The sequence below is a fragment of the Rhipicephalus microplus genome, unplaced genomic scaffold (genome assembly GCF_043290135.1).
Source record: "Rhipicephalus microplus isolate Deutch F79 unplaced genomic scaffold, USDA_Rmic scaffold_17, whole genome shotgun sequence".
NCBI lineage: Eukaryota > Metazoa > Arthropoda > Arachnida > Ixodida > Ixodidae > Rhipicephalus > Rhipicephalus microplus.
In genome coordinates this window covers 1,925,572-1,997,660 of record NW_027464590.1, presented here as the reverse complement: position 1 = coordinate 1,997,660, position 72,089 = coordinate 1,925,572, and the positions used below count along the sequence as shown (strand labels likewise).

At 46.7% G+C, this 72,089-nt stretch overlaps 1 protein-coding gene across 1 annotated transcript; it reads right to left on the bottom strand.

The window, feature by feature from the left end:
* Window positions 1–23,045: 23,045 nt before the first annotated feature.
* LOC142785016 (uncharacterized) lies at window positions 23,046–27,432 on the bottom strand. The gene has a single exon (XM_075883431.1). It carries the CDS (start codon window positions 27,255–27,257, stop codon window positions 26,088–26,090), a length of 1,170 nt encoding a protein of 389 aa, XP_075739546.1. The 5' UTR covers window positions 27,258–27,432; the 3' UTR covers window positions 23,046–26,087.
* Between the last annotated feature and the right edge of the window lie 44,657 nt (window positions 27,433–72,089).

Genomic DNA, 72,089 nt, shown 5'->3' with positions numbered 1-72,089 from the left:
AACAGTTCTTAGGGACTTTAGCGAGAAAAAAGATCTTGTCGCACTTCTACCCGTCCCCACTGAAAAGTTCATCACTACCGAGATCGGCGGGAACGATGTGGCATTGGAGCATCAGAGAGCCGTTCGGCAGCGCCACTGATCGTTGCCGCGTAAGGTGGGTACCTCCCACACGTGCACAGGCGGACGTCAAGAGATCTCTTCGCTTCGACGAATCACGACGGCAACAGCCGGGAGTGTGGGGGTGGGCATGTTGCAAACATGGGAGAGAAAAAAATAGGATGAGGAGGAGGCAGGTCGTCCCACCACTTTCGAACGTGCTGGCAGCCTTTTTTTGCTTCCTTTGATACGACCTAACCAAAGCACCTCGCTACTGCTTTTTGTGAATGTGGCTCCCTTCTTCCCGAATGGGTTCGCCATGGACGGTGATTTCCTGAGAGCTCCTTAATGGACGCTCGTCTTCTTGGGCGGCAGATGCGTATCACACACTACGGTTTACTTTTTTCTCTTTCATTTTATTTCTTGTTATAAGGCCAGGCTTTGAGCTTTGCCTCCGCCATCGGTGTCATGGTGTAGTCATTTCTTTTTCCCGACAGACAAACATTGAAGCTGAAGTCGTCACTCCACCAGATGCTATCGCACTTTCTCCATAAGACATCATCGAAACATCATAGTAACGTTTAGCTGTTGTGTAGCATCCCTCTGACTGTCTTTCTCTAAAGGACAAAGCGAAAACGCAGTTTGCGATCATTAAGATCAGTTTACCGTCATGACCGTTCAGGAAGTTTACTCTCAACTTTTCGCTTTTTCTGTACCATCAGTGTACAGAGCGTTTGTTTTTCGATATGTGGTACACAGTTGAGCCCACTATTGCTTGTCTTGCAAGTGAAGCTTGTATTGAATGTTTACTTGTGAAGTAGCGCATGGAGACTAGGCACAAAAGGAACGAGAAAGACACCGCTGCGTTGTTCTGTGGCTTGTCTCCAAGTGCTGCCTCACAAGTAAACATGAACTATCGACGACTCGCCCTACTTCAAATGTTACGGATTTGGTGTTCCCTTGCAAGCGTCGTTGGGCCTATAGGTGTGAATAAAAAAAATCAGAAAACCTTACAAAACATCAGGCAACGGTAATTGCACAACAAGAGAGTCGTTTATTGCGTAACACCCACTGCAAAGTGCTGAGCCGTAACTCTTTCTCTTCACCGTCCACATGCACTGGTAACAAAGTGTGCATAATGTTTTTTTTTTAAGAAGTGCAGTAGGGATTTTACTTATCAGCAGCTTTCACAATAATGTGTAGTGGGTTCTGTACTGCTTCATAAAGACTGTGATGCATGGCGTTGTTGATAATCACGTTGTGGTAAACGAAAACTTCCAAACACTTCCTTGGGCCTCTGAAGCTGCGTTCATTAGAAAGCTCCCCTCAGAATCTTCGAAGTATTCTAATCATCGATGCACCTTTTTGAAATAGCTCGTTTTCAGTATTAGGAATATCACAGAAATGCAAACGCGTGCCAGGGAAATTTATAGGATGTAAAATGAATGTACCTTGTAACCAAAGAACGCACCCTGGAAAAAGTTAACAGTGCCTTGCACTTGTGAGATATTCTTTAAAAATACTTCCAATTGGCTAATCATTCTCGCATGATATCCGAATAGCACTTTCTCTTTATTAAATCTTCGAAGATCATGAAGCAGCACAGAGTCATTCACTGTGATTCGTTGAAATGATTTAGAAATCTGTGTAAACCAAAGCAATGGCATGTGCGAAGAGTGACTTACTAGATGTACTTAACGTAAGTGCTTTATAAACACTGCAACATGCGTGAGAGAGACGTTATCGGCTTTGTTTAGATGTAAATAAAGATCCCCACCAAAGTCCTTCAGATAACTGGGGAGGTGTATTGCGTAACGAAAATTTCCCGTAAAGCCTACCAATGAAGACAATATCAACTTTACAGGAAGTCTATATGTAACACGTTGACCATTACCCATCAAAGTTATCTTTGCGACGTATTGAAATGCTTGGGCGGGTGCTACTTGAATGAATATCTCAACTGCTAAGAGTGAACGAATGTGAAATAAAAGTCAGCCATCTAAGAAGTAGAAAAAATCTGTTTTTCATAGGTGACTGACTTATGAATGTGTACAAAGATGCGCAGCTAGCAAATAAATGCCCACATTCTCCTTTCCTTATAGCGTGAAGAGCTCGCAATTTTTTTGAAGATGCTAACAACAAAGGCAAATGACTATAGATTATTGGTGCAAAGCAGAAGTGGGAAGCCTACAACAGAATAGGTTTAAGACATTCCACTTGGCTCGTAGGTGAGCCATCGTACTGAGGAAGCAGGGTTGCAAAAGACGCGTACGCTTGTCTTCGTGTCTTCGTTATGTGTTTTATAATGTGTTTTTGCGCGTTCGATCTTCAACAAAGTTGTCAACGAAATTTCGTACTTGTTCCTAAGTACCCACGTGAATAGAAACAACACTTGAGGAAAAATCTTTACGTATTTAAAGCCGAGACAAAAGGTAAACACACGAAACACCGGACAGAATGGTGTCTTCTGTGCTTACCCGGCGTGTCGTTGTGCATAACGTCAAAAAACGTCTTCTCACCCCGGCACGCCACGGCGAACTGGCACGACGAACGGAAGAAATGCCGTTCCTCCTTATCCAGGTTATTACCAGCCCCCAGAATAGCAACGCGCTGCAAGTTCCCATTTGTAGAACAACTACGTTTCCCCGTACATTACCAGCTGCAGGTCGGTCACGCCGTCATTAAAAAAATACCGAAAAAGAATCACAACATATTCACGAGCTGAATGATGACCAGTGAAGCGAAGTGGACGGACGGATGGACAGATGAACGCAGGGACGCACGAACAAACGAACAGACTCATGGACTCGCGGATGAACCAACAGACGCACCCATGGCGGACGGACGCATTAGCGCATGGATGGACAGACAGACGGACGCACGGACAGTGTCCGCATGAATGGACGCGCGGACGAATGGCCTGACGGACGAACGGAAGCACGGACGGTTTACTAAAGTAAGTTCATTCCTTTCGCGGGAACTTGCTTTTTTTTGGGGATGGCCGAGACACCTTAAATTAAATAACTGGCCCCTAACGCTTCCGGGGATTGCATTCACCGAAAACAACCATTCACCCCATACCTTCCCATAAATGAGCATGCACGTACCATTGAATCAGTTTTATTCTTCAAGAAGCGCAATGAGCCGCCCTGTAGTAATCACAGTTGTGTTATGCGTGTGCCTCTTTCTCCGGTGGGGACCGACAAAGCCAGCCCAAGTATGTCACTGCTGAGGTGACACTTAGACTGGGTAAATGCATAACGTTTATTCACAATGCGCACTCGGCGCGTTCCGGAATTTCTCTCTCCGAAACACTCCCAGCGCATCTGTTAAAAACACTGCTACACGGGGTCTTCAAAGTTCCTGCACGGTAATATCGAGAGAAAGCCACGTTCAGACGGTTCGAGCACCCTGCTCGGATGCCTCCCACCATCGAGATCTGCAACACCACAGTCGTCAAGTCATTTAGCGCAGCAGAGTTGCAGTTAGCGGTGAGCACTCGAAGTCATATATTGGAGCCCCGGGTTCGTTCCGTAGACGCTCGCTGCCATCGCTGTCGAAGTCCCCAGCAATGACTTGCGGCCACTGCACGTCGTACGATCCGCTCACCGAGATTTTCCGGCACACATCACTACGTGTTTACGAAGGCGCATTTCCAGGAAAACGTCGCTGAAAGTAGTTGGTATAGGTGCCAAACACCGGCATTCGGCCGCCGCTCACTTTTGTTTATACGAGTCGCAGGCGCCATACCACTGCGCCTGACAATCACCATACATTCTTCCGAACACTTTTATACACCACAGTTAAACCTCTTTGCAAGGGTAATCATAGGTCGACGAACTCACTGATTAGTGTGCTCATTTGCACTCACTCAGACTCATATCAGGCCATGAATCGTGAGTCCGAGCCATATAGAGTAACATAGTAAACGTATATCTTACTCTATGTCTGAGCACTTCTTGTGGGAAAGAGGCCTCAGATACAGACTGTAAGCAGCGTCGTCGATCGTACTGTTATCGTTTTTTCTTAATATTTCTTTTCTGTCAACTTTTTCTCCCCTCCCCCCTTTCCTTAGGAAGGGCACACAGCTGGTCTGAGAACTGGCTAACCTACCTGTCCTTCTTTTCCTCCTCTCCTCGTCCTTTATGTGAAGCGTCCATGAACAAAGTACAATGTTACAAAAATTCTATATGTGAGCGATTTACGCGGAAAAATGCAGCGACAAAGAAGGCCAGCAATCGAACCATGGAAAGCTCCTCTTGGTATAGCGGCGATAATTGTGCGCCAACACAATTTGGTTGAATTCGGTTCGGTTCAATACAATTCAGTTGTTCTGAATAAGGTAGAATGCTTTTTATTATTAGTAGCTTTGCTGTTTTAAGCAATCGTATACGCGTTAAGTATAAATACGCTGCCTCAATAATAATATATCAAAATGGTGTTCTACGGTTGTTGCTGATACAAAACAGCACTTTGTCGGCACTCCTGCATACTCGGCTTCATTGACGGTAGGTGCCTGATGGTATGATTTTTGGGCTAAAGACTATGCGTAACATTCGAAATCGTCACACACTGTTTCAAAACACACTCGGACCGCCTCGAGAGAAAGGTGGTTGGAATATCCCTTTTCCGGTAGTACTGGAAGATAGCTATTGTTTGAAAGATGACCCTTAGAGCCTTAGAGTTAAAGGAGAATCATTCTGTGAGGCAACTTGCTTCTTATTTTTTAGTGATCCAGAGCCACCTGTTTCTGCACGCTCTACCACAGAGGCCAATGGCAGTGAACCCAACCCCTTTTCATAGGCATGTCATCGGCATCCATTCACGGATGGCCTCATTACAACTTGAGGCTCCCCTACGAGAAACCTCAAATACGGACTCAAACAGAAGCTCTTGTTAAGCGCAGGCTGTGAATTGAAAAAAACGAACTTTCTCTGGGTGCAATTAATGTCCACATAGTTACCGGAAAACACTCAAGATGTGGTTTGGCGCTCCGGACGGAGAGTTTTGCCTTCGGCGGACCGGATGTTCAAGAGGAATTTTGTAAAACTAGAGCAGTGTGTTCTCTGCCTAAAGCACGAAGATAACGAGCACGCATTGCTGTCGTGCCACGTGGCCACAGCATTTTGGTTCCTCGTGGAAATAGCGTTCTACCGCCTGGGCCTATAGAAGCTCACCAAGAGGACTCAGTGCCCGAAAATTGTATTAGCACGTCTGAGCTGAACCCCGTAATTCGGGCACTGTGGGAGAAAAGAAGGCTAGCAGTGAACCAAGCTCTGTTTGCAGAAATGAGTGGTCAATCTTGACTCGAATGCACAACAGTGTAGCAGACCTGGATCACTTAGAAACAGTGTTTCTCGCTAGGGAAGAAGGAGTTTTTAAAAGGTGTTCTCCTGCTGTAGTGCAAACATTTAATAGTGGAGTTTGACTGTGGTGTAGTGCGAAAAAAGGCTGATCTATACCGTGAATGTTTCCATTGTTGAATACCATTGCTGTACACATATCAACCAGTGATTGTTACCTTCCTTTATAGAACTTATGAAAATGTTAACTAAAAAATCGGATGTAATCATGTGGAGCAAATGAAATTAATTTTACCCTATTGTGCTCACCCACAAATGAATACGTAGTAGGTTAAATTATCAACTTTTCATGAGGCAAAATATATATGCTTACCAAACAAGCAAGTTCACTCATGGTCTTAACACAAATGATGAAACAAAAATCATCCCATGATGACGTTAGGACCACTGAAATTCGTGGCTTTACACGACTACGTCATCAGATGGAATTGTCCTTTTGTCAAAGGTTAACCACTCACGGAGGTGGGAAAACACGAGGTGAGGTGATTGAAAGTTGCAATGCCCCCAATTTCGGAGGCAGTGCGAAACAACGTTAGGTAAAGAAATCTTCCGGAGAGTGACGAGGGAGCAAGAACACATCAATAAGGAATAAAAATAATCTCGCTGATGCTTCGATTTCCCTTCGGCGAACACATAAAGGACTTTGTTTTAACTAAGTAGAAATAAATTCTGCCTAGCTAACACATTGCAGAAATCACATTAATGAGAACCAGTCAAGAAATGACAGCTTTTGCCATATTTTTTTGCTTTAGGCTAAGATTTATGAAGTAGATCAGCGTAATTGTGTAAAGTTTGTTGTTGTATAGCATACCGCGGGCGTGCCAGACAACAGTTAAGGCAGAAAGTTCAGTACTCCTGTGACGTAAAGCTCTCCGCTGTGCGACAGGCACATAGTCACGGGATGGCACACCAGGCCAATACTCCCGACTTTTTTCCGCTCTGGCATACATAGCGTGAAAGCACCCACTTGATCAGGTCAACGGGGTACACCGCCCCTCCCCTAACAAAAGATATTCTGCGACCAGCCTTATTGTGTAGTGATCTTGATAATCGACTAGTGGTCGTCGGTGCAATTTTTCAGGATCGAGCAACATCGAGTTTTATTTTGCTTACTCATCGGACCCAATGAATAATTCTTTTTTTCACTATTATAGAAGTGGACAGTGAATGCTTTTACAGTAACGGGGGTTGTCTTGACACGACACCTCTACAGTGTCTGTCACAGAAGTAGTTTTAGGCATTTGCACAACTACACCATAAGGTATTTTACTACCACGTAGGATGTCTTCGTTCGATTGCAGCTCCACCAGCAGTGCTTATTTGTTACTTCCACAGCAAATTTCATCGTTTGACCAAAACTAACATGCCAGCTTGCCATTTTCCGGAAGACGAGCTGCTTCACTGCATTTCATTAGAATTTTTAAACAGTCAGGCTTTGTGTGAACTGTTAACTATCTTCCCCAAATAATGGCACATTTGGCTGTCTGTACATTCACAAAAAAATGTTTATTTTAAGTGTGAATGCCCTTTTAAGCGACCCTGAATCTTCCGTCCATGGTGCACCTCCTCCTCTCCCCTAGCAATGGCGCGAAGAGCGGAGAGGAGCGTCTGTAGCAACAGCGCAGCGACGTCATGCGCCACGTGATTGCATGCACTCCGCCCTCCGCTCCATTGCTGCACGCGCCTGCGCAGTCACGACTTGCTCGAGATCGGCAAGTTGATTTGATTGATTTGTGGGGTTTAACGTCGCAAAACCACCATATGATTATGAGAGACGCCGTAGTGGAGGACTCCGGAAATTTTGACCACCTGGGGTTCTTTACCCTGCACCCAAATTCTAGCACACGGGCCTACGACATTTCCGCCTACATCGGAAATGCAGCCGCCGCAGCCGGAATTCGAACCCGCGACATGCCGGTCAGCAGCCGAGTACCTTAGCCACTAGACCACCGCGGCGGGGCGAGATCGGCAAGTCGTCATACGTATGAATCTATCGCAGGTATCAACATCGACTGCGATACCTCCCACAACGAGTACAACGCAATCGAATGCGAGCATTGCACGCGTCGTTAAGGATGTCACGCCGGTTGTAGACAAGGCAGCGCGGTGAAGGACCCATGATGCCGAGCGCAAGGGGGCGAAGCGGGCCGCGGACATAAACATCTTTATAGTACGAACTTACTCTCACATAGACGCGTAAACTCACCAAGATTTCCCTAGAGGGTCTAATGAATCTTGGGAATCGCAATCTTAGGAATTGCAACACGGGGAAGTTTACGTTAACTCAGTGGCGAATGCAAATGGATTTTAACTTTACTCCCCTGCATAGCATCACCCCGTGCATTCGCACTTAACCATTTTCACCCTCGGGGAGATGCTCGGGAGTTTTTTTTTTCTGAATCCGTAGTATATAGGTAGGTGCCACCCGTGACATTCCGAAAGGCTTTCATGACGTATGCAACAGAAAGGTTGGTTTATCCATGTCCTGGGGTGATAAACAGGATAATACGAGGTTCCCTGGAACTTGGGTACGCTTAGAGGATGTACTGCGATTGTAGTTACCCGAAGACAGTGCGTAGTCGACTGCAGTAGCATTCATAAAAATGACAAGGACGCGCGTGGCGTCACAAACGCATGAACGTCATACGCGGAATTTTTCGGAGAAACATCACGTGCGAATGCAGCACCACCGCCAATCAGTCATCATTTCAACGTCACCGTAATTGACGTGCTATCTTTCTGCCAACCGATCATCGCGCCTCTCAAAGGCGTGTTTGCGATTGGTTATCATCATTCGGGAAAGTTCTTTTTCTAGTACTCGTATCTAAGGTATTACGTCCCAAAACCACGACATAATGAAGAGGGAGCCTGTGGTGGAAGGCTTCGGAAAATTTGACCACCTGGTGTTCTTTATCGCGCACAGATATTGTCATCTAGCAATAGGCCTCCATCGAAATGCGACAACCGCGGCCAAGGTCGAACCCACCACCTTCGTGTCAGCAGCTGAGTGCCGAAAGCACTTCACCAATGCGGCAGAGTTTTTATTGCGAAGCATTCCTTAGAGAATTTCGGTGACTTTCAGAAAATCTATCTATCTATCTATCTATCTATCTATCTATCTATCTATCTATCTATCTATCTATCTATCTATCTATCTATCTATCTATCTATCTATCTAGCCGCCTATCACTTTTAGCTCTCCTGGTCATTTCGATAATGGTATTGATACCAAACTTGATATGGCATAACATGACTGTATAAAGAACATATTTGACTAGTCATATTGCTACATGCATATATATTGATATTATAGGGGGCGACGTGCGTGTTTTCCTGACGAGGAAGATGAAGAGTTGTCTCCGCTCGCTCGCTGGTGAACCAGGCACGCCATTACCACTCGTTTTTAATATATCTAATCCCCAGCCTCGTCGTTACGGCGTCTCTTCGTTTCCCTAACATATTTGGTGGAGGTGGAATGTTCCCCGTCTTCACCACGAAGCTTCGCAGTGGCCGCATCATTCAGTCTCCGGCCATGGCTACCATTGACAACAGCCTGTCAGCGTCTCCATCTATAGCTCCAGCTACTACATACCTGACGATGCCCACCCCCCATGATCCAAGTACATTCTCCGCACAACCTGGGCTTGACGTCGACTATTGGCTCCGTATGTACGAGCGTGTTAGCCACACACACACCGATGGGACCCTATCATGATGCTCGCCAACGTAATATTTTACTTGGACGGCACCCCACGGGTCCGGTTCGACGCTCATGAGACCGAGCTCACCAGCTGGGATAGCTTCAAGGAGCGACTACGTGACATCTTTTGGGACCCGTTCGGTCGCCAAATAAAAGCGCGAAAAGAACTCGCCACTCGTGTGTAGTCGCCAACAGAAACGTATGTCTCGTACATACAGGATGTGCTCGCGTTGTGCCGAAAAGTTGACGAGCAAATGACACAGAAAGACAAGGTGTCCACATACTTAAGGGCATTGTGGACGACGCCTTCAATTTGCTCGTCTACAATAACGTCACGACCGTAGATATGACTATAAAGGAACGCCGTCGCTTCGAAATGGCCAAAAGCCGCCGTGTTCTTCCTCAATTTACGCGGCTACCAAACACGGCTGTTACATCCACTTGCACCGATCTCGGTGCCGCACCACCCATGCAGGACAGCGTGACACGAATAGCTCGACGGGAGCTTGAGGCGTCAAGTCTGGCACCATTTCCTCCACATCCACTCGACCATGGCGCCGCACAAACGCCTCCGCCGGTCTCCGTTATTCAAGCCGTCGTGAGGCAGGAAATTGCAAAGCTTGGTTTTCCTGTGGCTTGCTCTGTCTCCCGACCCGTCTCCAGACCAATGACAACAAATGCACCACGCCATGACTTACACTTTATTCCGCGATCACGCAATCCGGCGGAATGGAGAACTGCAGACGACAAGCCGATCTGCTTCCGCTGCCATCAAGTTGGCCATATCTCCCGCTATTGCCGCAGCACTTGGATGCCCTCAAACTGGAGCCAATTTTTCTCTAATCGACCATACGAGGACTCCCGTCGGTATTCACCCAGTCGTATGTACCCTTCTTCTGACATCCCCAACAGCCGCTCCACTGCTGGTTCGCCGCCACCTCAACACCGCCGTTCCCCATCGCCCCAACCACGCCGCTATCTGTCGCCGGTCAACTGTGGATCCTCTCGGACGGAAAACTAGATTATGCAGCTCCGGGAGGTAGTGCTGCATCGCTTGCGAATGATCCAAATCCTCCATTGATGCTCCCCATTGATACGAACTTGATTGAGGTGTATGTGGACGGTATTTCTTTGACGGCGTTAGTGGATACCGGAGCTCAAGTGTCCATAATGAATGCTCATCTGTGTCGCCTGCTCAAAAAAGTCCTCACGCCTGCAGCAACTAAAGCCCTCCGTGTCGCTGATGGTAGAACTGTGGCCATCACTGGAATGTGTACCGCTCGTGTTAGTATTGCCGGCCGCCATGTTCCCGTTTTATTTACGATGCTTAAAAATTGCCCCCACGACCTAATCTTCGGCATGGACATCCTATCGATGCATTCTGCCCTCATCGATTGTGCCGCCGGTACTCTCTGCCTAGAACTTTCTTTTCTCCCGGATTCTCAGCCTGAACTCCCGAACAGCTTGTACACCACTGACTTCTTCCGGATACCGCCTAAAGCTCTCACAATCATCGAATTTTCAACAGCCTCTCCCGTGCTCGACGGTGATTATAATGTGTCGCCGATTACTGATGTTCTCCTGGCGCGTGACATTACTGTCCCACACTCTGTCGTAAGCATGGCCTCTAACTGAACATATTTACCTGTTATCAATTTCGGTTTCATAAAATAAGTGCTACCCCAAAGAATTTTGGTCACCACACTAAGGCCCTGAATTGACGACCACGTCACCTGTTTTACGGCAGACGTATGTCCCGAGCACCCACATCACTCGCAGGATGCCACGTGCCTCAATGCGACCTTACGCTCCATGATCGCCTCGGACCTTAAACCTGAGAAGTCAACCGCACTATGCCGCCTTCTGCGCCTTCTGGCTCCATACCGCGACATATTTGACATCGACCACCGTCCACTCGGCCAGACTTCACTCCTCAAGCACCGCATTAACACAGGCGATTCTCATCCCATTCATCGGCGACCATACCGGGTGTCTGCCACCAAGCGTAAAGTAATTCAACAAGAAGTCACCAAGATGTTAGCTAAAGGAATTATTGAACCCTCTTCAAGCCCTTGGGCGTCCTCCGTTGTGCTGGTTAAAAAGAGAGATGGCACGTGGCGCTTCTGCGTGGATTACCGTCATCAGAAAAAGGACGTTTACCCTTTACCCCGCATTGATGACGGAGTCGATAGTCTCCACGGCGCCCGATACTTTTCCACAATAGACCTACGTTCCGACTACTGGCAGATTGCTGTCGACGAAAAAGACCGAGAGAAGACTGCATTGGTAACTCCAGACGGCCTATATCATTTCAAGGTTATGCCATTTGGGCTATGCAACGCCCGAGCCACGTTCGAGCGAATGATAGACTCTCTGCTACAAGGGTTCAAATGGTCAACATGTCATTGTTATCTTGAAGATGTCGTTGTATATACCCCAACATTTGAGACCCACCTTCAGCGTTTGTCAGCTATTCTCGACATATTCCGCAATGCAGGCCTCCAATTGAACTCGTCGAAGTGCCGCTTCGGACGCCGCCAAATTACAGTGTTGGGCCATCTTGTCGACACCTCTGGTTTGCAGTGCAGCCGGACCCCGAGAAAATTTGTGCAGTCACCAGTTTTACTGTACCCCAGTCAGCCAAAGACGTCCGCAGTTTTATAGGACTTTGCTCCTATTTTAGAAGGTTTTTGAAAGATTTCGCAACCATCGCTCGACCCCTCACAGAGCTTCTAAAGAAAGACGTCATATTTACGTGGGGTACCGACCAAGCTGCTGCTTTTTCTCACCTAATCATGCTACTGACGACTCCACCCATATTGGCTCACTTTGACCCATTCGCTCCGACGGAAGTTCGAACCGATGCTAGTGGTCGCGGAATCGGAGCCGTGTTAGCCTAGCGCCAACGGGGACAAGACCGAGTTGTCGCCTACGCTAGCCGCCTCCTCACAGCTGCTGAGCACAACTATTCTATTACGGAGCTTGAATGTCTTGCTCTTGTTTGGGCAGTCTTGATGTTTCGCCCATATTTATATGACACTAATTTCTCTGTGATAACGGACCATCATGCGCTATGTTGACTTACGTCACTGAAGGATCCTACTGGCCGGCTCGGGCGCTGGGCTCTGCTACTCCAAGAGTATACCTTTACGGTGGCGTACAAGTCCGGACGCCTACATCAGGACGCAGACTGCCTGTCGAGCTACGCGGTCGCTGAGTCGAGCACTATGCATGACACCGACACCGAGCCTTGCGTCTTTTCCCTTTCGCAAATGACATGCATCGGTGACGAGCAGCGCTATGATGCGTCCTTGCGTGCTATCATTGATAACCTCGAATCAGCATCTTCCAGTCAGTCCGATCGCTCATTCATGCTCCACGATGGTGTATTACACCGCCACAGTTTTGAGCCAGAGAGACCGGCTCTGCTGCTTGTCATGCCGAAACACCTTCGCTGGGAAGTTCTACATGAACTTCATGACCTTCCGACTGCTGGTCACCTTGATGTGTCACGCACTTACGACCGAATACGCCGACGCTTCTACTGGCTAGGGCTTGCACGCTCAGTCAGAAGATACGTTGCGGCTTGTGAGAAATGTCAGCGCCACAAAACGCCATCGACACTTCCCGCCGGACGCCTTCAACCACTTCATATTCCGTCAGAACCGTTCTTCCGCGTTGGCTTGGACCTACCTGGCCCTTTTCCCTTGTCTTCCTCGGGTAACAAGTGAATAGCCATGGCCACCGACTACTTCACGAGTTCTCCCAACAAGCTGCGCCAAAGATGTCACCAACTTTTTTGTTGTCGCATGAATTGGTGCAGTTGGTTAGTGATGCAACTCGACTGGACGCACTTCTCGACCTAGTGTTTGTAAGCTCTAACATTGCGGAAGCTGGATTTATATGTGAAACTACCGAAGGTTTATCGGATCATAAGGCGGTCATCGTGACCCTGTCTTATCCTGTGTTTAAAACCTTGTAATCGTTCACAACATTCCCGGATTTTAATCGTGCTAACGATACTTCGATCATGGATGGCCTTGCTGATGCTTTTTCTCTGTTCGAATTCATGAGCAGCAACTGTGACGTAGATACTCTTGTGTCATACTTTGAAAACATTGTAAAATCGTGCATTCATCGCTTTGTTCCAATAAAAACTAAAAAAACGAATAAGAAACTTCTTTGGATGAATAGAGATATTCTTCACCTATCTCGTCGTGTACGCAGGCTGAGGCGTAGAATGAACCTTGATATACCTAATAGCACGAATGAGTTCCTGAAAGCTAAAAAACAGCTTGCCGAAATGATGGCTTCTGCTAAGGATTTTTTCTTCGGCACACAATTACACTCTTTACTCAAAAATAATCCTCGCCAATTCTGGACATCAGTTCTGCCTAGTAGCTGCTCTTCCTCCTCATTCTTGATTAACGGTGAAACTATTACTGATGACCAGAAAATCTCCCGTGCGTTTAATACTTCCACTCTCTATTTTCCGTCGATAATCATATTGCCCCTGCCTTTAACTCCCCTTCCGATATAGGCTCAATTACTGATGTAACTATCAGTCATGCTGGTGTGTTGAATATTATTCTGAATCTAGATGAAAAAAGGGTGACGGTCCCGATGGTATTCCAAACTCTTTTTTAATTCGGTATGTGTTATGGAGATCTCGATACCTTACCATCACATTTCAGAAATGTTTATCCTCGGGTGTTTTTCCTAGTGCCTGGAAACTGGCCAAGGTTCGGCCGATTTATAAGTCTGGCGATAAGCAGCTTTTTCCAAACTATCGTCCCATCTCGCTGACACCACATTCCGGCAAGCTGTTGGAGCACATCATAATAAACATATAATCGACTTTCTTGAGACTAACAACGTCTTATCTAATCTGCAGCATGGCTTTCGTAGGGGATTCAGCACTTTAACCCAATTGACAGAATTTACCCATGACATTTCTGCAAGTCTTTGATTGATTGATTGATTTGTGGGGTTTCACGTCCCAAAACCACCATATGATTATGAGAGACGCCGTAGTGGAGGGCTCCGGAAATTTTGACCACCTGGGGTTCTTTAACGTGCACCCAAATCTGAGCACACGGGCCTCGACATTTCCGCCTCCATCAGACATTTCTGCAAGTCTTGACTGCGGCCACCAGGTCGACGTAATATTCATTGATTTCGCAAAAGCTTTCGACACTGTTTCACATTCTAAGTTGTTCAAAAAACTCGAAGCCATCCTAAAAAATTCCAGTCTAGTAAACCTAATTGCCAATTTTCTGTTTAATCGCTCCCAATACGTTAGCTTTAACTCTGGCAATTCATCTCTAATCAAAGTCACATCAGGGGTACCACAAGGATCCGTTCTTGGTCCTTTATTATTTTTGATTTTTATTAATGACTTACCACAATCTATTACCTGTAAATTACGTCTCTACGCCGATGACTGCGTTCTATATAACACTATTAACTCCGTTCAAGATCACTATCTTCTCAATGATTCGTTTAGTGCATTTTGCTCTTGATGTGACACATGGCAAATGAATATCAATTTCCGTAAAACTGTCTTGATGTCGTTTACTACCAAAACGCAGACTTCCGTTTTCAACTACTCTTTCAATGATCTGATTCTCCAAAGGGTTTCAGACTATAAATACCTTGGCGTGATTTTCACCACTAACCTCTCCTGGTCTAAACATATCAATTCAGTCTGCACCAAATCTCTTAAAAAACTAGGCTACCTAAGACGTACCCTCAGAACTTCCCCATATGAGACTAAATTACTTATGTACAAAACACTAATTCGTCCAGTTCTTGATTATGCCTCTATCGTTTGGTGTCCGTACAAAAAAAGAGAAATAAAACAAATTGAATCTGTGCAAAAAAAAGCAATCCGTTTCATTTGTCGACGCTATGACCACCATTGTTCGCCTACATCCGCCATTACCACTTTAAATTTAACCTCACTTTCTACTCGACGAGATATCGAGTCGCTCAAATTCTTGCATGGCATCGTTCACTCAGTTAACCGTCTCTCCGATAACAGCTATATTACGTATGCTATGCCAACCGTTACTCCAAATAATCATGCCCTAAACCTCGCCCATTTTCACGCACACACCAATCTATTCAAATTTAGCTTTTTTCCTAGAACCATAGAACAATGGAATTTACTGCCGGGTGAGATTAGGAGTGCACCGATAAATCAATTCCTGCCTTCTCTTAGAAGTCGTATCCAACCAATAGTTCCTTGCTCTGTTCTATTAATATGTACGTCCCGCAGTGCCCATTCATTGGATGTTTATTTTTGTACTGAATGGAAATGCCATGTATATTGTATTTTTGTTCGTGTGTTATTTTATATAGTGTTCCCGGAAGTGGTACTTTTGTAATTCTCTGCTCTGTTTTTTTTCACCCACTTCTGCCATAGGCCTTAATGGGCTGCAGTATGTGAAAATAAATAATAAATAAATAAGACTTCCTTCTCAAGGACGTAATTTTGCAGCACGGAACTCCACGGCAGCTGCTTACAGACCGTGGCCACACCTTTCTTCGAAGGTCATAGCCGACATCTTGCAGTTCTGTAAAACTAGACACAAGCTGACTACGCCATACCACCCGCAAAACAATGGACTCACGGAGCGCCTAAATAGAACTCTTACAGACATGCTCGCTAAGTATGTTTCTACCAACCACACCGACTGGGATCTCGCGTTGCCGTACGTCACATTTGTCTACAATTCTTCGCGCCATAACACTGCCAGTTACTTTCCATTTTTTCTGCTGTTTCGCCGAGAACCAACATTGCCTCTAGACACCGTCATACCGTCCCCTGGAGTTCCGACCAGTGAATATGCCATAGACGCTATCACTCGGGCCGCTCACGCACGCGAAATCACACGTACACAGTAAACCGATTCTGACCCTTAAGGGTGTCAAAAAAGTGCCGACACCCTAAGCACACCCTTTGAGCACCCTATTCGCGTCTCAGCACCCTACAAGCGGAACCTTAAGGGTGTACACATCAAAAGGGTGGAAACTAGGGTGCAAAAAGGGTGCAACAACTGATGGGTGCTGATGAGCACCCATTAGGATGCACAGTCGCCGACAAAGCTTTGTGAGTAACGTGGTCATAGAGCATAACCAACAGCTTTTAGATGTCTACTGGTTAGACACCATGGTCTCATTAATAGCCCCACCGCAGTAACGGATATCTGAATAGCGATAGTGCCCGACTGAACGTAAGTTTTGCACTGGTTCTTGCATTCTTGCTACCTTTTTCTCGTCGCCTCACGGTCGGCGCTGACCAAGCCATGCGCTACAAGCTCACTAGCCAATGGCGGAGTACGCAGCTTGTAGAGCTACAACAGGATTGTGACTTACACATATAGAGCTCTCGGCCTCGTTTGCGCCTAACATTGAAAACAAAGCTTCGTCTATGACAGTATATTTAAATCATACATTTGTTAATGCAAAGAAATACAAACCAACAAGACCGTGGTAGATAAAATAGTTTTTGTGTTGTACAAATATTTGTTAACCTTACAGTGTATCAGTTGACACGTGTTACCAATTTTTATGGCAGGCTATGGACTTTGACGTTTTGATATTATAACATTAAAAAAACGTTTTCTTGATTTTGTTTATAGAAATATTATTCGAAACAAGTTAAAATGAGCCTTGACTTAAACATTTTCCTATAAAAAATTCACTAAAGACAGCTAAAATATTGCTTGCCAACTAATACGCATATTTTGTTGTGACAAATTTTGCTTGCTGCCTGTACTTTGTACTAATATGCAACCGCTTTAACACTGTTTTTAACAGCCAGCTGAACCACACAACCAATGTACAAATGTTAACAAGGTATTGGTACAAGAAATACACAAGCAAGCAAACGTTTCAAATTTCGCGCGCTCTTTCACATTTCAAATTTCGCGCAAATACGCGCTATGTGATTTTGTCATTTTCAAAGAAAAAAATATTCTACGCAATACACACTAGCGTATCTTCTATTTTCACTAATTTTTACTTAAAATTTAAGCAGAAATAATGTATTTACTTATCATATAAAAAATTGTGTGCGCAAATGCGGATTGGTGGCGTCAGCAGGACAGAAATGGCGGTATCTTCCTGGAGGCCGCAACGGCCGTGTGCCACGCGTTTAAAGTCGATTTTTTATGTTGTTCAAAGTGTGCTTGCGCTGTCTTTCGTGTTCTGTCGGTGCTGCTTGTTACGAAGATGCACTATATTCAAGAGAGGACCGGCTGCTTTGTACCGTCGAGCGCTCGCCAAACTAAAAAGGTAGGTGGATGTTTCTGCTGTCGAGGCTTTGTTTTTTGCTTCTCCGGCCAGGCCGCGGCGTGCCCGATCCAGGCTGTTGTGCTACCGCTCGCGTCCTCGGCTCCTCCCGCGGTTAACACCGCAAGCGCTATAGTATAATAACGTTGTGAACTAAGGTTTTTCTAGCTGGTAGACGATAAGTGAGTTTTTATTAACGTAGCGAGCCTGCTGGCTTGTCTGATTTCATTAGGCTCAAGTCTAAGCTCAGGGACGTTACGCGCGGATGAATTTTTTCTGTGGGGAAGGAGGTTAAAGCAATGTGCGCTGTGATGCTGTGAGTCGGCGGGCGATGCTCTTCACGCTATGAATCACTATATTGCCACGTTCCATTTCCCAAGTTTTCTTTATCGTCCCAAAACACCACACGATTCTCAGCGCCTTCCGCGCCTGCAGTTTTCCAGAAGGTTCCGGACTGTAGTAGATCATTTCGATAAGATCACGCCCACTGTGCGAACGATACAGATTGTTCTGGAACCTACGCCACCGCCAGCGATAACGCTAGAACATTCGATGGCAAGAGTATAAATGCCGACGCGCTTCGCCGCTTGTCAGTAGTTGTTGATCGAAGGCCGACGCTCCGTTCGCCGCTATCAGTCCGAGACTGCTATCTGTGCGAGACTGCTGCTGTAATTGGACTTTCCGTTTACCGGGCACAGGTTCGCCCAAATAAACAGTTCAATCCCAACACGAAGTCTCCTGTCTTCGTCCACGTCACGACCCCCATGACATCTGGTGGAGGTGCTGCTTCGTTCATGTACCTTACGCACCCGTCAAGCCGTGAACCCTGCCCACTTCGCGGAGAAGACACCGACGCCAACCAGGAGCAGCGAACAAGCCGCCGACAGCAAGGGCTACCACCGGAGTACGGGCTTTTAAAAGACATGGCGTGGAAGACCAAGGCCATGACTGCGACTGCAGCGACAATGACAACCGCCCATCCCAGCCCACGATGGTCCTGCATCAACCCAGGGAACCACCAATTTTCCATGGGTCATCGTTCGAAGACCCGGAGTCCTGGCTAGAAACATACGACCATGTGGCCGCCCTCAACCACTGGGACAACGAAGAAAAGCTCCGTCGTGTGTATTTCTACCTGGAAGACACCGCAAGGACCTGGCTAGAGAATCGTGAGTCCACGCTCCGAACGTGGGATGTCTTCTGCGGCGCATTTCCGCAAACGTTCGCGAGCGTCGCTCGCAAAGAAAGGGCCGCTGCTCAACTAGAGACCCGGGTTCAGCTACCAAATGAAAAGGTTGGAATTTTCACAGAGGAGATGACCCGCCTATTTCGTCACGCTGACCCAGACATGCCTGAGGAGAAGAAAGTTCGTTTCCTGATGCGAGGGGTCAAACAGGAGCTCTTCGCGGGACTAATGAGGAATCCACCGAACACCGTCCAAGAATTCGTATCCGAGGTGACCACCATCGAAAAAACCCTTGACATGCGCACCAGACAGTATAATCGTCGCCTGACTCCAGAATGCGCTGCTGCTCACACCAGTGACTCCGAAAACCTGCGTGAAACAATCCGAGCGATCGTGCGGGAAGAGCTGCGCAAGCTGTTGCCTTCGGCACAGCCTCAAGTGGATTCAATCGCCGACATTGTGCGAGAAGAAGTTCGGCAATCGCTTCAAATTCGCCACGCACCGCTGCCTGAGCCGGAAGCTATGAGCTAAGCCGCTGCACTGCGCCACAACGCTCCTCCCCGTCCACGCCAAAACGCCGCCCCATCGCACTTCCGTCGACAGACGCCACCACCGCCACCACCCCCACCGACGTCATACCGTTCACCAGTGGCCCAGCGCAGTGCACCGAGGAAGACTGACGTCTGGCGCACCCCTGACCATCGCCCGCTCTGCTACCACTGCGGCGAGGCCGGACACATACCGCCGTTGCCAGTACCGGTAGATGGGAATGCATGGCTTCGCCGTCAACGCACCGCGTCCACAGCCAGGAGAACGACTACGTGACATCGCCAACTACCTGACAGGAACTCGGTGGACACCACGAAGCCCTTCGCGTTCGCCGTCGCCCAGCCGCCACACGTCACCGCACCTCCGGCAGTACTCTGGCCCAACGCGGGGCCGGTCTCCTAGCCCATATCCGGGAAACTAAGGACAGCAACCGGTGGAGGTGCGGTTGCTGTGCGACGAACTACCGAAGATCCTCCGACGACGACGACGCCGCGACGGAGCTTTCCGAACACAACGCCAAACAGGCAAAGCCCTGACGGTGAAAGCTCACTTACCGAAGGTGGCCTGACGACGCAACATGGAAGCAGCGGAACAAGCCGACGCAGCCGTGACCCGACGCCACGCCCTAACTGTAATGCGAGACGGCGAACTAGCGACCTCGACGTTCTTATTAACGGCCACAGTGTGACTGCTCTCGTCAATACTGGAGCTGACTATTCTGTCATCAGTGGGTCGTTCGCCGTGAAGTTAAAGAAAACGAGGACAGCTTGGAAAGGCCCTGAAATCCGCACAGCTGGAGGTCATCTCGTAACGCCTGCAGGAATCTGCACAGCGAGAGTCACCATTAACGGCCGTATTTATCCTACAGACTTCGTAGTCCTACAGCGTTGCTCGGGAGATGTCATCCTTGGCATGGACTTCTTATGCCTCCATGGTGCTGTCATCCACCTAAAAACAAAGTCGATAACGTTATCCACAGAAGAAGTACTACCGCCGCGCACGCCGTCAGAAGACCTTGCCTTGAATGTGCTGGAAGAACAAGTCACCATTCCGCCGCGCTCAAGCGTCATTATTTCAGTCGGCGCTCCTAAATCACCTGACTTGCAAGGCATCGTTGAAGGCAGTCAGCATCTGTTGGTCACCCGAAATATTTGCGTCGCAAGAGGAATGGCAGAGCTGCGGGGAGGCAAAGCAACGGTTATGCTCACGAATTTCAGCAATGAGTACAAACATGTGAACAAAGGAACAACGGTCGCATACATTGAAGAAATTGTCGAAGCCACCAGTGCTTTCGCCCTCGCCGATTCAGCGGAACCTGCTCAGAGGAACCAAGCCCCTCCCATAGCTTTCGACGTCAATCCCAGACTTCCGAACGATAAGCAAGAACAGCTCAAGGCCCTGCTCCTGCAATACGAAGATTGCTTTTCGTCGTCATCGAAAATTCGGCAGACCCCAATCACGAAACATCGCATCATAACCGAAGAAAATGCCAGACCACTCCGTCAAAGTCCGTACAGGGTTTCGACGCGAGAACGTGAGGCCATGAAGAGACAAGTTGATGAAATGCTGCGGGATGACATTATCCAGCCGTCCAAGAGCCCATGGGCATCCCCCGTGGTGTTAGTGAAGAAAAAGGATGGGACCCTACGTTTCTGCGTCGATTATTGCCGCCTGAACAAAATCACAAGAAAGGACGTGTATCCTCTCCTACGAATAGACGACGCACTTGATCGGCTCCATAACGCCAAGTACTTTTCGTCAATGGACCTCAAGACTGGCTATTGGCAAATCGAAGTCGACGAAAGAGATCGAGAGAAGACGGCATTTATAAAACCGGACGGCCTCTTCGAGTTTAAGGTGATGCCCTTCGGCCTTTGCTCAGCGCCTGCAACTTTTCAACGCGTTATGGATACAGTACTGGCAGGATTGAAGTGGCAGACTTGCCTTGTGTACCTGGACGACGTCGTCGTGTTTTTCTCGAGTTTCGACGAGCACCTTCGGCGCCTTGAAGCTGTACTTCAAGCTATCAAGACGTCCGGACTCACACTGAAGCCAGAAAAGTGCAGATTTGCGTATGAGGAGCTTTTGTTTCTGGGGCACGTTATCAGCAAGTCTGGAGTTCGTCCCGATCCGCGGAAAACAGCCGTCATCGCCAACTTCCCGCCGCCCACTGACAAAAAAGCCGTGCGCCGATTTCTGGGCCTGTGCGCCTATTATAGGCGGTTCGTGAAAAACTTCGCCCGCATCGCCGATCCTCTCACTAACCTTACCAAGGCCGACGTGGAATTCAAGTGGGAAACGCCACAGGAACACGCTTTCCAGGAGCTTAAACATTGCCTCCAGACGCCTCCGTTACTTGCCCATTTCGACGAATTCGCCGAGACAGAAATACATACTGACGCAAGCAGCGTAGGTCTTGGCGCTGTTCTTGTGCAGAGGGCTGACGGACTTGAAAGGGTTATTAGTTACGCCAGCCGATCACTATCCAAAGCAGAAGCAAATTATTCCACAACAGAAAAGGAGTGCCTCGCCACCATCTGGGCTACGTCGAAATTTCGCCCCTACCTCTACGGCAGGCCCATTAAAGTTGTGAGCGACCTCCACGCCTTGTGTTGGCTAGCCACCTTAAAGGACACTTCAGGTCGCCTCGCACGATGGAGCCTGAGACTTCAAGAATATGACATTACTGTCATTTACAAGTCCGGCAAAAAACACTCCGACGCCGACTGTCTCTCTCGTGCGCCTGTCGACCAACCGCTACCCGACGACCCAGATGACGACTACTTCTTGGGAACGATAACTACAGACGACTTCGCTGAACGACAGCGGGCCGACCCGGAACTTCAGGCCCTAATAGAATACCTCGAAGGCAGGACCGCCGAAGTTTCGAAGGTATTCAAGCGCGCACTTGCGTCGTTCTTCCTACGAAACGGTCTTCTACAAAAGAAAAACTTTTCACCGCTTCGAGCTAAGTACGTCCTTGTGGTGCCTTCTGCTCTGCGACCAGAACTCCTGCAGGCCCTGCACGACGATCCGACGGCAGGGCACCTCGGTGTTTCTCGCACGCTCGCGAGGATACAAGAAAGGTACTACTGGCCACGTCTTACCACCGACGTCACTCGTTATGTGAGGACATGCCGGGACTGTCAGCGACGCAAGACACCGCCGACAAGGCCAGCGGGACTTCTGCAGCCAATTGATCCACCTTGTCGACCTTTCCAGCAGATTGGTATGGACCTACTAGGGCCGTTCCCGACGTCGGCTTTCGGAAACAAGTGGATCGTGGTAGCTACCGACTACCTCACCCGCTACGCCGAGACAAAAGCCCTGCCAAAAGGCAGTGCATCCGAGGTAGCTAAATTCTTCGTCGAAAATATCGTCCTACGTCACGGCGCTCCGGAGGTCCTTATCACCGACAGAGGAACGGCATTCACTGCCGACTTAACTCAAGCGATCTTGGCATACAGCCAAACAAACCACCGCCGGACGACAGCGTACTACCCACAGACCAACGGCCTCACCGAGCGGCTTAACAAGACGATCGCCGACATGCTGTCAATGTACGTCGATGTCGAACACAAGACGTGGGACGCCATTCTTCCGTATGTGACCTTCGCATACAACACGGCGGTGCAGGAGACGACGCAGATATCTCCATACAAATTGGTCTACGGAAGGAGCCCGGCAACGACGCTCGATGCCATGTTACCCAACGTCACCGACGAAGAAAGCCTCGATGTGAGCGAGTACCTTCAACGTGCCGAAGAAGCCCGACAACTTGCTCGTCTCCGTATCAAGAATCAACAGACGACAGACAGCCACCGATACAACCTTCGACGACGTTTCAGTCAGTCAGTCAGTTTATTTTCCTTAAAGACCCCCAATGGGGGTATTACATAAGGGGTGGGAATAATATTTAACAAACGTAATCAATACATGGGTTTCAACTATATACATTTCTTCATATTACAAGGAAATATGCATGTACAATAAATAACACACGTAACCAACATGTAATTCAAAAAAGCACTTAAAGGTTATTTGTTAGAAGATGGTCAGTGACATGTTGTGCAAAAGAAGATGGACATATTATGTCGACAATGGAAAAAGGGAGGTCGTTCCAGTCTTTTGCTGTGCGGGAAAAAAATGACGCGAGAAATGTTGATGTTCGAGCGCGCATTAATGAAACCTGCTGCGTGTGGCTTGTCCTGGCTGATATGCGTGTTGCGGGTTTGATGTAAGATGGTTGATGCAGGATTGAACTGTGAAAAAATTTATGGTAAAGACAAAGAGAAGAAATGCGCCGACGAAGAGCGAGCGATGGAAGATTGGATAGTAATTTTAGTGATGTGACGCTGATGTCGTATGAATACGAAGAATGAATGAAGCGAGCTGCACGGTTTTGAACTGATTCTAGAGCGCAGATGAGGTATGCTTGGTGCGGGTCCCAGATGGCGGATGCGTATTCCAATTTCGGTCGCACTAGTGATGTGTAGGCAAGTAATCTTACTTGCATTGGAGCACTTTTGAGGTGACGTTTTAAAAAGCCTAAGGTTTTGTTAGACGATGAAATGATGTTTTGGACATGCGTACGCCAGATCAGATCGCTAGTCACGGTGACACCTAGGTATTTATAAGAGTTAGTCAGTTCTAGGGGTAAGCTGTTGATTGTGTACGGAAACATGAGCGGATTATTGCTACGCGTAAATGACATAGTTTTGCATTTATTTACGTTTAGTGTCATTAACCAAGTGGTACACCATTTCGAAACGTTAGTAAGATCGTTCTCTAAGGTTAACTGGTCAGAGGTGTTTAGTATTGTGCGGTAGACAACGCAGTCATCTGCGAACATACGTATATTACTGGTTACATGCAAAGGTAAGTCGTTAATATAGATTAAAAATAGTAGCGGGCCAAGGACGGAGCCTTGAGGGACACCTGATGTTACTGGGATGGCAGTAGACAGGTGGTTATTTACAGCGACGCGTTGTGATCGATTAGTAAGGAACTCTATTATCCATTTTATGACGGTGGGATGTAAATTTAGTTGGGAAAGTTTAGCGAACAATCGTTGATGAGGCACCTTATCGAATGCTTTAGCATAATCAAGAAAAACGGCATCAGTTTGCACGTTAACGTCGAGGTTAGTATGAATGTCATGCAAGAAGGCTGCCAGCTGTGTTTCACACGACAACCCCTTGCGGAAGCCGTGTTGTGAAGGGTGAAAAAAATTATTGCTGTCGAGAAAATTCATTATGTGGGAGTAGATGACATGCTCCATGATCTTGCAGGGGACGCTTGTTAGGGAGATGGGGCGATAGTTAAGTGGAGAGTTTCTATCGCCTGATTTGAAGACCGGAACGACCTTCCCTATCTTCCAGTCACATGGGATGATTCCTGAGGAAAGGGACTGGGAAAATATTAGAGCAAGAAAAAGCGAAGCACTCTCTTTAACATTTTTTAGAATTTTGGAATTGATACCATCCATGCCCGCAGAGGATGACAATTTCATTTTTTCTATTATAGACAATATTCCATTTGCACAGAAATTGATTGCTGGCATGTCATGATTACAATTAAAGCCAAGTGAAGGTATGCGGGAGTGTATGCTTGGTTCATCAGTAAAAACTGTAGCAAAAGAAGCGTTGAATAGATTCGCACATTCCCCGTCAGTAATAGCTTCACCAGATTCAAGGGTTAGTACAGTGTCACGCGGTTTGTCAGCCTTAAGTGTTTTCCAGAACTGTCTGGGATTAGTCTGCAGTAGCTTGGGTAGGTCTGTGTTATAGAAGAAGTTTTTTGCTTTGCGCAGGGCTAAAAGATAATTGCGGTCAGCCTCATAGTACCTATCCCATACACTCGGTTGACCTGCACGTTTGGCAGATCGGAATAAACGTTTCTTTTTATTTTCAAGGCGTTTTAGATTTTTAGTAAACCAGGGTTTGTTGCAGGTGCTTGTGAAGCTGACTTTAGGTATGAATTTATCGGTTAGCTCCGTCAGTTTACCGATAAAGCGGGTCCAATTCGTATCTACTGTGTGTTGATGTAAAGTTGCTTGGAAAGTGTGGAAGAATGCGCTAAGAGCTTCGTTTATTGTTTCGTAATCCCCTCTGTCATATAGATGGATCGTTTTTTTGTAGGTTTCTCGTTTAAGCGGTTGAAAAGAAAAAGTGGCGTGAATTGTCTTATGGTCACTGATTTCGGGTAGATAGTGAATGCGTGACAGGCTTTCAGGATTGTTGGTTAGTATCAGATCCAGGACACTGGCTGTATCTTGCGATACACGTGTTGGCTCTGTGACTAGTTGGGTCATGTTGAAGTTTAGGCAAATATCAAGAAACGCATTAGCTTCACCTACACCCGTAGATGAATGCACATTGCTGGTGCGCCATTCTATTTGTGGGAAGTTAAAATCACCGAATAAAAGTACGTGCGCGTTTGGATGAGCAGACGTGAGCTGGCACATGGCCTGATTAAGTTGGTTGCTAAAATTGGAACTAGCACGGGGTGGTCGGTAGCAAACGCCCAGTACAACGGACTGAGGATGTGCCTTAATAAGTACCCAGAGCATTTCTAGCTCTGTTTTAATATGTACGACTGAGCAAGATAATTGCTCGTGAACAGCAATGAGTACACCGCCACCACGAGTAGATGCGCGGTTATTCCTGTACAACTGGAAGTTTGGTAATTCTGACAGAACTTCGTCATCACGGATGTCATCAGTTAACCACGTTTCGGTAAGTAATAGCACATTGCTTTCAGAGGATGATACAGTGCTAGATATAAGTTCCCGTTTGGGTAGGAAACTGCGAATGTTAGTGTAAATAACAGAAAGTGAAAGAGTTTTGCTAGTAACCGCAACAGCGGTCGTTTTTTTTTCCCGGTGGCTTGATTGCTACGATAGTTCTTTGACGGTGTTTGATTCGGCGTCGAAAATGTAGCGCTTCTGATTCATGTGCAGTGTTTTGAAGTGCATTGAAAATGGCTTGTTGTTACTTCTCGCAAAAGCAATTAGTTGTTTTCTAGCATTTTGGACTGAGCGTGAGAAGTCTTCACCTATGCCGTAACTTGTCCCCTTAAGCTTGCGACCATTCGATAATATTGCAGTTTTTGTCTTGTGCAGAGCAATCTTCACGATTATGGGCCGGGAGCGTTCAGGTGAATGTCGACCGAGACGATGCGCGCGTTCGATATCTCTTGGTTCTAAGTGAACCTGTAGGTTGTCCCGGCAAAGATTCATTACCAGCCGCTCCGATTCAGAAAATGTTTCAGATGCGGAAGGGTCCGGGATACCGTAAAATATTAGGTTGTTTCGCCTTGAGCGATTTTCAGCGTCATCAATACGGGCTTCTAGTGCAAAGATTCTGCAGGAGGTCTGCTCCGTGTTAACGCGCAGGACTTCTATTTCTTTTCGAAGTGGTACCAGAGACTGATAATGACTTTCAAGGTCTGATAATCTTTTGTTCAGTTCGCCAATTGTTTTATCGGTGTTACCGAGCTGAGACTTCAAGCCCTGTACTTCTGCAATTAGTTGTGTTTGACCTGTAGATAGCTTACGCAATTCAGCAAGAAGGTTCTCAGAGATATTTGAAGGGCCAGGGTTAGTTTCAACATCTCCAGCTAGAATTAGTAGTGCACGAATTACATGGACACACTCGGCAATAATAACCATACAGCAATGCGGGCTTGGCAGCTGTACCAGAAAGTAATTACCAGATCTTTTCGAAAAGACAACGTAGGGCTCACCAACCTGCATAGCGGGAGCGAATTGATTAGTGATCCGTGCAGTGGCACAGACACCAAGCCCACAGCGCTCCGTTGAAGGTCCTTGTTCTTTTATAGGTGTCGGGCTCGTGGATGTCGATGATGATGCAACCGTCCAGGCTTGGTTGAGCTCAGCTGCCCAGAGTCCCTCTTCTGGTCGAGCCAGGCATTTGACGATAGGCAGAGGGCATGCGCTGCCTTCGTCGCTTCCAGGACAGCTGAAGCCATGTTCCGCCGGCGCTACCGCATGCGCAAGCGCAGGTAGCAGCAGATGAGCGATGACGTAACGGACCATCTGCATAGCGGGAGCGAATTGATTAGTGATCCGTGCAGTGGCACAGACACCAAGCCCACAGCGCTCCGTTGAAGGTCCTTGTTCTTTTATAGGTGTCGGGCTCGTGGATGTCGATGATGATGCAACCGTCCAGGCTTGGTTGAGCTCAGCTGCCCAGAGTCCCTCTTCTGGTCGAGCCAGGCATTTGACGATAGGCAGAGGGCATGCGCTGCCTTCGTCGCTTCCAGGACAGCTGAAGCCATGTTCCGCCGGCGCTACCGCATGCGCAAGCGCAGGTAGCAGCAGATGAGCGATGACGTAACGGACCATCTGCATAGCGGGAGCGAATTGATTAGTGATCCGTGCAGTGGCACAGACACCAAGCCCACCTTTCAAGCCCACCTTTCGTGGAATACCAGCCCGGTGAACGTGTTTGGGTGTGGAAGCCGATACGCCGACGTGGACTAAGCGAAAAGCTTCTGCGACGCTACTTCGGACCGTACAGGGTGGTTCGACGTCTCGGCCCACTTGATTATGAGGTTGTCCCCGACGGCATCACGAACTCTCAACGACGCCGATCGCGACCTGAAGTCGTGCATGTCGCGCGCCTCAAGCCGTTTAGCACGTTAACAAACTGAAACAGTGTTTCTTTTGTATTATTGTTTCATCGTAATTGTACTTTCTTGCATTATTTTTGTACCTTCATCTTTAGTAAAGCATCGGGACGATGCCTTTTTTTCAGAGGGGGGCAATGCCACGTTCCATTTCCCAAGTTTTCGTTATCGTGCCAAAACACCACACGATTCTCAGCGCAAACCGCGCCTGCAGTTTTCCAGAAGGTTCCGGACTGTAGTAGATCATTTCGATAAGATCACGCCCACTGTGCGAACGATACAGATTGTTCTGGAACCTACGCCACCGCCAGCGATAACGCTAGAACATTCGATGGCAAGAGTATAAATGCCGACGCGCTTCGCCGCTTGTCAGTAGTTGTTGATCGAAGGCCGACGCTCCGTTCGCCGCTATCAGTCCGAGACTGCTATCTGTGCGAGACTGCTGCTGTAATTGGACTTTCCGTTTACCGGGCACAGGTTCGCCCAAATAAACAGTTCAATCCCAACACGAAGTCTCCTGTATTCGGCCACGTCACGACCCCCGTGACAATATTTTTGCAATGCCGTCGGACGCCGTTCGGGGACTGCGCATGGAAGCCGTAAGCGGGGTCTGTGTGTCGCTTGCGTTTGAGTATTCCGGTGATTCGCGTTGAATTAGATCTTTACGTATTTAATTTAGAAGAATGGAGAAGTATAACGTGGTGTCCGCGTTGGTATATACGCGGCCTTGTTCGTTTTCTGTGCCAAAGAGGTATATGAAGAAAGTTTTATATGTTACGCGTCCTCTTTTCAACAGCTACATGATCATTAATTGTGTGTGACTACTATAAGGTAGATGTGTTTTCCTGTGTGACCAAATGTGTTTGCATCCACCGGGCACGTATAATATTAAATTACCGTGATATTCAGCCTATATAAGTGTGCGTAAACTTGACACAGCGTGCTGTAGGTGCGGTTCTCAAAGCGTGCAGTTACGCCTGGGTCAATACGTTTTCTCTATGAGTGGCCGCATAGCCGTACCTTAGCTGTGCAAGCGCTAGGTTGAGCAGTAGTTCACTCGTTCGAGTGCAATTTTGGTGGTACTGCTTGTTCCCCCCTGTTCACATATCATTGCATTCTTCTGGTTTGTAAAAGAATTGTGGGCGCTGCAGCCCGCTTTGGAGTTAAAACTTTGCCGAATACCTATGCGTCTACAAACATTCTAAAACTAAGTTCTACCCAAACTTCCAATGACACTTTCGAATACAAGTGTAACGCTTTATCTGATATCATGAATTCTTTATGACCTCGCTGCAGATTTACAAGTGACCTGTGATATGTGCAGTGTATGAATGCCTAATTTATTGCTCAAAACACAATAAGGTTATACATCACAGTATGCGTGCCAAAGGCGTGCATATGTTGCTGCTGACATGCAAACTTAGACATTGTATTTATCTAAGAATGAACAAATCTAAACTGCCATTTTTTGAAGATGTATGCATCAGACCAATTCAATAATATCAAAAATAATGTTCACCAAGTGATTGTTGTTTATTGCCTTGCACCGACGTCACTGAAACCGCCTTGTTGGTACTTAGACCACATGGTGGGATGCAAGATTTATGACGTCATGTTGAATGTTAATGTCACATGGTATGCAAGGTAAATTGTTATTAGCATACAGAGGCCAATAACGTTATGGCCTCATCGTTATCATAATTAAGCAGGTTAGGCAATATGTGATTCTGCTGCCTTTACGTCATGTTGGGAAACCATTACGTTATGTAGCTATCTCCAGTGTCTGAGATCCTGGTTGCCGTTCAATATTGCAGAAGCTTGCCTTCTTCATTGTGACGGCATGGGGTTCAAGATGGATGTTTTGTCTTAGCGTTTCCACTTTTGCTCCCCTATTGTAATTAGACAGCTTGTGCTGTTTGATTAGAATTGAGGAGTAGTGCCTCTTTAGCCAACCAGAACAATTTAGATCAATGATCACTATGAAGCAGCACACAATATTCATTTAGTGAACTCAATTTCAGGCAAATTATAAACGTCCGAATGTTAGCCGTTTGAAGAAAGCTTCATTCGTTGAACTCATGAGAGTAAATGGTAGAGAAGGAAAGGCAGGGAGGTTAGCCAGACCAGCAAAGACGGTCTATCACCCTACACGGGGGAACAGGAAGATTGAAGTCCTGTCGCAGTGGTCTAGTCGCTAAGGTACTCGGTTTCTAACCCGAAGGTCGCAGGATGATATTCCGGCCTTGCTGGCTGCTTTTTCGATAAAGGTGAAAATGCTGTAGGCCTGTGTTCTCAGATTTGTGTGCACGTTAAAGATCCCCAGGTGGTCGAAATTTCTGGAGCCCTCCACTACCTTGGTAAAAAATTCATGTGTCAGTATTGCTTTAATTTTATGCTTTATCTGCAGTGGATGCATATGCGCATACTGACATGTATATGCAGTGGTATTGCAATTTTACGGAATAAAATATTCATATGGTGCATATTGCATGGCATTTACTTAAGAAACACATCACATGGGTATCATAACTACAGAAATGCAAATGTGCCTCTCTGGATGCACTCGTTCATATATTTGGTCAGCTTCAAGAACAGAATTTATTGATTGCAAACAACAGCATTACTCACGCATGCTTATCTCTTAATTACGCGCAGTCGATACAGCTAAAAGGGGGTGTCTTCATCTAAGAGTTCTAACTTCATCTTCGTGCATGAATGAGCTATAAAGGTGAATGAAAATTCACATGTATGACATCGACATGAAAAGCTCTGCAGCAGAATGTTTTTCGTTGTATTTATATTGCAGCATGCCCTTTTTGTATTTCTCAGTTGCGTGCCGCTAAATATATGTTGGCCATGCGTTTGTAGCCATTCACTGCAATTTGGCAAGCTGCGTATGAAGTCTAGACAAACCTCACTAAAATAATTTTTTGCACTGGTGCAGAAATTCTTCGGCACGGTCTGTCATTTCATTTGAGTGAGGCTGTTCAAGGAAATTTCCTGACAAGGTCAAGGAGTCCAACCACCAGCGAACTCTGAACCATTGTTTCAAGCATCAGCTCTGTTCACCCTGCTTATGCCCTGTGCCTCACCAAGCTACTGGACGCTGCCTACTTATATGAAGTACTCTCCATATTCTCCTCAGTTTGGCAGCAGTGTGTGTGGTCTTCACAGTGCTTGCCAAAATCATTTTTGCATAGGTGAGACACCTATTTCTTGCTTTAATTGTGTTAGTAATACTGCACGCACTCCTGCCAAGCAAGAGTACTAATGTTTCCTGTGAATTGTTTGTCATGGTAAACAGAGGATTTCAAGCACAAAATTCATACTGAACTTTGGTCCTTCAAGAAGTGTGGAACGAAGGTGGTGACAATGTCGACGCGCTCTCTATAGAAATAAAGGCTTTGCATGAAGAGCCTGTCGCACCTTGAAACAGGCACAAAAAACTTCCAGGTGAAAATAAGCAACTTCAGATGAAAATTGAAGAATTCACACTGTATTCAAGGTTGAACTATCCGACATCAAAGGCGTCTCAGATGAGGGTTTTCTTTTGATGCTGTCCGAAATTTTTGGGCGATCATGGAAAAACCATTACTTGTGATGATATTGACACTGCAGACAGAGTAGGAACAAACAAGCCTAGTTCGAAAAAGAAATAGTAGTGCATTATGAACGATGTTACAAATGAAATGTTCTGGATAAGACAAAAAACTTACGTCTGTCTACAGTGGCCTTTCCTTTTAGATCAAGTAGTCCTATTTATGTCAACGAACACTTGACAAGACAAGGTAAGCAGTTAGTGAGAGCACGAATGCAAAAAAAAAACAAGTAGGATGGAGGTTCAATTGGATGCACAGCACGAAATTTATAGCGAAAAAAATTGAAAACATTAGCAATTTTAAAGACTGCCTTCTTAGAAGATCTGGCGAAACGCTGTGTTGATGCCTTCAGAACCACACTTTTCTTGAGCTTGCAATGTCAGGAAACTATGACTGACATGGCAGAATTTCGATACCTAGATAGTGAAAAATTGTTACCTAGATAGTGAAAAAGGCCACCAGCTATCTTCAATGCCTTTACCTTAAATGCTCTTAGCATTATAAATAAGACTAGTTGCCTGTGTCTCTATTTCCATGACATGTCGGTAAAATTTGATGCCATTATTTTGACATAATCCTTGTATTTTTTTGTGCGATACAGCCCACCAAAAATACCAGGGTACAATTATCATGGCATTGTGTAGTTCATGAAATAAGAAAAAGGAATAGCGCTGTACATCTAACATTAATTTTTGGCCGATATCAATAGACTTCCATGTGTTAAGCCCTGTGTTGAGTGTCTAGTAGTACGACTTGGGGGTTTTGTTTGCAGCAATTAGCACGCCTCCATCAGGTCATAAGTAGCAATTTCGAGTTTCTGGAAACTAGGTAATTTGATTTTTCTGTCACAGATGCACAGACGATTTTTCGCTCACAACCAACGGGGCAGACGCCGGCGGTGGGTTTTCTGCGACACGAGCTCTTCAACGCTACCATGTTAAAAAGCTGACATAGGCAGCATTGACCAAAAGAATGCAAAGAATAAAGTCAAGTGTCCTAGCAGGAATCGAAACCTAGTATTCTGCTTGGTAATTAAGTATTCTACCACTGAGCCATGCCCAGCCTCGGGTATACTTTCTAAATAGTATCAAATGTTTGTGTAACATCAACTGTCATTGCAGTACAGGCTATCAAATTTTTTAACTATTACTTGTGCACTCCTATGATGCAGCCGTGAGGTCGAATCAAAGTCAATTGTAGTCAGGCACCATCCTGTGAAGTATTTGTGTAGCAGTGTTGAGGGCTACCATCGTCGCGAGTGCCAGCGCAAACACCAGTGCTTCATACCAGCCTACCACTTCTAGTGTGGCTAATATCCATGTTTCTGTTGGCATCGTTACGAAACAGCAAATAACTGCTAATGTTGTCAAAGGTGTGACATCTCCCATAACAAATGAAACATATGCGGCTGTTTAACGTATGTGTGTGCGAGAATGTGTACTTATATTGAGCTCCACTTCATAAAATCGCTAAATAAAAAAATTAAAATACGTTATGCGTGTTTCGCATAACATCGATTCCCAAAGTATGTGGGGTCTGCCAAATTTTTAGCATCAATTTTGTAACCTAAATGCTACCATAAACAATTATTTATTGAACATGAACAGCTGGACTGCAACATACTAAGCTTTAGGTATTAGGAAAACTGAATATGTTCATGACTACAGCATACCTAACAGGCAAATACTAGTACTACAAACATGACACACTATTTTAGAGCTTGATTGATATGTGGGGTTTAACGTCCCAAAACCACCATATGATTATGAGAGACGCCCACTATTGTAGAGCTAGACTAGAATATTGCTTATTGGCACTTTACAATTCTTTAAAAACCCTGATTAACTTCAGTGCCTTATTCGGTTTGTTCAAATCGGATGTGTGCAATTACTTGATGAATAGCTTTTTTACTCAAACCTAACTCATGTTTCACGTGTGCATCATGCTGAATCATTGCTCAGATGTTTCTTGTGTATATATTTCATTTCTACTATGCTGTTTGTTTTTGTATGTGAAATTTGTTGTATATGCTACCCTCTGTAGGCCCCCAGGTACTGTCAAGTTGTTTACACAGTTTTTTGCCTGGGGGACCTCCAACAAGCATGTTTTCCGTTGAAAACAAAGCGAATTTTGATGCTGACTTCTACTCACATAGAACTAAGAACACTCCAGCATGACAAAGCATATTGTATCTTGGACAGTCTGTCTTGTGAAACTCTTAGTGATTACTTCGGTCTTTATTTTAGGCTTCCGGGTGCGGATGTGCTGTAGAGAAGGAGCGCCCTGACCACACTTTTGTAAAAGGAACGAAAGTCGCCTGGGCAGCTGAAGATGGATTGTGCAAGTGTTTGAATGATCACAATATATGAATCCAACACCACTTGCATTACTTTGCCAATATTTGTGATTTTGTAACGCACAAGTTTAGAAACACACACACATATATAAAGGGAGAGCTGTAAATAAGCCTTGAGCAAGTTTGTAGTCAAGGCTTTTAGCATGATGATCAAAGCATGTTATATAAGCCCACATGTTTTACCACACACCTACTTTCCTATCTATTTTGTTTTTCAATTTTGTGGGCACTGGCAACACCCTCAATAAGCGCCTTTGGACTGCTGGTGCCTCTAACTTATATTTTGTTGTTCTAAATAATTTATTTGTTACCTACTATGCAAGGAGGGAAGTCAGAATGTTAAAAGTTAAAAAGAAGTCTCGTCACAAAAAAGCTGTCAACTCGTAAGAAAAAAAGATTTGAAAAACAGAAGATTGATCCTCACTCACAAAGATCTCACCATTACAATGGATGCAGAAGGTCATAGCTCATGTTTACTATTGTCAATCTTTTTCGGTTGTATGCTATGTACAATAAAATAGTGACTATTTGCATCATGTTAATTTATTTGTCGTAAATTTTTGTTGGGGCCTAATATCTTGCATTCTAACATGCATAAAAGCTCACGTCTGCTACACATGTTTTAAAAGAGCGCAACGTGGTAAGGTTCTGTATTTAGTGCATATTATCTGTGTGTCTTTCAAAGTGAGTATATGGCATTTGAAATAATCACCAGTATTCGAAACTTGTGAATTTTTAATTTCCAGGCATGCATGTCTGTATGGTGACCAAGCATCCATAAATTGTGCATGCATGTGTGCAGCAAGGGGACTTGAATAGATTACATTCATTCTGGACCAAAAATAAGTAGCACAGGCCATATATGCACTCTGGGATCAATTTCATGATTATTGAAAAACACATATTTATTCAAAATACCATGCTTTAAGGTATATATTTACATATTGTCTACTTCCACCTTGAACATTGCACCATGCATCCGGCACTCTGCCGAGCGTTTCTTGGGGGCACTTTGGTAACTAGTACACAAACGTACAGACAGCTGTAAGTTGGCCTCCACTTTGTTGACTGCTGGAGAACGGCGTCTTCGCCAAATCACACTTCCTTTGTGGTGAAGCTCACTTTGCTCTTGCAACAGTACAAACTTATCTAAAATTCGACACTGTTCTTCAGAAGTGCAGCTTGTTCTATCCAGAGCAGCCAAAAACGAAAACCCGAGGAACAGCACCTGGACAGGGTAAGGCGCAATTGCAGCACTTCTCGATAACAGTGCCGGATTCTCTATTTGCCTACACATAGAGAAAGCAAAACACTGAAGCCAACTTACTAGTAGCTTCACTGCAGAAACACTGTGTATTTTAAAAGACGATGATGTAAAACCCCACCTAGAGCTGTCACTGTGTTTCAGTGCTAGTTTCATAAGCGCCTGTGGAAGGAACTCTGTGGAGGGCCGGCCGCGTGCATGGTGCACGTGCTCAGGGTGGAATGGACGACTTAGTACATGTGTTCAAGTACTAACAAACCGTATGTGGGCTGTCACTCAGCATGGTCTACAGAGTATACAGCATTCTGCATTTTTAGCCATCTCCAGCATCAATCCTAGATTTGGCCCACTGGTACGTCGATGTGGAGCACCCTTCCAGCACCCATTTGAAAGGGTGTTATGACATCACAGCACCTTTTTTTAAAGGGTGCACTCATTACACCCTTCAAAATTTTTGCTCTGCACCTTTTTCTTAAGGGTGCAGAGCTCTGCACCCTTTCTCAGCACCCTTTTTTGAACACCCAATAGGGAGCAAAGGGTGTTCGTCTGGCGACAAGCTCATTTACACCCTTAAGGGTCAGATTTGGTTTAGTGTGTACTCGCCTTCTGACCTCTCAAGAGAAGCAATGGCGCTTGTATGACCAACGACACCGTGAAGTACACTTTCCGCCCGGTTCTTTGGTACTGCTCCGGTTTCCGACCCGTCAAGTTGGCTTGTCAGAAAAACTGCTTTCTCGCTACACAGGCCCATACCGAGTCCTGCGTGTGGTTACGCCTGTAACATATGAAATTGGACCTGCCACCCCGTTTCCTTCATGTACTCAACAGGCTACGGATATTGTACATGTTGCGCGCTTGAAGCCCTACAAATCTCCTAGTGACGTTGACATTTAAATGCGCCGAGACGGCGCTTGCGCCGCCGGGGGTTATGCTACATGCATATGTATTGATATTCTAGGGGGCGATACGCGTGTGTTCCTGACGAGGAAGACGAAGAGTTGTCTCCGCTCACTCGCTGGTGAACCGGGCACGCCATTACCGCTGGTTTTGAATATATCTAATCCCCAGCCTCGTCATTACGGCGTCTCTTTTTTTCCGTAACAATATCATAAAAAATGTCACATGTATGTCATGAATGTCATAATTTACAATTCGTGGTCCTGCAGCTTTTGCGGTTGTTTTGTTCACATTGCATGTTGCAACCTGGTATTGTATGACATGATTGCATGGTGAACACAAGCAAAAGACCCTTACATGAAAGTCATGACATGCGCGTCATGTACCAATATGACTACATGCCATGTTCATAATGGGCTCGCAGCCATTTTGCTAGCGTCACATGTACCAAATTTGGTATTCAAGTACGTGAATAGATGCCAAAGATATGTGAGTGGTTCAAACAAGATAAACGTGAGATGCGTGTAATATAACAACATTACTACATGCTTCACTCACGATGCGCTGGCGGCCGTTTCGCTCGATTGACTTATACCGATTTGGTTTTACGGGATGTGCATGAATGACGAAGATTTCATACTGGTTCCAACATGATAAACATAAGATGCGTGTCATATAACAACATGACTACATACCACGCTAGCTTTACATCTATCAAGCTCGATATTACGCGACACGAACGGGTGGCATAGGTAAATGGCACATCCAAACATGATAAGCACGAAGTGCGTATTATGTAACAACAGGACTACACGCAACACTGAGGATGTACTCGCAGCCAATCCGCTTTCACATATGCCAAATTTTGTTTTACGTGGCACCAATATTGTGTTACGTGGCACCATGCGTGTCATGTTATAACATGACCACATGCCACACTCATGATACGCTCGCCGTCGTTTTGCTAGCTTCACTTATACCAAATTGGGTATTACGAAACGTGAATGGATTACGAAGGTATGTGACTGGTGCAAGCATGATAACTATGAGATGCGTGTCATGCAATAACATGACTACATGCCTCACTCAAGGCACCAATACACTTCGACGGCACCACGCGAGCGTGTGCGCCGGCGTTCGTTTCGTCGCGTCACGACGGTGACGCCACGCCAGGCACCCATCTGCCTGCCATATACTCGCAGGCGTGCGTCGCGCTGCGTTGCTTAAACGCATGCGCGTGTGAGCGCAGCGGGCGTTTCTCCGTCACGAAGAGAGGCAGACGCAGTGCTCTCTGGTTAACGTTATGGGCGCGAAATGCACTATGTCACATTTCGCGCCGGTTGCCGCCTGGCCGCACCGACGAACGCTGGTCGCGCCGGTCATGCCTGGCGTCAGATTATAGAGTGCTAGCGTTGCTAGTGCAGCGTTGCTGTGCCCAGCGTGCAGGCGCGTCAACGTTCTGACGGAGCGTATTCATTCACGATGCGCTTGTGGCCGTTTCGCTAGCTCCACATATACCAGTTTTAGGATCAGGTGACGTGAATAGATGGCGAATGTAAATGACACGTTCAAACATGATAGTCATGACAAGGAAGAAATGTATGGCCTAATTTGCCTCCGCCTCGTAATGTTGTGCTCATTTTAAAGTAACTTATAAACCTTCCTCATCGTGCGTCGCATTTAATAGATTCCCACAGTACCTGGCATCCCCCAATTTTTTTTCTTAACACACTACCAATGTGGTAGTGTTCTGCGGTGGCCCACACGACGACCGTATGCTCTCTTATAGTGGAGTACCAAGTACTCTAAATCGTTCACCACTTTTTCTTAGCCCTACCAATGGCTCCACAGGACCCGGGCCGGGCGCGACTGTAATTTTTGTCGACACGGATCTTCAGAATACTTCGATGTAAACTAGTTCATAATATTGTAATGTGCACTAGAAAAGTTATGATTATTATGTGAGAGCCTATACGAAACACAGATATCTCTGCGAATCAACTTGAGCACATGGTACCTGATTGATTGATTAAAACTTTACTTTGGTGCTGAGAAGACGCAAGGGAGACCCCGCACCACACGGGTAATCTCACGTAGGGACCTTCAAGCCGAGCTTAGCGGCCCGTTCACGGGCACTCTGGACGGCCAGGGTTCACATGACACCTAGCTAGAGTTTCTTCACCCCGACGTGATAGCTGTATCATATGAGTACATAGGTAATGTTTACAAAATTTAATCACCAACACTGCAAGCACAATACGCGTTCATGATCATTAGGGTCTATTTTAAAAACAGTTCTGAGACCCTCAGTGGTTGTTGGGTAGAATACGTGATTGCTACGCAGAATTCCGGTGTGCAATTCCTGCTGGGACGCTCACATTTATTCTTTGCATCGATCGGCTCAACCCTGCCGATGTGAGCTTTTCCTTCACGCTCACGCGTTAACAGGGCCCATGTGTATTTTCAACATTTCCAGGTTAACCTCCCTGCCGTTCTTTTCTCCCTATTTTCTTTCCCTTCTTCCTTCTCAGGTGGACAAGAAAATACCAATAACTGGTGGCACACACCCCCTCCCGGGCATGTGCCAGCGTTTTTTTAAGTGTGAATACACTTTATAAGCGACCTCAAACCATCCACCGCCATCGGCGGCGTCCGCAGTCTTCTCTCTATCTTTAAAAGAAATAGGACTTGGCGGGCCGCAGCGCGACGCTCTACCGAATAAGCCACGGACGCGACGCTGATATCGGTGTCAGTAACGCGCCTTATACCCCCTCTCCCTTCGCTCGCTCCTCCGCTCTCCTCGCTCGCTGCAGCTGCGCGCACACCCCTCTCTCTCGCGCGCCCGCCTTCACGCTCAGTCTCCCGTCGAGAGCGGGTCGTGAGGGGGAGTAAAGCTCAATTTGTTGGCATTCGCCAGTGAGTTAACGTAAACTCCCCTGTGTGATAAAATTGCGATTCCCAGGAACCATAAAACCATAAAGGCACCATAGTGGTGGTGGTGGTAGTGATTAGAATGAAGAGGAAAAAGGCACCTAATTTCTGTCTGCCTTCAGGCGACACGGCGCAGTGCCTTATAGGGGTGGGGGGAAGGAGAGATAAAAAGAATAGAAGGAAAGTAGAAGCAGAAGAAGACAGCCAACGAGAGGAAAAAGAAGGAGATAGGAAAGTGGGGATCCGGTCGAAGCAGTCCAAGGGCGGGGTGCCACAATGCGAGAGCTACACGGCGTCAGGAGACCGCGGAGGGCGAACCAGTCGGCGGGAGCTACGCTGAAGTCGGAGATCGCGAGGGCACAACCGTCCAGCTTGAAATCCTGCGAGCGAATCCACCATAGTGTGATTAATAAATATAATAGTGCGAATTAATAAATACCCCTCATAGCATCCCCCCGTGTATGAGCACTTAACCATGTTCACCCTCGGGGAAATGCTTGGGAGTTTTATTGAAGTCTTGGATGACGTGCGCCACGAGATTGTCATATTATTCTATTCATGACCAGTGACTCGTATTCTTCAAGCCATCTTTCCCTTCCGTACTATTTGTGGTGTAACCCAAGCTAAAGGGTGATCATGAGAGCACCGAGTGGTAGGCGGCTAGATATATATATATATATATATATATATATATATATATATATATATATATATATATATATATATATATATAGAGAGAGAGAGAGAGAGAGAGAGAGAGATAGATAGATAGATAGATAGATAGATACTTAAGATGCCTGCAGTACTCAAAGTAATGGTTCGCATTTATTACATGGAACCCATTACAGAAGATATACCATCCGATGGGTGGAAACGCTAATGAGAGCACCGCATATCCGAGAAGGGTGATGAAGTAAAAATGCTTTCAGAATTGGAGCAAATACATCTCTTTGAACAGAAAATAAATTGGAGATCGTTCGGGGACGTTTTAGGCCTACTGTGGGTGCATGTTTCATAAGGCGGCTTGGGCTAGTGGGTGATTCGCAATCAGCATTTTTTTAGTTACAGCTGTTTTTAGTTGAATTCAGCATTCTTTCCGGCCCATGTTTCTTCTTTCTGTTTGTTACTCTGTAACTTAGAGTTTCATTGCGCAGTGCAAATTTTTGGATTGATATGTCCAGCTTAAGATTCAGATAGCCCCGCCGCGGTGGCCTAGTCTAAGTTACTCGGCTGCTGACTCACAGGTCACGGGATGGAATCCCGGCAGTGGCGGCTGCATTTTTGATGGAGGTGAAGATGCTGTTTGCCCGCGTGGTTAGAACTTGGTAAACGTTAAAGAACCCAAGGTGGTCGAAATTTCCGGAGCCCTCCACTTTGGCGTCTCTCATTATCATATAATGATTTTGGGACATTGAACGCACGTATCAATCAATTGTTATCTGCATAGGTCTGTGCTGTCTTCAAAACATTTCGTAACATCTAGAGACATCGGCTACAGTGCAATATTTCGTATTGTAATAAGACGACAGTAATAAAAAGCTTGTTTCGCAGAAATTCAGCAATCAGCCTCGGTGTAGATTTCGTTGGTTGTGAGAAAAAATTGTTATGTTGTCGGTGACTCTAGAAAGATGCAAATAAAATGATATTAAAATGATCACTACAGGTGAGAAGCGAACCTAGGCCACCTGCAAACCAGAAGGTGTTCTCCCATAAAAGTATGCCATCTTTGTGAAATTGTTAAAAATGCGTATTGATAGCGTTCATTTCTTATGAAAGCGTATAGGCTCCACACCTCAAAAGAAAGTAGAGCGTGTTCTGTCGAAGACACCAACTCTCTGTACAGCACGAATGGTGTTGACATTGTTCTTCTGGTAAAGGCACAATGCACGAAGTTGAGAAGGAGAGTGAGTACATTTGAATATAGATAGTATTGCTACATGCATGCAGATTCATATTCTAGGGGCGACGCGCGTGTGTGCCTGACGAGGAAGACGAAGAATGGTCACCGCTCGGTGTCTGGTCTACCGGTCACGGCGCTACTGCTCTTGGTTTGAAATATATTCAAACCAGCAGCAGCAACGGCGTGACCGGTAGACCAGACACCGAGCGGAGACCCCTCTTCGTCTTCCTCGTCAAAGCATCAAGGCAACTTTTCCACTACAGAGCATGAGTGTCTCGCTCTTACCTGGGCAGTCTCAAAGGTTTCCCCATATTTATATGGCACAAATTTCTCTGTAATAACTGACCATCATGCGCTATGTGGGCTTATGTCACTGAAGGATCCTACTGGCCGGCTCGGGTGCTGGGCTCTGCGACTGCAAGAGTATACCTACACGGTGACGCGCAAGTCCGGATGCCTACATCAACACACAGACTGTCTATCCCGCTAATTTGTTGATGAGTCGAACACTATACTTGACACCGACACCGGCCCTTGCGTCTTTTCCCTTTCGCAAACGACATACATCGGTAACCAGCAGCGCCGTGATGCGTCCTTGCGTGTTATTATTGAGCGCCTCGAATCACCATTTTCCAATCAGTCCCATCGCTCATTCGTGTTCCATGATGGTGTATTATACCACCGGAATCGCGAGCCGGATGGACTGGTCCTGCTGCTTGTAATCCCGAAGCACCTTCGCTCGGAAGTTCTACAGTAACTTCATAACCTTCCGACGGCCGGTCACCTTGGTGTCTCACGCACTTACGACCAAATACGCCGACGCTTCTTCTTGCCAGGGCTCGCACGCTCAGTCAGAAGATACGTTGCGGCTTGTGAGAAATGTCAGCGCCTTTAAACGCCATCGGCACTTCCCGCCGGATGCCTTCAACCACTTGACATTCCGTCAGAACTGTTCTTCCATGTTGGCTTGGGCCTACTTGGCCCTTTTTCCTTGTCTTTCTTGGGTAACAAGTGGATAGCTGTGGCCACCGACTACGCCACGCACTATGCCATCACACGAGCTCTTTCGACAAGCTGCACCACAGACGTCGCCGACTTCCTCCTCAAGGACGTGATTTTGCAACACGGAGCCCCATGGCAGCTGCTGACAGACCGTGGCCGCACCTTTCTGTCGAAGGTGATAGCCGACATCTTGCAGTCCTGTCAAACGAGACATAAGCTGACTACCTCATACCATCCGCAAACCAATGGACTCACGAATCGTCTAAATCGAACTCTTACAGACCTGCTCTATAAGTGTGTTTCTACCAACCACACCGACTGGAATCTAGCGCTGCCATACGTCACATTTGCCTCTAATTCTTCACGTCATGACACTGCCGGTTGTTCTACATTTTTTGTGCTGTTTGGCCGAGAACCAACATTGCCTCTAGACGCCCTCATTTCGTCCCCTGCGGAACTGACCAAAGAATATGCCATGGACGCTATCACTCGGTCCGCTCACGCACGCGAAATAACCCGTACTCGCATTCCGACCTCTCAAGAGAAGCAACGGCGTTCGCATGACCAACGACACCACGACGTACACTTTCCTCCCGGTTTGTTGATCCTGCTCTGGACTCCGACCCCTCAAGTTGGCTTGTCAGAAAAACTGCTTATTTGCTACACAGGTATATACCGAGTCCTGCGCGTGGTTATTCCTGTGACATATGAAATTGGTCCGTCACCCCATCGCCTTCATGTGCCCCACAGGCTACCATTATTGTACATGCTGCGCGCTTGAAGCCCTACCACTCTCTTAGCGACGTTGACATTTAGATGCACCTAGACGGCGCTTCTGCCGCCAGGCATTATGCTACATGCATGCGAATTCAGATTATATGGGGCGACGCACATGTGTGCCTGACGAGGAAGACGAAGAGTGGTGTCCGCTCGGTGTATGGTCTACCGGTCACGGCGCTGGTGCTGCTGGTTTGAAATATATTTCATAGATAGCCTCGTCGATTCGGCATCTCTCTTCCGTAACAATATATATATATATATATATAGTTGTTTCGTGATTGTGACCATTCCCGTGTGGAAGATCGGTACACGTTGGGAAGCATGCCCTGACGACGGCTATTGATATGGACGAAGGCGATCTAACTTAATCACACGCCAGCTAGTTCTCCTAACAAAGACACTACCCCATAATAGATTCTACTGCACAGTGACGGAGAGTTTTAGACTTGATAACAAAGATGCACTGAACCCCCTCTCATAGCCTCCTCAGGGCATCGTGGAGAGCTTTCAACACAATGTTCATCAGAATCTTCATATTTACTACTAATTAAAATAACGAGTGCGCTACATAGCGTCACTGTTCTTTATAGGTTATTGCAATCGATCTATGATGACCTGGCTTGCTGTCGACTAAGCACACCAGCTACAAATTAAAGCATTCCACATGGGGACGTCAACATCATTCCATCAATGGCAGCCCAGGGGCGTGCACCATAAACGCGTACAAATTTTTCAGCCCGTTGTCAACGCTACTGTTTTATTTTTTTTGCAGTTCCAGTTTGCTATCAAATGTGAGTGTCGGATGCTTGAATTTTGTGGTAAAAAGATAACGTCTTGTAGGCCTAGGCAGTATCACGATACAAGAGTATCACGGTAGTATTGCAGTGATATTTTCAGTATCTGTATTTTTATACAGAGATACATATGAGAAATGCATTTTATTTCGCTAGTAGAATATTTCTACGGTGTATCTCTTGTATCGAAAAACCATGATTGATTGGTATGCGGAGGTTAACGTCCCAAAACCACCTTAATATACGAGAGAGGCCGTAGTGGAGGGATCCGGAAATCCGACCACCAGGGGTTCTTTAACGTGCACCCAAATATGAGCTCACAGGCCTACAGCACTTTCGCCTCTATTTGCCGATACCATACAGGACACGGATATCTTGTTATTATCTTATGTCGGAAATGAGCTGAGGTGTGTTCTAAAGGTGGACTGAACCTTCCTATTTGTGTTAAAACAAGAAAAAGGGCACCGTTTATGGGTGACGTAACAAGGTCGGTTACGATTTTCTATTGAACCCAGAATGTATCATGGGTAAAGCGTGTGACGTCACTGATGGCAGAATCGCAGAGACCCTTTTGTCGGCCTCTTCCGACCAAAGTTCCAGTCTCTCAGGACCAGCACTGCACGCTTAAGTCTTTACGGGTGGCAAGACATTACTTCTTTGCCCTCACGCAGATACTGCCTTGCAACATAGGCTTTAGAACACTTTGCATGCATTCATTTCTCAGTGGGCGACACCTAAAACTATCGTTTTAACCTTTGTAACATCCCCCGTTTGTTAATATCTTAATCATGCTATAAGAGTCATGTAACAAATGAATTAGAATTAGGCAAATTGGAAGCTTCATTGTGCTACGACTTTCTTTGCAAAATTAGGCTGCACTTTAAAAAGTATCTGCTGAGTATGAGCATCTCCAAAATACACAGAAAATATTTCAGTATATGTATATATGTAACTGCATTATGAAGAACATTTTGTCTTTTTACGGAAGCACCTTTGAAATAACCTTCTACGTGTTACTTCAATTGTTTTGTGGGTTTTAATATCCCAAAACTAAACTACGTGTTATTTCAAGGGCAAATGTATCTTGGTATCTCTGTTTCGATAATTGCATGCAAGAATACTTTTCCGAGTATTTATGTCTAGCCCGTTCGCCTTCAGTACGCAATGCAGTAATTGGGTTAGACTTTTTCAGCATTGAAGCTCTTTATAAAATCACTCTTTGTATAAAGTAACACGGAACTATCATTCTAATATTCGGGCATGAGCCTCAATATTGAGTTAACACCAATGCTCACCACCGATTCATCATATACGGAGAAACGTGTATACATATATACTCAGAAATGGCTGAGAATCAACTTTCGCCTACCCACAACCAGTACTGGATCGCCCGAAAATAAATCGCCCTCGCGAATAAAAAAAGAAGCATCCGAGAAGTGAGGTTTCTCGAGAACGTTGGGCACGCAACAAAGACACTGGCTAAAAAAGGCTAAGGGACGATGTGCTTCCAACAGAACCAGAATAATGAAAGTACTTGAAATGCTGCACATGTACTAACATGTGCAGAGCCACACTGATGTGTTTTGTCTAAAAATGAAAACTTTTTATGCTAAGTTTATGGAAGCTGTGCTGATGCAAGAATCAACCGCTTTCACCATTTCCTCCACCTCCATCACCTCACGAGTTGTTTTCGCAAAAAATGGATGATTCTTGCATAAGCACAGGCGCTATCAACCTAACGGAGAAAGAGTTTTCATTCTTTACAAAACACAGTATTGTAGTTCTCGCTGCCCATTTCTGTGTACAGCATTTCAAGCGCTGTGTGCTGCTTTCCTTTGCAATGTAGGGAACACCTTACTCTACAGTCCGTAATGTCTGCAGCACATGCATCGCAAAGTGTGGAAGCAACTTCATCAAGCGCTTATATATTACCACGATAGAAGAAACGCTAACAGTGAAAATCATGGCTTTTCACTCAGTCGAACTGCGACGCGCCTTGACTGTCGCTAGCAAAACATCGGCTTTTACCTGGCGTTGCCGCGTTGCCCTACAATCCTGCTCCAACCTAGGCTCATGCACTGTGTTTACTTATTTGCTGTTCGTACCGGTCACTTGTAACACACGCAGGGTGCAGAAGCACCAGCCCAAGCAAGATGCAAGAAAGCTACGGTTACGCGATTTGAAAAAAAAAAACTGCTTCGCGTAGCGACAGTCAAGACACGTCACAGTTAGGCCAAGTCAGAAACCTTGCTTACCGCTGTTGACGTTTCTGTGCATAATAGTAGTGCGTTATTACATTTGTAATAAATCGGCACAATGGGCTGGCTCACATAGGCTAAAGATGTTGCATCATCTCTTATTTCCATGAGGCCTGCGAACGAGTACGGCGATGACTTGGTGCTGCATACTACAGGCATACCGCACACAAATTCCAGCTGCAAAGAGAATTAGAGGGCGTCATGGTTGAATGCAAGCAGTAATTTTGTGTATTCACGCTTGCACTTTTACTGGGCTCGTAGTTATTCCTCTTGGTTGCCGCTATAGATGGGTGGCGGAACTTGGCGTTTTTCGTTGTAGATGAAACTCTGAGCAATGTGGTAACACCACACGAGCACGATTCCCGCGTCGTGCTGTGATCCTCACGCGCAGTGCTGAGTAATAACTTCTTCTGGCGCTGACGGTTTTTCCATCCAAAAGACGGCGCAGCGGTGCCCAGACGACTTCTTGCTAGTGGGAGTGGGGTGAACAGGCACTTTTTCGCCTAATGAAATCCCAGAGGGGCTGCTTTATACACGCCATGGCAGCCAAAAACAAAATACCATCTGCGTGCGAGAGTATGCCTTCGGGAGCGTATAGGTGCCTGGATCTGAGCGAGCAAGGAGAAAAACGGGCTCTGGACACTAGGTGGTCTTGCCAGCGTTCGAGAAAGCGACTACGACAGCACACAAGAGCAGTTCTCAACATTTGAAGAAAAACAAAAACGAAGCAACAGCTGGAAATACGGCCACCTGTTTCCACCAGGAGGGGACGTGGTAAACATTCTAAACCATTTCGATGGCCTATTTCTTTATTTCAGCCCAACACATTGTAGCCCTGTTCATCAGCACACGTTAGCAATTGACTGTCCCCATGCGCAGTTTGGAGTCAAAATAAAGTGTGAATAAATACTCCGATCCAACTCAGTTAATTCTTTTTTTTTTCAAATGTTACTACCGGTTGGTCGCGCTCAGGGTAGTTAGTAGACTCAGCAGTAAAAGGAAATGCGTGTGTGGAGCAGACACACGCAATCGTGACTACAATTGCAAACGGAGTCTCTTACTTTGTCTGGGAGAATACACGTACCAACACTTCGTATCCAGTCAGCCAATACAAAACACGCGAACAGGCGGAGAAGAATACCCAAGCCTCCTTTTTGCAGGCTGCACATCTGCACAACCGAAGCGAACTTATTTCGAATGCTAAACGCATACTCGCTGTTGTGTGCACCATTGTAAACTGTACTGCATGAGATACAACGCAACGTGACTCAAAACTAAAGCTCCGCAGCTCAAACGCGTGCCGATACAGGACATAAGTATGCATGCAGGACAATCGTATGCATGCAGCTGGAACGGACCTTTGTTTGCTGAGGGTGTTCCTTTCAACTCTGTTTACCCGGTATGTATTTACGGTAGAGGATCTCTTTCGAATGAGTTAATCGAGTAATGGCCATTGGTAATATAGAGGGGCGCATGTCGACAGAACTAATGTGCTCCCGTGACGTATTGCTCCTAGCATACGGCCATTGTTCTACTAATGACTAAAACATTCTTAGATGCGAAGAAGCTGTTTGTATCACGTGTGTCGCCATACGTACGTGCGTCCATACGAACGTGCCCCAACACGTTTCATAAATATGACTCGCCGGTCCTGACATGAATGATTTCACAATCCCGTCACGTACGCCATCAAACTCTTCTCGCCGCATATTCATTTAACGCGTGAGAGTTAAGCTGGCATTGGCAACGTTGACTCTACGAATAAAAATAATAAACGTTTGTGTCCTAGCATCGAAATCAAAGCCAAGCAATCTGCGTGGAAACCAATTATTATACTACAGAGCTACGCCAGGTCTTCGAAATAGTTTGTAAGAAGAGGCAAACGTTCGCGAAACGCCAATGCTGGTTCCAGTGTTGACTATCCAATTTCTAGCATATATCTACCACCACTTCATAATGTTTAACTTCAGAAAATTACAACAGAGTCACCTTGCATAGCATTGATTCCCAAGTTACGTGGAATCTGCCAGTTTTTTGTTGTTTTTTGTGGGCAGTAGCTGATGGCGATATGTATGTCGCAAAATATTCCTCATTTGGTATTGGAAAGCGCCAGTACTGTGAAAGCAATGCAGTAGTTCTTATAAAGCATTATGTAAATACCACTTCGAAAACGCAGGGAAATAATAGTTGACCTCGCACAGCTCGGCCTCCTGAAATCTTCACAGCGCTTACGGAGAGCAAGGATTGAACGCAATTGCACCCACTCACACAGCAGCGCACCATGCGGGCGCCGCAGGCAGTCATCAGCTGCGGGGCCATCTCCTAGCCCGCGCTCAGCACACTAGGCACTATATTTCTAGACACTGTACCTGCAGGTGCACGCCGTGCTGCGTTGCTTTGGCGCACGCGCGTTTCGGCACGCCCGGCGTCCCTCCATCACAAAGAGAGGCAGACGCAGTGCTGTCGGTGTAGAGCTGGGTAACGTCATGGGTGCGAAATGCAGCATGTTACAGATTTCGCCCGTTTGCCGCCGGGCCGCGCCGACAGACACTTGTCACGCCGGTTACACCTGCCGTCCGTTTCACTAGCGCAGCGTTGCTGTGACCTGCGTGCGCGCTCGTCAACGTTACCTCGGATTATATAAGGTCCTTTATGATGCGCTCGCGGCAGTTTCGCTAGCTCCACATAAACCAAATATGGAGTTCTGGGACGTCAATGGATGAGGAAGGTATGTGACTTGTACAAGCATAATTATGACACGCGTGCCATGTAAGAACGTGACAACATGTCACGCTCATGGTGCGCTGGCGGCTGTTTCAACAGCTCCACATAGAGCAAACTTGAGATCACGTGATGTGAATTGACGACAAGGGTAAATGACACGTCCAAACATAATAATCATGATATGCGTGTCATGTAAAGCATAACTAAATGCTACGCTCTTAGCGTGCTCGCGGCCAATTCAAAGCTCTACATACAACAACTTTGGTATTTCGTGACGTGAATGGGTGGATAATGTAAATGACATGTCCGAAAATGAGAATCATAATATGTGTGTCATCTAAAACATGACTACATGCTACTATCATAGAGCGCTCACCGCCGTTTCGCAAGCTCCACATATACCAAGCTTGGTATCGAGTGACCTCAACAGATGCCGAAAGTAAATGGCCCATGCAAATATGATAACTATGACATGGAAGTCATATAAAGCATAATTTACTTCCGCCTCGTAACGTTGTGTTGATATTAAAGTGAGATATTAACATTCCTCATTTGTGCTTCGCATATTATCGGTTCCCACTGTACGTGGGATCTGCCATTTTTTCAAGTGTCCGCCAACCTGTAACGGGGGCAGGACTCTGTCGCGCTTTTAGTACCATAATCCCCCTATCGAAAGGAAATAAGTTTGATTGATCGAATAAAATATTATTTTTTGCACATTACACTGCCGTCTACACGCGCACTGGACGAATTCATGCGCCCTATTTGAGTGATCTATCAAGTCATCGAGGAATATACAAGATACGATGAACAAGGGCGAAATGCAAAATCTATGTAGGCATTCTTTGTCGCGTTTGCATGCCATGAAGTGCCCTAAAGGCACAGGTGTGTAGGCTCTATGAACTATTCAACACTCAGGGTAGGCCCCCATTTAAGAGCAGTTGGTCTAATTAAGGCAAAAAGATGAGAAATAAAAAATTCCGCCATATCCACGAAGTGAATGATGATGAGTGGGCGAAGCTCCGGAGGTAAACCTGGTAAACCATGAATCCTCTGTACATTTTGCCCACTCGATTTTATTACATCGCTCCCCCTAGCGTACGTCGCCGCACTAAATCGAACGATTGCCTTCAACCAATGACACGCGTCATATGTGACATCATTCCTATTTTATAAGATCTCGCGTCTTTCATCAACTACAAGTACCGCTTTCTAGTTTATAACATCTTGCATCTTTTCATCATCAGCTACAAGTACCACCATCTAGTAAACACTACAAGAACTAAACGAGAGGTGGCTACATACAGGAGACGGTACCGCCATCTAGTGAACACTGCAAGAACTAAACTAGAGGTGGCTACATACAGGGGACTTTACCGCCATCTAGTGAACACTGCAAGAACTAAACTAGAGGTGGCTACATACAGGCTACAGAGACGCACAGCCCACGCCCTAAGGAGCTTCGCCCCTAAAAGGTAAACATTTCTGAATTCTCGAAAAAACAAGAAAGTGTTTCACGGCCAACATAGCAGCTGTCAAACCTGTCTGCCAGACGAAAGGATACTACGCTGCAAGCTGCTCACTTGAAGGTGGTATAGCGACTAAGATACTCGGCAGCTGACCCGAAGGTCGCAGAATCGAATCCTGGTTGCGGCGGCTTCATTTTCTATGGAGGCGGAAATGTTGTAGGCCCATGTACTCAGAATTTTATACACGCTAAAGAACCCCAGGTGGTCGAAATTTTCGGAGCTTTCTACTACGGCGTCTCTCATAATCATTTGGTGGTTTGGGGACGTTAAGCCCCGGATAGCAATCAAGCTGCTCACCTGAAAATATCCCTTTTTTATCTGCCAACGTCAGATGTGAGAGCAAGTGGCTTGAGTCTGTTCCGATGATACCAACTACTTGGACGGTGCTTAGCTTTCAAGCCATCGGCGCAGGTGTTGCTGCGCTCGCTTCTTGTTCGCTCTTTATCTACCAGCTTCAGCAGCTGATATCTGCGGCATCGTTTCCTGAGCTCGTAGGTGGCATAGCATCCTGGCTTGCTGCCAGCGGCTATTGCTTCTAATATATACCCGGCAAAAGTTTTTGCTTTCATGGCCGCTCCGGAGCCCGCTGTGCTCGCCACTGATGTGTCACTACTTGAAAATACGAATCCACAGGCTTGCAACCTAAGTGTCTCAGTGACACGGCCGACTTCACGTAAGAACTCGGCTGCCGTTACCATGCCATCAAGAGTACTGCTACTACCAGACAGCAACACATCCGCCTCGCTTTGGGAGCTCGAGGCCAAAAATAGCACTGAAGGTAAGTCTGACAATTCTTATCAAACTAGCACAGTTTTTACCGCACCGAATGAAAAGGAACCTGTGCGACGCTCACTCTTGTGGACGCCGGACTGACAGCACACTAGCACGGCGAGGGGTGATTTAGCGCGAGAAGCGCACGTCTCACGCTCCCTACTTCCACTCGTTACCAAAACAAAAATGATCGTTGGGTACCAATGGACTATCGCCGTAACCAGCAGTGCTGTGTGGCGGTCGTGATGACACGCTGCTCATTTGCCCCGCATGTTTATCAGTGCACCGTCACCCTGCAGCCGAAGTGCCGTATCAAGGATGAGCTGTTCATACGATTGGTTAGATTATTTGCTCACCGCATTTAGGCTCATCTCAATGTCTGTGAGCATTGCCCACTGCCGAAGTTGAGGAATTTAGGTCATAGCAAGCTGCTCGCAGTCGACACGGCCGCACCGGAGATGTGCAACGCCCTTTTCGTGGTAGCGTCTCTGCCAATCGGCGGAAAGGAAGTGAAATTTGAAGCTTACGAAGCGGGTAATCGCAATCAAATCAGATGCATTATTTGAAATTCTGGAGACATGACTTCTCACGAACTCATGAAGTCATTGCACTGCCACAAGTACTAAATCCTGCAGGCACGCCCACTTTGACAAAGGCATTGCCATGGTCTCATTTGAAGGTAACAGCTTACCAATAAGGTCATCTTCAAATAATTTAGTATACGTGTTTTTCCGTATCGTGAAACAGTGGCTGTTTCTTACATGTTCCAGAAGATAGGGCATCAGGAGTGTTGCCCGAATACTTAGGAACGCAAACCCCAATACATAGTTTCTCGCCTACAATACCTATGTTTGCCTTAAAGTTGAATACGCAAGCACAGTTTGGCATCCCGGCTACAAAAAAAGAAAAGAATAGCTTTGTGGTGGTACAGAGGTGGGCAGTACGCCTCATATTTAAAAATTTAAAAGAACATATTCACCTTCATTTCAAATTCTTGCAAATCAGATTATAACTTTAGAGCAGTGCAGAAAAATATCAAGATTTAATTTTTTATTTTTGCTTTATAACAACGAACTTAACGAATGCGCATGTGTATCCTCAGTCATTTTTGTCGTGCACGCCGAGACATCTAAATGTACATAATCTACTTGCCTAATAAACGCGCATAATCTCTTCAAGTACTCTTTTTTCCCACGAGCCATTTTCGATTAGACTTCGCTACGTGAAAATATTGCTTCTTTTGAATCTGCTCCTACATTCGACCACAAATGTTTGCGGAATACTTGCGCACGTGCCAAACTGCCGGTCTACGCCACCTAACGGTGCGTCATCTACTGTCGACCGCTGTTCTGGGCTGGATACGGGTCTTCTTACTCACCGGTCTTTGTTTTCTACTGCCGCTCAGGTCATTGTTCGCAGTTTTCACGAGAAGCGCTTAACTGCAGTATGACCTTCACATTGCTGTTTTTATAGGAGGATCAAAACTATCACGGCGTGCATCAAATGGCGTTCTGTTCGATAGGGGCCAATTTGTGATAATGATGTTGGCGGATAACAGTTATGCTCATCGACAGCTGTCCAGGCAGAAGCTAGTAGACGCAGATGCCAAAAGCGCGTCGCGTCGAAAAGCGAAAGGTAAAAATTTTTTGTACCCAGTCAGAAAAGGGACAGGCCATTGATTAGGGCAAACGCTGCTCACATGGCTGAAATGTCGTGAAGAGGCTTTCGGCTGTGCACTCGCGTGGTCCGGCCCCGCCGCGGTGGTCTAGTGGCTAAGGTACTCGGCTGCTGACCCGCAGGGCGCGGGTTCAAATCCCGGCTGCGGCGGCTGCATTTCCGATGGAGGCGGAATTGTTGTAGGCCCGTGTGCTCAGATTTGGGTGCACGTTAAAGAACCCCAGGAGGTCTAAATTTCCGGAGCCCTCCACTACGGCGTCTCTCATAATCATATAGTTGTTTTGGGACGTTAAACCCCACATATCAATCAATCAACTCGCGTGGTCCGTATACTTCTGCGGTGGACTGTATACTTCAAAGTGCGCTACTTACCCATCTTGAAGTGCAGTAAACTACAGAATGTTCATGTGGCATTTTCTATCTGCTTTATCTTCGCTTTCGTTTTTGTATTTTGTAATTTTCCACTGTTCTTTTTAATGCAGTGTTACTTCATAAATTGCATATACTGTATTCACACGCCCCAGTTATTTCGGGGAGAGCTTTTTGCTTGTATTTTCTCTACGACTGCCAGCTACTATATGTTTTGCAATCAATAATGGGCGTATTAAGAGCGGAAGAGTGCGGTTGTTTTTTTTATCCTACTTACGCGTTCATGTATACTGCGAACTTTAATTTTTTTTTTACTTTGTTGTCTAGTCAGATCGCACTGGGTTCTTGTTTACGTAATACCTCAAGATATTTTGATAGGTTTGCTTCGTTTCATTTTCTTGTAGCGTGTGTGCCCTACGACTCCTACTATGCTTGTGAACTTGCAACTGTATAATTTCCCACCTGCATGATCCTTTGTGATTGCAGTATACTATTGCCGCGTTCCATTTCTCAAGTTTGTTATCGCCACAAAACACTACACAATTCTCAGCGCAAACCATGCCGGCAGTTTTCGAGAAGCTTCCGGACTTTAGTAGACTGTTTCGATAAGATCACGCCCACTCTGCGAACTGCACAGATTATTCTGGATAATCTGTGCAGTGGAGCACCACCAGCGATAACGTTAGAACATTCGATGGCCAGAATATAAATGCCGACGCACTTCGCCGCTTGTCAGTAGTTGATCGACGGCCGACGCTCGTTCATTGCTATCTGTGCAAGACTGCGCTTGTAATCGGACTTTTAGTTCACCGGGCACAGATTCGCCCAAATAAACAGGTGAATCCCAACACAAAGTATTCTGTTTTCGGCCACGTCATGACCCTTCCCATCTGGTGGAGGTGCTGCTTCGTTCATGTACCGGACGCCCCCGTCAAGCCGTGAACCCAGCCCACGTCACGGAGAAGACACCGACGCCAACCAAGAGAAGCGAACAAGCCGCCGACAGCAAGGTCTCCCATCGGAGTACGGGCTTCTACAAGACAAGGCGCGGAAGACCAAGGCCATGACCTCGACTGCAGTGACAATGACAACCGCAGCGTCCCAGCCCACGATCGTCATTCATCAACCCAGGGAACCACCAACGTTCCATGGACCATCGTTTGAAGACCCAGAAACCTCGCTAGAAATATACGACCACGTGGCCGCCCTCAAAGACTGCGACAACGAAGAAAAGCTCCGTCGTGTGTACTTCTACCTGGAAGACACCGCAAGGACCTGGCTCGAGAATCGGGAGTCCACGCACCGAACGTGGGATGTCTTCTGCGGCGCATTCCTGCAAACGTTCGCGAGCGTTGCTCGCAAAGAGAAGGCCACTGCTCTACAGGAAACCCGGGTTCAGCTACCGAAATGGAAAGGTTGCCATTTTCACAGAAGAGATGACCCGCTTATTCTGTCACGCTGACCCAGACATGCTTGAGGAGAAGAAAGTTCGTTTCCTCATGCGAGTGGTCAAATAGGAGCTCTTCGCGGACTAATGAGGAATCTACCGAACACCGTCTAAGAATTAGTATCCGAGGCGACCACTATCGAAAAAACCCTGGACATTAGCACCAGACAGTATAATCGTCGCCTGACTCCAGATCGTGCTGCTGCTCAAGCCAGTGACCCCGAAGACCTGTGTGAAAAAATACGAGCAATCGTGCGTGAACAGCTGCGCAAGCCTCAAGTGGATTCGATCACCGACATTGTGCGAGAAGTAGTTCGGCAATCGTTTCGAATTCCCCAAACACCGCTGCCCGAGCGAGAAAATGTGAGCTACGCCACTGCAGTCCGCCACAACGCTCCTCCCCGTCAACGCCGCAACGCCGCAACGCCGCCCCGTCGCACTTCCGTCGCCAGACGCCCCCGCCGCCACCGGCGCTACCACCCACACCGACGTCCTACCGTTCGCCAGCGGGCCAGCGCAGTGCGCCGAGGAAAACGGAAATTTGGCGTGCACCTGACAACCGCCCGCTCTGCTACCAAATCGGCGAGGCCGGGCACACATACCGCCGTGGCCAGTAACGAAAGATGGGACTGCGTGGCTTCGCCGTTAATGCACCACGTCCGCAGCCAGGAGATCGGCCACGTGACATCACCGACTACCTCGCAGGAACTCACTGGACACCACGAAGTCCTTCCCGTTCGCCGTCGCCCAGCCGCCGCATGTCACCGCACCTCCGGCAGTACTCTGGCCCAACGCGGGGCCGGTCTCCTAGCCCGTATCCGGGAAACTAAGGTCAGCAACCGATGGAGGTGCGGTTGCTGTGCGACGAAGTACCGAAGATCCTCCGACGACGACGCCGCCGCGACGGAGCTTTTTGAACACCAACCAGGCAAAGCCCTGAAGGCAAAAGCTCCCTTACCGAAGGTGGCCGCACGACGCAACATGGAAGCAGCGGAACAAGCCGACGCAGCCGTGACTCGACGCCACGCCCTAACTGTAATGCGAGACGGCGAACTAGCGACTTCGACGTTCTTATCGACGGCCACAGTGTGACTGCTCTCGTCGATACTGGAGCCGACTATTCTGTCATCAGTGGGTCGTTCACCGCAAAGTTAAAGAAAGTTAGGACAGCTTAGAAAGGCCCTGAAATCCGCACAGCCGGAGGTCATCTCGTAACGCCTGCAGGAGTCTGCACAGCGAGAGTCACCATTAGCGGCCGTATTTATCCTACAAACTTCGTAGTCCTACAGCGTTGCTCGAGAGATGTCATCCTTTGCATGGACTTCTTATGCCTCCATGGTGCTGTCATCAACCTAAGAACAAAAACGATAACCTTATCCATAGAAGAAGCACTACCGCCGCACACGCCATCAGGAAACCATGCCTTGAATGTCCCGGAAAAAAAGTCACCATTTCGCCTCGCTCCAGCGTCATTATTTCAGTCGGCCCTCCTAAATTACCTGACTTGGAAGGCGTCGTTTAAGCCAGTCAGCATCTGTTGGTCACCCGAAATATTTGCGTCACAAGAGGAATTGCAGAGCTGTGGGGAGGCAAAGCAACGATTATGCTCACGAATTTCAGCAATGAGTACATACATGTGAACGAAGGAACAACGGTCGCATACATCGAAGAAATTGTGGACGCCATCAGTCCTTTCGCCCTCGCCGATTCTGCGGAACCTGCTCAGAGGAACCAAGCCCCTCCCACAACTTTCGACGTCAATCCTAGACTTCCGAACCATAGACAAGAACAGCTCAAAGCCCTGCTCCTGCGATACAAAGATTGATTTTCATCGTCCCCAAAAATTCGGCAGACCCCAAAGACGAAACATCGCATCATAACTGAAGAAAAGGCCATACCACTCTGTCAGAGTCCATACAGGCTTTCGACGCGAGAACGTGAGGCCATGAAGAGACAAGTTGATGAAATGCTGCGAAATGACATCATCTAGCCGTTCAATAGTCCATTGGCGTACTCCGTGGTGTTAGTGAAGAAAAAGATAAGACCATACGTTTCTGTGTCGATTATCGCCGACTGAGCAAAATCACAAGAAAGGACGTGTTTCCTCTCCCACGAATAGACGACGCACTTGATCGACTCCATAACGCCAAGTACATTAAGTCAATGAACCTCATGACTGGCTATTGGCAAATAGAAGTCGAAGAAAGAGACCGAGAGAAGACGGCTTTTATAACACCAGACGGCATCTTCGAGTTTAAGGTGATGCCCTTCGCCTTTGTTGAGCACCTGCAACTTTTCAACGCGTATGGATACAGTACTGGCAGGATTGAAGTGTCAGACTAGCCTTGTGTACTTGGACGACGTAGTCATGTTTTCCTCGAGTTTCGACGAGCATCTTCGGCGCCTTGAAGCTGTACTTCAAGCCATCAAGACGTCCGGACTCACACTCAAGCCATATAAGTGCATATATATGTACGAGGAGCTCTTGTTTCTGGGGCACGTGAATACCAATTCTGGAGTTCGTCCCGATCCACGGAAAACAGCCGCCATCGCCGACTTCCCGCTGCCCACTGACAAGAAGGCGGTGCGCCGATTTCTGAGCATGTGCACCTAGTATAAGTGGTTTGTGAAACACTTCGCCAACATTGCTGATCCACTCACAGACCTTACCAAGGCCCACGTGGAGTTCAAGTAGGAAACGCCGCAGGAACACGCTTTCCAGGAGCCTAAACATCGCCTCCAGACGTCTCCGTTACTTGCTAATTTCGACGAATTCGCCGAAACGGAAATACACACTGACGCAAGCAGCGTAGGTCTTGGCACCGTTCTTGTGCAGAGGGCTGACAGACTTGAAATGGTTATTAGTTACGCCAGCCGATCGCTATCTAAAGCAGAAGCCAATTATTCCACAATAGAAAAGGAGTGCCTCGCCATCATCTGGGCTACGTCGAAATTTCGCCCCTACCTCTATGGCAGGCCATTCAAAGTTGTGAGCGACAACCACGCGTTGTGTTGGCTAGCCACCTTGAAGGACCCTTCAGGTCGCCTCGCACGATGCAGCCTGAGACTTTAAGAATACGACATTACCGTCGTTTACAAGTCCGGCAAGGAACACTTTGATGTCTAGTGTCTATCTCGTGCGCCTGTCGACCAACCACCACCCGACGACCCGGATGACGACTACTTCTTGGGGTCGATAAGTACCGACGACTTCGTTGAACGACAGCGGGCTGACCCGGAACTTAAGGTCCTACTAGAATACCTCGAAGGCAGGGCTGCCGAAGTCCCGAAGGTATTCAAGCGCGCACTTGCGTCGTTCTTCCTGCGAAATGGTCTTCCCGAAAAGAAAAACTTTTCACCGCTTCAAGCCAAGTACCTCATTTTGGTGCCTTCAGCTCTCTGACCGGAACTCCTGCCGGCCCTGCACGACAATCCTACAGCAGGGCACCTCGGTGTTTCTCGCACGATCGCGAGGATACAAGAAAGGTAATATTGGCCACGTCTTACTACCGACGTCACTCGTTATGCGAGGACATGCCGGGACTGTCAGTGACGCAAGACACCACCGACAAGGCCAGCGGGACTTCTGCAGCCAATTGAACCACCTCGCCGACCTTTCCAGGAGATTGGTATGAACCTACTGGGGCTGTTCTCGACGTCGGCCTTCGGAAACAAGTGGATCGTGGTAGCTACAGACTACCTCACCCGCTACGCCGAAGCAAAAACCCTGCAAAAAGGCAGTGCATCCGATGTAGCTAATTTCTTCGTCGAAAATATCGTTCTACGTCATATCGCTCCGGAGGTCTTTATCACCGACAGAGGAACAGCATTTACTGCTGACCTAACTCAGGCGATCTTGGCATACAGCCAGACAAACCACCACCGGACGACAGTGTACCACCCACAGACCAACGGCCTCACCGAGCGGCTAAACAAGACAATCGCCGACATGCTGGCAATGTACGTCGATGTCGAACACAAGACGTGGGACACCATTCTTCCGTACGTGTCCTTCGCATACAACACGGCGGTGCAGGAGATGACGCAGATATGTCCATACAAATTGGTCTACGGGCCCCGCGCGGTGGTCTAGTGGCTAATGTACTCGGCTGCTGACCCGCAGGTCGCGGGTTCGATTCCCGGCTGCGGCGGCTGCATTTACGATAAAGACGGAAATGTTGTAGGCCGGTGTACTCAGATTTGGGTGCACGTTAAAGAACCCCAGGTGGTCAAAATTTCCGGAGTCCTCCACTACGGTGTCTCTCATAATCAAATGGTGGTTTTGGGACGTTAAACTTCACAAACCAATCAATCAAATTGGTCTAAGGAAGGAGCCCGGCAACGACGCTCGATGCCATGTTACCCATCATCACCGACGAAGAAAAACTCGATGTGAGTGAGTACTTCAATGCACCGAAAAAGCCCGACAACTCGCGCGTCTCTGTATCAAGAGTCAACAGACGACCGACAGCCACCGTTACAATCTTCAACGACGCTTCGTGGAACACCAGCCCGGTGAACGTGTTTGGGTGAGGACGCCGATACGCCGACATGGACTAAGTGAAAAGCTTCTGCGACGGTACTTCGGACCATACAGGATGCTTCGGCGTCTCGGCCCACTTAGTTACGAGGTTGTCCCCGACGGTATCACGAACTCTTAACGACGCTGATCGCGACCTGAAGTCGTCCATGTCACGTGCCTCAAGCCGTTTCCTGTGCGTTAACAAACTGAAACAGTGTTTTTGTATCAATATTGTATCGTAATTTATTCACTGTACTTTCTTGCATTATTGTTGTACATTTAACTTTAATTAAAGCATCGGAACGATGCCTTTATTGACTGGGGCAACGCCACGTTCCATTTTTCAAGTTTTGTTATCGCCACAAAACACTACACAATTCTCAGCGCAACCCGCGCCTGCAGTTTTCGAGAAGCTTCCGGACTTAAGTGAATCGTTTCGATAAGATCGCGCCCACTCTACGAACTGCACTGATTATTCTAGAACCTACGCCACCGCCAGCGATAACGCTAGAACATTCGATGGCAAGAGTATGAATGCCGACGCACTTCGCCGCTTGTCAGTAGTGGATCGACGGCCGACGCTCCGTTCATTGCTATCTGTGCAAGGCTGCTACTGTAATCGAACCTTCCGTTTACCAGGCACAGGTTCACCCAAATAAACAGTTAAATCCCAACACAAACTATCCTGTCTTCGGCCACGTCATGACCCCGTGACACTATAAATAAAAAACAATTATTAGAAATTCTCGACATGCGGTCTGTGGCAACATAAAGAGTTCAAGAAAAGCCAGAGCATTGTGTTCCATGTGTTCCAGAAAGACAAAAGTAAACGAGAAATTGAACAAGAACGCAAGCCGGCTGTCAAAAGGCCACGTCAGAAAGGAAACATGCAGGAGCATCAGCGCCACCTTTTCGGGACACAAGGTTTTTTTGTCCGATAATCAAACCAACAGGCCACCGTTATTACACCGTGCCACCAACCCCCTCTAGCTGCCCAGTCAGAAGACAGCGGGATCATCTACGTCATGGATGTAGCTGAACAAGCGAACGGGCAGCTAACTGGTTCTAGTAAAGGCATTACATATAACGCATTCCTCATGCTCAACACCTGCATGCTGCAGCCTTCCTAGGGTGGAGGATTGAAGCGTACTCAAAGGAACGTAGCTTAGTCAGTGTGGGCTTTCGATTGCCATTGACTATTCTCATCATCCCGCCTCAAGGACACTCCAAGAACTCTATAGCGGCAACAAGAATACCGTATGGCTTTAATAGCGAAATCCACCCATGAAAGATTGAACAGAGGAAAAGTCAACCTTCTACCCACTCCCTCTGTTCCCTTTAGCATAGCTCTCTCAACTGCGTAGCGGCTGTTGCTATAGAAGGAAGTGGAATGATGGTTGCATGGTGTCCGTCTTGTCTTGTTGTGACTGCTGCTGCTTGTAAAGGGTGGAGACCAGCACCTTTCAATACGTTTCAATAACTCGACTTTATGTAGAGGAACTTGTGTACGAATTTACAAGACTCTTCATCGTTGGAACGGTCGCATGTTGCCTCGGCAGAGCCGATAGTGCAGAGCACTGTTTACTGTGACCAGAACGACTGGGAGGAAACGGGAGCCAGGTTTTAACATCTCGGTTGACCTTCCCGATTCTCCTCACGACCAATCATAACAATTTAGTACGTTTATTGGACAGACTAAACACACTTGTTGCAGTCCTCTCCTCTCGCTTTCTTATTCAAGCACTCGACCCCTCGGTCCGAGAGAGAGAGACGAAAGGACCGACCTGCACACGATGTTTCGCGAACTGTGTGGACACACATGATGGTGACACCATTTCGGCTGCGGGCCCATACAATTACTGCAAGATGACCAGGCTGTCCAGCGGGACAGCCGTCCCACGGACTCTTATCCAGATGGATGGAGTCGATACACCGGATGTCCTCACGTCGCTCGCCGGCACTCCGCTGGTCGGGGACAACCTAGCTGGTTGTTAAAAGCGGCGACTGACCACGGTCTTCTTAACAGAACGGGCGTCCTTACGCCGGGATTATCATCTTCTGAGAATCGGCTCTTTAGGAAGCGCACCCTTTGCGACAAAGAGGACTGCCCCCCCCCCCCTGGCCTGCTACGCCAGACCTTACAAACAGCTTCCTAGCCGATCCATTGAAATATGCGTCCAAACTACTATAAATCGCCTCATGCTTTTCGACATGCTGCTTCTTGACACAACTTCACAGGGGCACTTGTGATGCGCACACCTATGGTACCGTCAACTCCGTCGCTCCTCATGAAACAAAGCTTTACCACGGTTACCTTTTCAAAATCAACGCCAATCGAACGGCAACGGAGTTGCAGTTTGATTCGTAGCAAGATGTCTGAAAGGACAACTTGATTTCCAGCTAGACAGGCGACACCAGTCCATCGGTTAATACCTTCAAGAAGACAAGGGCCCTGTGCTCAATACAGTGAGCTGTGGCGGCTGCGCACAGCCTCAACGACCAGCTTTATCTACGAAGACCGCATTGCAGGTGCAACATGTAGCTATGAACGTGCAGTTAGATGTGTAAACGTGGCGCAGAACTGCTCTTATTGTTGTCGGTTCCGGGCTGGAAGTCTCATTGCGTCATTACAAGTCTTCTGTCTTAATACATTGTTCTTGAATACACCAGGAAAGAATCCAAAATGGTGTCGGTCGATCTCAGCTTCATTTCGCACCTTAGGAAGATTCATCCTCAAGGTGCTATACTGTTGTTTTAAAACTTCAATTTTCAGCTAGTCGCATGCATGGCAACTCACTCAATGCAGCCGTCGCTGCTTGCGCATCAGGCAGCATGCTTCGAAATCTCGCACTGCGCTTCTGAATACGCAGAAAACACACGCGCGGCTGAGACGGACAGTTCACTATACGCAGACACACCACCAGACCTTACCTGGAGCACCCGTTCTCAGCTATTTCAGTGGAACTGCATCCGAATTGACCATGTTCCCATACTCATACGCTTTCGCACAGACGATGCCAATGCGAAGATAAAGTCACGCGCCCAGTACAGGTAGAGCAACATAACATATGGGAGAATCACTGCCATTATTTATAGCAACAGTAACCAGTCATAATATTTATTAGATATATCTAATTAAGCGACTAATGATAGCTACATATCTTTGACAACAAGCTATGCGGTCACAAAGCCGCTACTTAGTCTGCCAGATAATGTTGAGGATTAGCCGTGCACCAACTCACTGGATGTTCTAGTATTGTGTATTCGCACTTGTTCACCTAAGATAAAGATCTATCAGCAAAATAACCTTCTTTCTTAGGTCAGGACAACCGCGGAAGACGATAACAGAGCCCGATGGCGTGAGAGAAAGGACAAGTTCTTTTGACTTACTTACCCAACGGAGAAAAACTGAGCCACGTCCTTTCTTACCTTTTCTTAATTAACCTTTTGGGGCCGCTTTATTAGGGCTCTGATCACTCGAGCGACGCCTTTCCCACGCCGGCTAGCATGCCAGACTCCTTATTCCTTTCGGCACGCTAACGTAAAGAGTGGCTTAGTACGTCAAGGAAGCACTGTCACTCCTTGCGGGAAAATGAAAAGCGTACGGAGTTTCTTATGCGGAAAAATAATCAACTTGCAAACGTTCGGTGTTCTCTGTGCGTAGAACGGGGAACCTCGCTGTCAGGCACTTGAACTCGTATCGCAGCAGCACAGGCGAAGTAAACGCGAAGAAAGTGAGTCGAACTCATCTCTCTATTTCTCTTTCTGTAAGTGTCGTCAAAGAAATTTTTTCAGTCCTAGTCACTTTTTTGCTGCAGTTTCTGCTCTCACGACCTAATTCAGCAGGCACTGTATTGATCCGCCTATAGTCCGGTACAACTTTGAAGAGGCCAATACCAGACTATAGAGAAGCGCAGCAGGCAATCACCTCCGCGACAAATGTCTGTCTATCTATCTATCTATCTATCTATCTATCTATCTATCTATCTATCTATCTATCTATCTATCTATCTATCTATCTATCTATCTATCTATCTATCCAGAAAGCACTCACTTTTTTTGCACAAGAGACTTAACTGATGTTGAACACTGGTTCATTACAATAGCATCTTAGTACAAGAGAGTCCATTCTATTTATAAATTTAGGGAGCATTCTAAGCGTGTCACATCATTCTTATCGTTTTCTGGGTCAATATGCATTTTCTTTTCCGGTCCGCAATACCTTCATGTTGTTTATAGGGGCTTCCTCTAACTTATAAGCACCTGAATATCCTGATAAACATGAAGAAGGTTACTGTGCAGAGAAAGACAACTGAAGGAATTAGATATTCTAATGCAGCTTTTTAGAATGACACTTCCAAATACACATAATACAATGTCCTGTCATGCTTGCATTCGCGTTAACTTGCGTGCGCTTTGACCCCATCGATATTGCAAATAGGTATAGGAAATCAAACAGGGGTTTGTTAAATAGCGAGTGGTCGCATTCCCTAAACCACGTTCGCCTTTTACATAGAAATATAATATGAAATCACAACATGGCTAGTGTTTCGGCACCACCACCGCTGCCAGTGTCCGTAACCACTATAGCACGAAATAGTAGAAAAACTCGGTAAATGAAAAAGGACACAATGAGGTTCAAACCCCCGTTCCCTGCACGCCAGCCCGCTATTCTATCACTCAGCCATGCTAGTGCTCGCAACTATTTTGCAAACTGCCTTTAGGCAGGCTTGATGAAAGGAAATGAATCGTATTATTATGAGCAATAAAGTGTTTTCGAACACCAAAGAAACAATAAGGTGTCCCATAATGCAAATTGCGCAACGAGAGGGTGGTGGAACGCTCCATATCTTTACAACAGCTCGATCTTGTTCACATTGTAACTGTGGCGCATGCCCACGGAGGCAGGGGATTTGCGGGATTACAAATGCTTCTGCCATAATATTTCATTGTCGTCAAGCACAGTTCCCCCAAAAATGCACAAAGTTTCTTTCAATCATGCAGCAGGTACCACGCTTCTCCGAAGAATGACGAAGGATGGCATGGTGAATGTCTGCCTACTACACAATGAATAATGGGGCAGTTGGTATACCACGAGTGTGCTCCCAGCAGCTACTCAAAGAGTGTTCAAAAAAGGCTCTCAAAGGTCGCTCTTCCAGATTTAGTTGTGACAGTGCTGCGCGTTCGGTGCAGGCTGGCGGTTTTCTCGCTGTGACAATGCGGGCATCTCCTCGAGAACTCCTCATACACAGGTGCTCTGTCGCCATTTTAGAAAAGTAATGACTCGTGTAAATTTCGGGTTCTTGAAATGTTGCTTTATGGAGGTCCGAGTTCACACTAAACATTGCATTACCTAGCTGCAAGAGAGCAGCCAAGCAAAGAGCGCCCATGTAACATTGACCCATTCTTTTTTTCATGGAGCACAACGAAGAGCACCCGCCTTGTAGCTCGTGCAATGTAGCGAACCATGACTATTTTGGCAATTCGCGTTCCGTCCTCCGAAGCCATTTTTTCTTGCACACTCTATACCTCTGAAGGCTAAAGTGCCCACTTCCTCACCTCAATCTGGATGCCGCAGAGGCACATACTGAACAAGATAGATCTTCTGTTCGGGCCTAGAACGAAATGGTTTCCCCGTTATCGTACTCTATTGCCAACATACTAACGCAAGAATTGAAGAGGTGCGCACAGGTGCACACTAACAACTGCTTTCATCATAGGTAGATTAAAAGCTTTCTACATCAACGAGCTATGCATACGCACCGTCAAGAGAATTCGGGGCATTTTCGTTTCCTTTTTATTTCCAAAACGTGCATACAAGACGCGAAAGAAATTCGACCTTTGCACCGTACAGCAAAACGGAAGTGTCACTCAAGTTTTTCTCACTGGCTTTGTAAATGTTTCTAACATTTCACGAGCCGTTCTTTGACTACTTCTGGCTAGGATTCTCGCAAGTCAAAATCGCGCTTCATAATGCCAGGATGCCACGCTTTGGTTGACGAGGTGACTTCTTTTCTTACTATTTAGATTCATTTCGTGTTCTCTGAGTCGGTCATCGAGGCCACATCCCATAAGGCCAATGTAGACCTTGCCCCGAGACCTACTTAGCTGTGTTTAGCTGTGCCGGCGCATGTTTACCTTTACATTCACCTCATGGGTCCTTACGTCAGCTACACATTTCGAAGCACACACGCAACGGAGGAAAGCCAGCAATGGTGGAACCCATCTCAATCGCCGCTGGGCTTGGTTCTTGCACGAGCAGCGATGAGAAATGACGTTGCTGAAACACTTGCAATTACCTACTAAGTGACATCACATTTTTTCTGCGCCGTCTACTCTTCAGGCAACGAAAAGGACCATATTCCTTTAGGTGATGCGACTCAAGCCACCTCGTTCCTGTCCAGCCGCTAATATACGGTCTCTTCCTAATGAACTTATCTGACAGCCTGGAATGCAAAAAAGAACATAGAAGGGTTTTTCATTCCCTTCGGCTTCACGCGTGACTGTTTGCCGGTCGCACCCTTCATATTTCTACCACCCACGCCCTTATTCTCTTTTAATACTGCGTACTTGATGATTTGGCGATACCGTGGCTGGCCGCTCCCTTCGTGGGACTTGAATGCCGTCACATAAAAACGTGGGAGGTTACCAAAGGAGGATTTTTCACATCGCTTTAGGTTGATGCCGCCAGTGGTGAAACTTTGTTTCAGGCGGGGCATAGACTCTCGTTTTGGAATACTTGAACAATTCCCAAATACGTTGTTTCGGTGACATCACAACAAATTTAGAACGTGAGGGCTTTCAAGGGTTAAATCAAATTTTCCATAGTAGCCTTATGCACACCCAATACGGATGTTGAACGCACCAAGAACATTTCGAATTCGCGTAAGCTTAATGCTAAAGACAACCTTAAGTGGTTGCGAGATGCACCTTGGGATAGGGCGTTCCACACGCCAATGAACTCTAAAAAGAACATGAAAAGGCGCAGTGCGGATGCCGCCTGAAAGCACCTTTCCGCCGAAAGCCGCAGTCGTACAGTTTTCTCAATAACAACTTACGTTTACAAGTTCACTTCTGCGCCTTCCTTTCTTTCTTACACCTCTTATTATCCAATTGAATCTAGTTGCAATTATGACAAATGAAAATGAGGCCATATTCGCTTCTTTAACTGCGCTCATATAAGAGCGAAGCTTCGAGAGCGATCGCTATGAAGAAAGAAATCGTTATTTTTTCTATTTGCTGCCATTAGCGCTGTTTAATGATATTTTGTAACGAAATAGTGGTGAGAACTAAGCTCACTTCTTGTATTTAAATGTACTAGCTCTCAATGCCTTTATAAAAGCAAGAATATATTGGTATCAGTGTGTTTATCAGAAAGTGAGAAAATTCGAAGCTGTTGTTTTTGCGCTCGCTTTTGTCTCGAAATTGGAGTGTACATCAGCAATAATTATTCGGCGCTTACCATACTGAGATACTGAAGGCGTAATGTATGTTGTTGTAACTGTAGAATAAAGGTGTCTCCGCCATCAGAGTGAAGCAAAACAAAGGCGTAATAACTCAGACAGATGAAAAACGCGTTCGTGCTAAGAAAACATTTGGTTCAATGCGTGCGCTCCCCTCTCAAGCCACACCTAGTCCTCCTCACCCTCAATCGAAACCTCGATGGTAAGTGATACCATTCCACTTGTCTAGGCAAACAATTGCTTACAGGGTACCCATAAAAATGAGCATTTATTATTTAGACGCGCTCATTGAGTACCTTTCTCTTCAACTGATGTTCTTCCACAGCAGCACTTTCTGAATGGCTAGTTCCAGAGCACGCACCATATGATTATCTGGTCTGACAAGGACGCTGATTGGGCTAAGACACAAAAGCGTTGCCAGCAGGCCTAGAAGCGAAATTGCAGTGCCATGTACAGAAGACCAAACTGCAAGTTTATTCAGTGAAATCACCAGAGTTCACTGCAAAGGCGCTTATATTGTCTCACTGATTACCTGTACATCAACCAGTAGTAACAGGTAATATCAATCAGCCTGACCTAGTACACACGGCATTTTAGCTAACACAAACATGAGTTGAAAAATTTTCTTTAGAGGCTTCTCCAGTGGGGCCATTTTCGCTCAGCCACCTCGTATATTTCAGCAGTATACAAACCCCTCAGGGACGCCTGCGCAAGTAGGCGTTTGGTATGTAGTGAGACCACGGACCTGAGCTAACGGAGGATTTCGACTCTTTCCCACGCCTAGATCCTGGGGGTTGAGTTGATGCTGGGTGATATGACCTTTAAGGTCCCCCGGCAGTGGCAACACACCCCGTTGGCCCCGGCTTCACGCAGACGGCACCCCTGGGCTGACCCAGCCAGGGGAATTCGGCAGTCGCTTTTTTCTATATTTCTCCCCTACGACGTTGTCTTTATCTGTCACTTTTTGTCTGTCCTGTCGACTTGTCTCTTCTGGTTACTGCCGTTTATTTTCTGGCGGCAAGGTTTAACCTTGTGTGTTCACCCCACCTTGGTATGCCTCACCCAAGGTTATAGTGGCGGTGTACAGCTGGCCAATGCAAGCAATTTCATGTCTTGCAGCGTCCCCTCGCTGGGCTCGGTGGTGGGTGGCTGCCACCGCCACTGAGCACACTCCATATTTTATGGCCAAAAATTTCCAACCCTCTACTGATAGCTCCCTGAAGCGGGCGCACACCGAAGCAAGCTTTCAGCTATTTCAACTAAACAAAAACAACTTTCCACGCTACCACGTTATCCACAGTGACACACCAGCAAAGCCTGTCTGAAAACTTTCACCATCCTTAGTTCGGAGGTGCCTAATGGACACACTTGCAACAGGGTACAAAGCTACAAAAATGGCCAGCGGTGAACTTCTCGTTGAAGTTTGAGACAAGGAACAATGCGATAAACTATCCAGTTTGAAGACTTTTTGTGATGTCCCCATCACTGTTTCCGCTGACCGTTCGATGAACGCGGTCCAAGGAGTCGCATTGGAGGATGACCTAGTTGACTTGACAGATGCCGAACTTCTTGACTAAATGTAACACTTACGGCTCGTGAAAAAAATCTAAACAACACGACACACTAGTTACGAGTCCCAGACGAGAATATCTCTACCATTACCCTGTGTATTGAACGAAAATAAGCCAACATCTCGCAGATCTGCGCTTCATGTTTTCGTCGTTAATCTAGAATAACATAGATGAATTGTATTTTTTATGTGTTTTTTTGCTCTGTTGGTCTCCTCGAAGTTGGGAGTACTGGTCGCGTTCTTTTGGCGATTATGTATGCTTATGTACGCCAGTTAACGTATGCCGTCACGGCCTGCTGCTGAACATTATACAGCTGGAAAACTTAGTGAAGTTCAAAAAAGCTTTTTATTTACATGCTCTCCGCAGTAGTTAGGTCGAGTTTGTTACTGCGTCGATGAGAATCAACGGGATCATCGCAGAATGCTTAGCTGCCATTTGCATTTTTGCGCGACCGGATGTTTACAAGCCATAAGTCAAGCCCACCTGACAGCCGCACTACGGAAGCCAAAATACAATTTTTGGTAGCGTGAAGAAAAAAATGGCAGCGTCTCCTGTGCTGCGCGGCGCAGCAGCCATCACAACACAGAAGTGGCTCCTGCACCACACGGAAGTGACTTCAATTTAAAAATTATTATCTAAAGCTAATTGAATGTGTGAATCATTCATGTGTAATGCGTTAAACATACAAAACCTTTACTAAGCAGGTGTTTAACGAGTCAATTAGCCTAGGTTTCTTAACTAAACACATATTACAAGTACTTTAATTACAGGGGGCGCCATGGGCGCTGCGGCTGCAAAAGGTAAACATTGCGAGATGGTAGCGGCCTGCGATGTGTGTAGGTGGTGGAAAACTCCGATGAGATCGTGGCCATAGCCTAGGCCGCCCCCTAGGAGGACCGGAGGCCTTGTGTCGTCGCTGCTTCATGTGATTGCTCGATGCCCAGTTGAACCTGGTGGTGGGAGCTAGCGAGACCGTCCACCGTGCCGGAGCTTCATCTGAGAGTGTGCGCCATAAAGTTTCTCAGTGTGAAGTGCGGATTATAGTTGTTGGACGTACTGCATTTTCTAGATTGCAATGCCCAGCGTGGTGTTGTCAAAGCTGAAAGTGTTCTTGCTGTCGAGTTTTGCTTGTCGTGAAGGGCATGGTCGACGATGAAATAAATGCTTTCACACAGTTCACGGGACGGGACGCACATGCATGAAACCCCAGTGCGTTGGCGAAGTGTTAATACGATGGATGGAAACAACTTTATTGTAGTGTTCCTACGAAGCCCGTGATCTCCGAAGGCCAGAGCTACTGCATTGCCGGCTGTTTTGTCAAGTGCGAACACGTACGGCTGTTCTCATCCGTTGCTACGTGAATGCTCCCGTGCTGTCACAGGCCGTGCATGTTATTCAGCAAGGCAGACAAGCTGTTTTGTAGTTAGATGGGCTAATGCCGTCGGCAGTTGCCCTTGGGCATTGTTTATCAAGTGCTGATCACTAGTGGCTCTCCTTGCTGTGTTGAAGCGTGCGTGCAATTTGTCGTGTCGTATCGACTGATTTGGCATGTGTTCCACAGCATGAGTACTATCATTCAAAGTGACAATACGTGCCAGAATGTCGAGGAACCACTGCGCAGTGACAACCTGCATGTCGAGGCGTGGAAAAAGCGGAAGTAGCGTGGAGTTTCATGCCTTTCCGAGCCACGAACCTTATATTAGCCAGTGGGTTCATGCGCTGATGGACAGAGAGACTGGACGCCTAAGAATAGCCACATTTGCTCGCTTCACTTTGCGCTGAGCTGCTGCAGGGTAAATCCTGTGTTGGCGAATAAGGTGGGTTACACTGGCAGTATGAGGCTCCTTCTGAGAGCCGGAGCTCAAGGAAGAGGGGAAGAACGACTAGGTGCTGCTTAAGCTGGCCGGCCGAAAATGCATGGAGAGGCTTTAGTCTACCTAATCAGACACACAGCTGGACTGACTGCACGTGCGCTCCTAGCAGATAAAATGGCAGTGTGCGTGACGTCACCATTTTTTGTGAAAGCAACATCAGCTAAGCAGTGGCCTAGGTGTGGCCGCGAGGTAGCCCTGACAGCATTGAACCTCGTTCAATAGCAGATATATAAATCAATATTACAGATATTCATTCGTACCTGAGATGCGTTTTAGGTCGCGAATCGCTGCTAAACGGACGATAGCTACTCGTTAACGCGAAAATCTGGACATGAGTGAATTTGATGTCAGTGCTCTTTTAAGAGCTCCAAGTAGTAAAAATTTCCAGGAAACTCAACTAGGCTTGATAATAATATGGTGTGCTTGATAATCATATGAAGATTCTGGCATGTGAAACCCCAAACAGCATTCCTGTTACAGCAAGACATTACGCTAGGTGGCATTGGTATTCTTGTTTGAGAAGACAATGTGCTGTTTACATTTGAACACTAGAAGGGGCACTTTGAAAGAGGCCCTGGCTGGTTTCGTGGACCTAGATTGATTGATTCATAGACTACGCGCCATTTTTCACAACATTATTTTCTACATTGGTCAAATGCTAGGCTTTTCTGAAACCAATTTCCATCATTTCCCAGAAGAAGCGTTCGAGAGGAAAAAAAAGTATCACCCATTCAAGCACGCAAACCTTCAAATAGGAAAAAATTCCAAAATGTACATGAGACGGCATCATGCAAACACATGTATGTCAAAACTTTGGCAGCAATTCAAAAATGGGCAATCTGCGCTGTTTTAAAATATTTAGCCGCAAAACTTCAACCATGAGGTGTATGGTGCACTCACCCATATGGTATGGCTCATTGCTCTTTGACAAGTCGAACCAATAATCAGCAAACTGCCTTGTTATGCCCAGCAGAACACTATGCATATACTCCACTGTTTAGCCCCACACAAGATCGAAGTGTGGGAGTTTCACCAGTGGTGACACCCCTTTCAAGCCATTGACTGGGGTCTTTAGTCTAGATGCCAGGGTCATGTCTCTTGGGATGCCTGCTGATGTCCTCTCCACATCAGGTTCTGCAGTCAAGTTTATTAGGCGCCCTGCAGTGTAACAAAGCAGAAGCAAGATGAATATTTCACTGAGTAAGTGCTATAGACCTCGCTTAAGGACGCGAGAACCACCAAACAGGAGCACAAGGCACTTGTTCATAGAAAATTGGGTATGCCACAACAACTGCCATGACAAGCACACTGCCTTCACGCTTTTACATTTGAACCTGCACCATGCCAGCACTTTTGAAATCAAGCAAATTTTGCAAGGTGCAGCATATTGCAGTGTATTCAGTCGTGAACTTCTGTGTTAACCTTCGATGGTATCTGTGACTACCACTGTGAAGAGTTTATGTGTGCCACTGTTGAACCAGCTGAGTGGTTCTGAAGTATCGTTGTGGATTTGTTGTTTTTTTCACCCGTTTGCTCTATGGCATGGATTAAAACAAAAAGATTCAAGTGGATTGATATGTGGGGTTTAACGTCCCGAAAACACCATATGATTATGAGAGACGCCGTAGTGGAGAGCTCCAAAAATTTGGACCACCTGGGGTTCTTTAACGTGCACCCAAATCTGAGCACACTGGCCAGCAACATTTCCACCCCCATTGGAAATGCACCTGCCGCAGCCGGGATAAAGAAAAGAGGATTCAAGTCAGCTTCCTAGATAATGTCCAGGATCAGTCAATGAAATTCACGGATGCATTTGGAATAAATGTTCATGAACACCCAATGAGCAAAGGCAAAGTTCTGTTGAGAACGTGAGAGGGTACAGTTTCAATTTATTAAAATGAGATACCTAATCTAGACAGTACATTTCTCAAGCTCGATGTTTCTCAAGCTCGATGTCGAAGTTGGTGCGCTTGCGACTAGTCAAATGTGTACGCGTAGTATTCTGCAAGATATCCTTTATCGAGTCCTCTAGGTTATATGATGAGCCGTCGGTACAGCAGTCTTCCATTAACATTTTGAATTTCGGCCCATCGGTGTACTTGAGGCCTCTTGAGGACTTGGAGCTGGTGAAACCTTTTATACACAGAAAAGTTGGTATATGGTCACTGCCCCGCGTTTCCAGATCCGAAAACCAGTGCACTTTCCTGCTAAGTGAGCGAGAAACCAATGTAAGGTCCAGGCAGCTGCTATAGACTGATCCGCGTAAATATGTAGGGCTTCCATCGTTACAAACGCAGAGTTCGTACTCCGAGGCCAAGGACACCAATTTTCTTCCTCTAGAGTTGTCCCTGGAGCTTCCCCATAGGAAATGGTGGGCATTGAAGTCGCCAGTGATCACCCATGGCCTTGGAGTCGATGTCAGAATACCGCGTAAGCGCTCGCAGTCAAGGCGGCTTGATGGAGATAAGTAAGCTCCGAAAATCGTGAACGCAACCTTATCCTTCTTCGCGGTAAGGC

What these genes read in the sequence shown, in the direction of transcription:
- LOC142785016 (XM_075883431.1), bottom strand. Translation starts at nt 27,257, where the DNA reads ATGCAGATGGTCCGTTACGTCATCGCTCATCTGCTGCTACCTGCGCTT.